We start from the raw sequence: 72089 nt of genomic DNA on the forward strand, positions 1-72089 counted from the left end.
TATATCACGTTCAGTTGGTATACTGAATAAAGTCAGACACTGGTTATCAAACTGGCTTAAACTGCAACTTTACTATACTCTTGTGTACTCCCGCCTACAGTATTGTCTTTTAGTTTGGGGAACCACGACAAAAACAAACATTGAAAAAGTTTTTCTTTTACAAAAGAAGGCCGTTAGGTTCATAGATAATTTAGGTTATATTCAGCACACATCCCCCACATTCGAAAAGTACAAGCTATTACCCATCGGACATGTTTTTTTCTATTAAATAAGCGAACATTATATTTGACGAGATAAAGCGGGATGAGACCTTCTTCTTCAACGCCTACCTTCATAAGCCTGCCGATTACACTCTTAGACACACCTTTTACATCAAACAAAATGCTAGGACAAACTATGGAACTCAAACACTTCATTATCAAATCGCTGACTTACTAAATACTCATGCAAATATAGTTCAAATGGTACACAACTGTAGGAATCTCCAGATGTTTAGGAAAATGATCAAATTATATTTTCTTTCAATCGAATAATATGCACCTGCCACTTGTGCCATTAGTTCAAATGCGCAAATGTGATCAATTATATTACATGTAACAGTGTTTGTTATTTTTCACTAAACTTTGTGACTCTTCAAATGTTTTCATCCGTAAACTTATTTTCATGTGAATTAGGTAATTGATGTTCATTTTTTTTTTCGGTATCCTTAGAAGTACGTGCCGAGTGCTGTAATGGGGGCTGGAAGCCACGTCAGAGGACTTTGTGTCTTCTTTTGCCGCAGCCTCCCAGACATATGCATGTCGAAATAAACTTATTATTATTATTATTATGATTATGTGTGGAGTGGTACAGTTTCACAATATCTGCCCAGTCCACCATCTCATTATCGATATGAAGCCTGTGGGCCTGGAGGTTGTTCCGAGTTATCTTCACTAAATGGGGAACATTGTAAATGAAGGAAACGCGTCCATTTGTTACGAAAAAAGGGCTGCACCACAGAGACACCAAGCTGGTTTGCTAAGCTTACATTGGAAGATCCTTGGTCACAAATTACAGCTTTAACTGTAATTCCAATGTCTTTCAAGTGCTCAGTGAGCGAGAGCAACAGGTTCCGGATTACGGTAGAAGGCGTAGACGTGTGCCCAATCGTATAGGCGACTGGTCGAACCCATCTCCGGTAAACACCGGAGAGAAGGATAACCAGGGCTCTGTCGGCAATCGTTGAGGTTCGGTCGCAGCCATCATTCGTGAATCCCTGAACCACACCTCGTGACACGTCATATGACATGTTTTTTTTAACACAATCTCGTCGAAAACGAGAGTGCAAACTCGATCACGCTTACTCCGTGATTGCGTTTTTGTAAAGATCGATGACATAATGCCTGGTATAATTCCAGGTGTCGTTTTGACATACGACAGCCATCATCTTAGTATGCGCCGACTAGGAAGAGTGAGATAATGAGAAAAAAACGATATGCCCTCGGCCCGCAGAAGTTAGGATGAAGAGAAAACTTTTTTTAAGCATAACGGGAATCGTTTTCCCATGCCCTTGGATTTTAATTTAACATGGCTTGAGAGTAGGTGAAATACCTCGTCTGTCACGTGAGAGAGAATGATGCCGAGACCTTCCGAAGCTGATGGAGGCATATTCTCCTCTTGCTTGCGCAGCCTTGCGATGGTCTTTGGGTACTTTGAAACCTTGACTTGGAGACGCTTTATGATGTCCTTCGGTCTCGACGCAAAACTGTGCAGAGGAGGCCTAGAAGTACCCAAGCGGCTAAAAAAAGTGAAAGCCGTTTACAACTCCCTGTAACGCCGAATTGGAGCGCAGCTCTTGAGGAGCAGGAGTGAAGGGTACTGAGGGGAGGGTAGACACCTCCTCCTTCTCCTTCTCCTCCCCTTATTCTTTAATATGCTCCGGGGGGTCACGTGACCTCGGGAAAGGGGAGTCACGTGACTTTGGGGAGGGGGGCCACGCGACCTCGGGGAGGCGTGATCTAGGGGTCACGTGACATTGGCCACCCCAGGTCACGTGACCCCCCGAGGTCACGTGACCTCCGGAGGGGTCACGTGACCTCGGGGTGTCACGTGACCTGGGGTGGCCTTGGGGGTCACGTGGCGGTCACCTGGGGGTCACGTGATCTTGAGGTAACCTTGGGAGGGGTCACGTGACCTCGGGGAGTCACGTGGCCTGAAGGGGCCACGTGACTTGGAGGGGTCACGTGACCCCTCCAGGTCGCGTGACCTTGGGGTGACCTTGGGAGGGGTCACGTGACCCCGAGGGGTCACGTGACCTGGGGGTCACCTGACCTTCAGGGGGCCACGTGGGGGTCACCTTAGGGGTCACGTGACCTTGTCGTGACCTGGAGGGGTCATGTGACCCCTCCTAAGGTAACCCCAAGGTCACCCCAAGGTCGCGTGACCTGGAGGGGTCACGTGAGCTTGGGGTGACCTTGGGGTTCCCGTGACCTTGAGATGACCTTGGATACGCCGACGGCGACGGCGACGGCGACGCCGACGCCGCTCAAGCCGGAAACGGGCCCCTAAGAGCTGCGCTCTAAAAAGAAATACAGTCAAATATTGTTAATTCAAACTTGAGGGGCAAGGAAGATTTGTTTGAATAAAGCAGAGTTTGAATTACCGGGAACTTCCTCCCATAGAGACGCATAGGATGGGACCTGCATGTCAGTTTGAATTATCCGCAAGTTTGGATTAAGAGAGTTTGAATTAATGAGACTCGACTGTAATAAAATCAAAGCAGGTAAGCACTTCTGCTTATAACCAGCACAGCCAACATTACCTTACAGTGACAAAATCTGCAAGTAGAAATAATGCTCCTAAACTACAGACAATTAGAAAACAGTGGAAACTGGGCTTTTGTAGCTATGTTGGCTAAATTTACAAATTTCCACTCTACGCCTTGACAACACAGTACGCAAGGTATATTGTAGGTTCTGCATGAAAAGCCCATCACCGGAGAAGTAGACAACTTAAGATGCACCTGGACACGCACGAATTTTTGTTATATGAGAAGTAGGACATGGGCACACAGGTGAGCAAAAGTCACCGGTCGGAACTCCAAGCGCGAACGGCACGATTGGGTTGTAGACTCCATGGGGTCCGCGCCGCACGGCGGGGCTGTCACTTCCACGGAGTCTGGAAGAGTTTGTCTATTAGACGCAGGCTGTTGCTTGCAACACAAGTCCTTCCTCACCATGAGCAGCGGTTGAGGGTTCTTTGGGCCGGAAGCTGGAGGCTGCACAGCATGATGGGGCTGAAACCTCCATGGGGTCAGCGCCGCACGGTTCAGCTGTCGCATCCATGGAGTCTGGCAAAAATTTGTATATTAGACGCAGGCTGTTGTTTCAAACACAAGTCCTTCCTCACCATGCGCAGCGGTAGAGGGTTCTTTGGGCCGGAAGTTGGAGGCTGCACTGCATGATGGGGCTGTAGCCTCCACGGGTCTGAGCCGCATGGTGGGGTTGTCGCTTTCATGGAGTCTGGAAGAGTTTGTCTATTAAACGCAGGCTGTTACTTCCAACACAAGTACTTCCACACCATGGGCAGCGGTTGAGGGTTCTTTAGGCCGGAAGCTTGAGGCTGCACTGCATGATGAGACTGAAGCCTCCATGGGGTCTGCGCCGCACGGTGGGGTTGCCGCTTCCATGGTGTTTGGAAAAACTTCTGTATTAGACGCAGACTGTTGTTTCCAACACAAGTCGTTCCTCACCATGGGCAGCGGTTGAGGGTTCTTATGGCCGGAAGCTGGAGGCTGCACTGCATGATGGCGCTGTAGCCTCCTTAGTGTCTGCGCCGCTCGATGGAGCTGTTGCTTCCATGGAGTCTAGAAAAAAATTTCGATTAGCCGCAGGTTGTTGTTTCCAACACAAGTCCTTCGTGACTATGGGCAGCGGATGAGGGTTCTTTGAGCCAGAAGCTGGAGGCTGCACTGCATGATGGGACTGAAGCCTCCATGGGGTCTGCTCCGCACGGTGGTGCTCTCACTTCAATGGAGTCTGGAAAAATTTCTAGTAGACGCAGGCTGTTGTTTCCAACGCAAGTTCTTTCTCACCATGGGCAGCGGTTGAGGGTTCTTTAGGCCCGAAGCTGGAGCCTGCCCTGCATGATGGGGCTGTAACCTTCATGGGGTCTGCGCCGCTCGATGGGGCTGACCGTTCCATGGAGTCTGGAAAAATGTGTCTATTAGATGCAGGCTATAGTTTCCAACATGAGTCCTTCGTGACCATGGGCAGCGGTTAGGGGTTCTTTGGGCCGGAAGCCGGAGCCTGCAATGAATGATGGGACAGTATCCTCCATGGGGTCTGCGCCGCTCGGTGGGGCTGTCACTTCCATGGAGTCTGGAAAAATGTGTCCATTAGACGCAGGCTATTGTTTCACACACAAATTCTTCCTCACCACGGGCATCGGTTGAGTGTTCTTTGGGCCGGTAGCTGGAAGCTGCACTGCATGATTAGGCTGAAGCCTTCGTGGTGTCTGCGCCGCACTCTAGGGCTGTCGCTTCCTTGGAGTCTGGAAAAATTTGTCTAGTAGACGCAGCCTGTTGTTTCCAACACAAGCCCTTCCTCACCATGGGCAGCGGTTGAGAGTTCTTTGGGCCCGAAGCTGGAGCCTGCACTGGGTGATGGGGCTGAAGCCTCCATGTTGTCTGCGCCGCACGATGGGGCTGTCGCTTCAATGGAGTCTGGAAAAATTTGTCTCGTAGACGCAGGCTATTGATTCCAACACAAGTCCTTCGTCACCATGGGCAGCTGTTCAGAGTTCTTTTGGGCCGGAAGCTGGAGGCTGCACCGGGTGATGGGGGTGTAGCCTCCATGGTGTCTGCGCCGCGCGATGGTGCTGTTGCTTTCATGAAGTCTGGAAAAAATATCTCCTATTAGATGCAGGTTGTTGTTTCCCACACAAGTCCTTCACTACCATGGGCCGCGGTTTAGGGTTCATTGGGCCGGATGCTGGAGGCTGCACTGCATGATGGGGCTGTAACCTCCAATTGTCTGCGCCGCATGGTGGGGCCCTCGCTTCCATTTAGTCTGAAAAAACTTGTCTGTTAGACGCAGACTGTGGTTTCCAACACAAGACCTTCCTCACCATGGGCAGCGGTTGAGGGTTCTTTGGGCCGGAAGCTGGAGGCTCCACTGCATGACGGGGCTGAAGCCTCCATGGGGTCTGCGCCGCACGGTGGGGCTAGCTGTCGCTTCCATGGAGTCTGGAAAAACTTGTCGATTAGACGTGGACTGTTGTTTCCAACAAAAGTCCTTCCTCTCCATGGGCAGCGGTTGAGGGTTCTTTGGGCCCGAAGATGGAGCCTGCACTGCATGTTGGGGTTGTAAGGTCCGTGGTGTCTACGCCGCTCGATGGGGCTTTCACTTCCACGGAGTCTGGAAAAATGTGTTTATTAGATCCAGGCTATTGTTTCCAACACAAGTCCTTCATCACCATGGGCAGCGGTTGAGGGTTCTTAGGGCCGGAAGCTGGAGCCTGCACTGCATGATGGGGCTGTAACCTTCATGGGGACTGCGCCGCTCGAGGGGCTGTCGCTCACAGAGTCTGGAAAAATGTGTCTATAAGTCGCAGTCTATTGTTTCCAGCACAATTCCTTCGTCAACATGGGAAGCGGTTGGGGGTTCTTTTGGCCCAAAGCTAGAGCCTGCACTGCATGATGGGGCTGAAACCTCCATGTGGTCTGCGCGGCTCGATGGGGCTGTCACGTACATGGAGTCTGTAAAAACTTGTCTATTAGACGCAGGCTGTTGTTTCCAACACAAGTCGTTCGTCGCCATGGGCAGCGGTTAAAGGTTCTTTGGGCCCGAAGCTGGAGCCTGCACTGCATTATGTGGCTGTAACCTCCATGGGCTCTGCGCCGCTCGAGGCGCTGTCGCTTCCATGGAGTTTTGAAAAATGTCTGTATTTGACGCAGGCTATTCTTTCCCACATACGTCCTTTGTCTCCATGGGCAGCGGTTTAGGGTTCTTTGGGCCGGTAGCTGGAGCCTGCACTGCATGATGGGGGCGTAAGCTTTATGGGGTCTGCGCCGAACGGTGGGGCTCTCGCTTCCATTTAGTCTGAAAAATCTTTTCTATTGGACGCAGGTTGTTGTTTCCAACACAATCCTTCGTAACCACCGGTAGCGGTTGAGGGTTCTTTGGGCCAGAAGCTAGAGGCTGCATTGCATGATGCGGCTGTAGACTCCATGGTGTCTCCGCCGCACGGTGGGGCTGTCGCTTGCATGGAGTCTGGAAAAAAGTGTTCATTAGACGCAGGCTGTTGTTTCAAACACATGTCCTTCCTCAAAATCGGCAGCGGTTGAGGGTTCTTTGGGTCGGAAGCTGGAGGCTGCACTGCATGATGGGGCTGAAGCATCCATGGGGTCTGCGCCGCACGGTGGGGCTGTTGCTGTCATGGAGTTTGGAAAAACTTGTCTATTAGGACGCAGACAGTTGTTTCCAACATAAGTCCTTCCTCACCATGGGCAGCGGTTGAGGGTTCTTTGGGCAGAAAGCTGGAGGATGCACTGAATGATGGCGCTGTAACCTCCATGGGTTCTGCGCCGCTCGATGGGGCTGTCGCTTCCATGCAGTCTGCAAAAACGTGTCAATTAGACGCAGGCTGTTGTTTCAAAGACAAGTCCTTCGTCACCATGGGCAGCGGTTGAGGGTCATTTGGCACTGAAGCTGGAGGGTGCACTGCATGATGGGGCAGTAATCTCCATGGGGTCTGCGCCGGTCGATGGAACTGTTGCTTCCATGAAGTCTGGAAAAAAAATTTTCTATTAGACGCAGTCTCTTGTTTCCAACACAAGTCCTTCGTCACCTTGGGCAGCGGTTGAGGGTCTTTGGGCCAGAAGCTGGAAGCTGCAGTGCATGATGGGGCTGAATCCTCCATGGGGTCCGCGCCGCACGGTACGTCTGTTGCTTCGATGAAGCGTGGAAATATCTGTCTATTAGACGCAGGCTGTAGTTTCTCACAGAAGTCCTTCACTACCATGGGGAGCGGTTGAGGGTTCTTCGGGCCGGAAGCTGAAGGCTGCACTGCATGATGGGGCTGTAGACTCCATTGGGTCTGCGCAGCATGGTGGGGCTGTCGCTTCTATGGAGTCTGGAAACATTTGTCTAGTAGACGCAGGCTCCTGTTTCCCACACAAGTCCTTCGTCAACATGGGCAGCGGTTGAGGGTTCTTTGGGCCCGAAGCTGGAGCCTGCCCTCCATGATGGGGCTGTAACCTCCATGGGGTCTGCGCCGCTCGATGGGGCTGTCGGTTCCATGGAGTCTGGAAAAATGTGTCTATTAATCGCAGGCTATTGTTTCCAACACAAGTCCTTCGTCACCATGGGCAGCGGTTGAGGGTTCTTTAGGCCCGTAGCTGAAGCCTGCACTGCATGATGGGGCTGTAACCTCTATGGGGTCTGCGCCTCTCGATGGGGCTGTCGCTTTCATTGTGTCTGGAAAAAATTACTATTAGATGCAGGCTATTGTTTACAACAGAAGTCCTTCGTCACCATGGGCAGCGGTTGAGGGTACTTTGGGCCGGAAGCTGGAGCCTGCACTGAATGATGGGGCTGTAACCTCCATGGGGTCTGCGCCGCACGGTGGGGCTGTCGCTTCCATGGAGTCTGGAAAAACTTGTCGATTAGACGTGGACTGTTGTTTCCAACACAAGTCCTTCCTCGCCATGGGCAACGGTTGAGGGATCTTTGGGCCCGAAGATGGAGCCTGCACTGCATGTTGGGGTTGTAAGGCCTGTGGTGTCTACGAAGCTCGATGGGGCTTTCACTTCCATCGAGTCTGGAAAAATGTGTTTATTAGATCCAGGATATTGTTTCCAACACAAGTCCTTCATCACCATGGGCAGCGGTTGAGGGTTCTTAGGGCCGGAAGCTGGAGCCTGCACTGCATGATGGGGCTGAAACCTTCATGGGACTGCGCCGCTCGAGGGGGCTGTCGCTTACAGAGTCTGGCAAAATGTGTCTATTAGTCGCAGTCTATTGTTTCCAACACAATTCCTTCGTCAACATGGGAAGCGGTTGAGGGTTCTTTGGGCCCAAAGCTAGAGCCTGCACTGCATGATGGGGCTGTAACCTCCATGTGGTCTGCGCGGCTCGATGGGGCTGCCACGTACATGGAGTCTGGAAAAACTTGTCTATTAGACGCAGGCTGTTGCTTCCAGCACAAGTGGATCGTCGCCATGGGTAGCGGTTGAAGGTTCTTTGGGCCCGAAGCTGGAGCCAGCACTGCATTATGGGGCTTTAACCTCCATGGGGTCTGCGCCGCTCGAGGGGGCTGTCGCTTCCATGGAGTTTTTAAAAATGTCTGTATTTGACGCAGGCTATTCTTTCCCACACACGTCCTTTGTCTCCATGGTCAGCGGTTTAGGTGTCTTTGGGCCGGTAGCTGGAGCCTGCACTGCATGATGGGGCTGTAACCTCCATGGGGTCTGCGGCGCACGGTGGGGCTCTCGCTTCCATTTAGTCTGAAAAATCTTTTCTATTAGACGCAGACTGTTGTTTCCAACACAAGTGCTTCCTCACCATGGGCAGCGGTTGAGGGTTCATTGGGCCGGAAACTGGAAGCTGCACTGCATGACGGGGCTGAAGCCTCGATGGGGTCTGCGCCGCACAGTAAGTTTGTCGCTTCCATGGAGTCTAAAAAAACGTGTCGATTAGACGTGGACTGTTGTTTCCAACACAAGTCCTTCCTCGCTATTGGCAGCGGTTGAGGGTTCTTTGGGCCCGAAGCTGGAGCCTGCACTGCATAATGGGGTTGTAACGTCCGTAGTGTCAGCGCCGCTCGATGGGGCTTTCGCTTCCATGGAGTCTGAAAAAAATGTGTCTATTAGATCGAGGCTATTGTTTCCAACACAAGTCCTTGGTCACCATGGACATCGGTTGAGGGTTCTTTGGGCCGGAAGCTGGAGCCTGCACTGCATGATCGGGCTGTAACCTCCATGGGGTCTGCGCTGCTCGATGGGGCTGTCGCTTCTATGGAGTCTGGAAAAATGTGTCTAATATACGCAGGCTATTGTTTCCAACGCAAGTCCTTCATCACCATGGGCAGCGGTTGAGGGTTCTTAGGGCCGGAAGCTGGAGCCTGCACTGCATGATGGGGCTGTAACCTTCATTGGGACTGCGCCACTCGAGGGGGCTGTCGGTTCGAGAGTCTGGAAAAAATGTGTCTATTAGACGCAGGCTATTGTTTCCAACACGATTCCTTCGTCAACATGGGCAGCGGTTGAGGGTTCTTTTGGCCCGAAGCTAGAGCCTGTACTGCATGATAAGGCTGTAACCTCCATGTGGTCTGCACGGCTCGATGGTGCTGTCGCTTCCATGGATTCTGGAAAATGGGTCTATTAGACGCAGGCTATTGTTTCCAACACAAGTCCTTAGTCAACATTGGCAGCGGTTGAGGGTTCTTTGGGCCCGAAACTGGAGCCTGCCCTGCATGATAGGGCAGTAACCTCCTAGGGGTCTGCGCCGCTCGGTGGGGCTGTCGCTTTCATAGAGTCTGGAAGGGTTTCGTCTATTAGAAGCTAGGTTGTGGAGGCGTAGAAGCAATATTGTGTTTAAATATAGTTTTACACAAGTAATATACTTTTCGTATATGAATAGTTAAATAAACCTTTACTTTAGCCCTCTCAGTATCTGAATATGTCGATGTGCGAACTGAAGGGACGGCGGTTTTTATGAGCTTTGTTCGCCCAGGGTCTATAAAGTCACGCGCTGTGAAGTGACAGCTGCAGACGAAATACTTCGAATGTAGCTCACTGGACGATTTTCGCAGAGGGTCGTCTCTTTTGGCATACTTCAGCCACGCCTTTGACCTGCAAGATGTAGTGAAGTTCATTATTTTTTTTATTTAGTTTATTTCTTTCAAAATAAATTATTTGACCACAATGGTTTGGATCTTTGGTTTCACATGGAGGTGATAAGCAAATAGTGCTTCAGAAGGTTGTAGTCATTTATTGACTGCGCACATACACTATTTTACAGACTGGTTAAAAAGTGTGCCATGCCATAAAAAGAAGTGTCACTTTTTTAGGAGCTCGTTAGTTTTATACCAGTGCTGACAATTGGCATCAGCTAGTTTTAGTGCCGTGCTCATTTATAGAAACATTAAAAACCTTGAGCCCCAGTAAACAAAATACACCGAGTTGCAGTTCCCTAGCATGTCGTTTTAACTAACCACGTAGCAACGAACTTATTATTCAGTCTGCTTTGTAGAGCTGGGGAGCAAGTCCACCACAATCCGGTTATCATGAATCGAAATGCTTAAAACTAAATTTAGTACTAACAGAAGTAAAGCACATTTAAGATTTAAAATTAGTTTTCATTAAACATTCAGCTTTCTCTCTGGTTTTCGTTAGAACTATGCATCCAGTATGTTGTTAAAACAAAGGACAACCTGCCGTCTCGTGGAACTCGGAAGAACTTTGTTCCTGGCTTTTTGAGCGTTCTACCATTGTTTCCGCACCAGGCTACGCAACAGTAGCTGCCGTAACTAAACAACCTGGCGGCGTCAGCTCGGAAACGAAAATAGCACAAGTCAATTTGAGATTACGCGAATTTAGTACCTTCTTTTCATAGCAATTTGGAAACGGAAATCGTTGAAGCGACAATAAAGAGTGGTTATAAAGAAAATCCTTCACGGTATTGTCACCCCCCCATACCTTTGTATATTACTGGTGAGCGCGCTTTGCTTAGGATGGCCTCGCCCTAAGCAAAGCGCGCATGAAGGCTACCTGTACTCTGCTCCATACCATGGCGCCTGGTACAACGCTGTCAAAGCTCCTGGCACGAAAGCCATGCGCTCGCGTTAACAGCATTGAGAAAGATGCACATAAGGTATGAAATTGAGCATGCCTTGAGTGCCATGACGAACGCTCTCGCTGCACGAGCGCACGCGCGCACATGCTACTGTAGAGGCTTCATCCAGAGCAATTAGCTCGCGCTTTAGCCCGTGCGTCCAACTAAAGCCAAAACCAAGCAAAATACGGTGTCAGAAAAAGGACTCACCTTTTTATTAAAGGGGTATCCACACGAGGGAGAAATCCGCCCCTTTCCCCCACGGAGCGCGCATCACGTGAGGCATACGTCATCCTTTTTTGACGCCTCGCGGCGCCGTTCTACTCCGTGGCGGAGGCGCGGAGGCTTCGTGCTGTCGGCACGAAAGCTCCAGGTGCACGCGGCGGAGCAGGGGACGGAGTTTCCCGGGTTGTTGACGTCACGAGCTCCGCCCGCGGAGTGTGGATAGGGTATCCACACGAAGGAGAAATCCACCCCTTTCCTCCGCAGAGCGCGCATCACGTGAGACATACGTCATCCCTTTCTGACGCCTCGCGGTGCCGTTCTCCCGTTCTCCTCCGTGGCGGAGGCGCGGAGGCTTCGTGCTGTCAGCTTGAAGGCTCCGCAGCTGTACGCGGCGGATGCGGGGACGGAGTTTCCCGGGTTGTTGACGTCACGACATCCGTCCGCGGAATTCTCCTTCGTGTGGATACCCCTTTAACGGAAGAATGACGAGGAGCCCGCACGAGCCATTCAGGCACAGCCCAACGGACCTTTCGCGCTACGTGACTGAAAAGCTACCGTCCGCCGAGCCGACGAACCCAAAGACATCCACTGAGCCGCAGCCAAAGCGGCAGCCGTTGAAATTGTTTTTAAAAGTATCGGGAGCTACTATTAATTTTTAAATGTTAGATTATAGCGTAGAGTTATTTATCAAGGGTGAAAATATGATAAACTTCTAAATTCACTGTGTGATTGCAGCGCCACTGAACGGTTGTCGTAGTCCCTAGCTCCTGGGCCTGGAATCGGCTCGAGTGGCCACTGCCCAAGCTGCACGGATTTTGGCCAAGAAATGGCCAATGTTTGGCGATGGTGTTTTGGCCAGTGGCCAGAGAGTGGCCATTCATTGGCCAATGCTTGGCCGATGGCTGCTTTCCAGTGGCCATTTGCCAATGGCAAGATAAATGCCAGTCACCGGTCAGTCTCTGGCCACTGTCTGGCCACTTGGCCAAGAATCATTGCCAGCCACTGGCGGATAACTGGCCAACTCTGTGCTGCTTGGGTGTTTTTGTTCACCGTGTTACTCTATGCACAGCCCATGGCACGCGGCATTTGAGACACGAGTGTTTCGGTGACTTATGCGCGACGCAAGAAAACGCAAGGAACGTTGCAGTGTTAGCGCCAAAATGTTTCGGTGGGGCCCTCTCATGGTTTTCAGTTCGTGACGTCACGACCAGAATTTGCCTCCGTTACGTCCCGACTTGTATTATCATGCCTACTTATAATCAGCTGTGAACTACTGTCTCCACAATGCGTGAAAAAGCACGATGGAAGGTAGGAGTCATTGCATTTTTACACCAAGTCCGTCAAAGTTTGTAGACACATTGTTCTTTTTTCCGTCAATGTAAGCAAAATTAATCCAGAACTGGGCTTCACAGTGAGCGCTTGACCAATTGTGAAAGTGGACCACAGCGACGCCTTTTGGTCTCGTGCGTGGTCAATAGCTTCCGAATACCTTTGGCTGCACTGACACCAAAAGCTCTCTGGGCGTCGCTGGTTACGCTATTGCGTCCATGAGTGACGACATGCGTTCTTGGGCGGAATAAACCGAAGACGCAGGGGTAATATATTATTCCGAAAACAGCCGACAGACACTGTCAGAGACGTCTTCCTTCGTTCTGCGGCGGCCCCGTTACATTGGTCATATAAAAGCAGTATGTAAACACGTTTGAAACATCTAAGAAGCAAACAGACTTCGAACATTCTTGAGACTTGTTCACAGGTCATACTGTCATTATGTCTGCGGCGAAGGCCATGTTTTTTTTACGGTGCATGAGCTATGTGATAACGGGTGTGAGCAGGCTGCGATGATCGTCCGGATCGCAGCATGTTTTCTTTAGATCGTCTATCTACGCAATATGAGGTTTCACACACCCGTGTGTACGGCGTACATAGTCCAGCTCGCTTTGTGTCCTGACGGCTTCAGGTGTCCCGGTGGTGGGATCAGCTGCTTGCTTTCCACCGGAGAATACGATTGCTGCCTGGGAGCTAACATGGTTTGTGTTCGTTACGGGGATACTGCTGCCTTCACGGATACAAGTTCGGTCCTTACGACACCCGAGTGCCCGTCAACACGATGCCGCCTGCGGTAAAGAAGATCATCTTTCTCAGCATCAAACTACGCCCCCTGATGGCGCCTGGCGATTTCTGCTGGCGAAAAGGGCCAAAGGAGGCTGCACAGTCCTGATACGTGCTTCTGATGGAGGGACACCTTACCTTACCGAACGTACCAGGGAAATAGCCAAAGAAAAAAGAGCGACTGACCGTCACGTCCTATTCAAGGTAAATGTGCTGGAGCAACTGTTCCGGGCTTGTGAAAGTGCAGTGTCCCGCATATAGTATATCCCTCAGAAAAGCATTCCGCAGAGATATTGAAAAAAGCGCGAGGTAGTTTCAACGGGACAGACGCAAGAGCCCATGATGCAAGTTTCTCAGTCGACGATGCTCGAACAGCGCATGCGCCATATGAACATGCAACAAAAATGTTGAATTTATGGCGAACGAACGAGTTTCCAGCATGCATGACAGGAAAAATGTGAGCCAAAAGTAAGCGGGCGATTGGGCATATGACATCAAACACAAGCAAATACAAAGCGAAACAAATGAATATGGAGATTTGTGTGAGCCGGAAGTCAAATAAGGCTGAGGAAGGTAGTGACCGACAAATTTCATGAACCCGAAATTTTGAAGCATGCCGTGATGACAGGACTCGAAAGAACAGCAAGCGACAAGATAGTAAATGACAAATATCTGCTACTTCGTAGGCAGGAAGTAGAGATACAGCGGATGTCAAAACAATTGAAAATACAGCCAAAACGGCAACGATGAATATAAAATGATAGAACGACGGAAGGCGAAACGGTAGAGAAGAAGATTTTGTGGCGAATCGTAATTAACACACACAACGACGAAGTAGGACTGAGATGACAGAACAAAGTCTAGAAGGCCGTTAAATTTTTACAACAGCATAAAACAGCGCATAAAAAAGCGGCGGGAGAGAACGCAGTCAATGGGGAAAACACCCATTAACAGCAGAAAATATAAAACGCAAATGACAACACAATAATAAATAAAGCAAAAAAAAAACTGCGACAGGCAATGATGGGCATCAAGAGAACTCAAATCAATACCACAGTCTATAAAAAGAAAAAAAAAGGGGAGTCAATTGAAGCTAGCAAAAATAGCAGAGCCCAACACAATGCCGCTGGAGTGAAGCTTGTTGTACCAACGTATGCGATGATTGATTGTCTACCTCGGGCAACAATGCACACAAAATGAACTAATGGAGTTGTTTCTTCAAATACGGTTAATATTTCCGGACATGTGAGCCGTCTGTTTTGCGGTGATTTGGAATTTTGTTTTTTTAAGCGTTTAAACCCTTTTCGCTGAATTAATTTTATGAGATACTATTGCGACTTTTTTTTAACGATTTTCATCAATTTTATTTCATTCTAGATTTACAACTTGCGAGGGAGTTTATTAGTAGAGACGCGAAACCTTAATGTTTGGCGCAAAATACAGGCTCTTGGTTTATCGTTAAGACTGTTTTTCGATACCATAGGAGGGCTGCACAGCTAAAAAAATTAGTCGGGCGAAAATTACGTCTTTTTTTAGAAAACAGTGCGAGCGCACGCGGTGCATAATCTAAACCCGGCACATAGTCCGCCCTCAAAATAAAATTCTAATACTGAGCACACCTTAAATGTATCTACTTAGCGCACAAAGCGTCTTGTATTATACGGAAAATCTGATTAACGCAATCTGTCACCTTTTTTATAATATACCACATTGAAAGAAAATATTGTAGAGTTCGAAACTGTAGATAGTAGCATCGCGTAAAATTTAATATATAGAGGGTGTTTCACGTAAGGTGGACGAATTCGAGATTGCGAAAACTACGCCTCGCAAAAAAAGGCTTCTATTTTCTTGGTCCTGTGCCAGGGGCCTATTGAGGAAAATTATTAAAGTCCGAGATAACTAAATTGTAATTATTTTTGCGTAATCAACTTTTTTAATATTGTGCTTAAGGGCATAGTTTCAATGAGAAAATTGCTCAGCGTCATCGAGAAACACTAAATCCACAAATTGCAGAACGATAGAAGGCACGCGAAGCATTTTGCGGCTTCCTGAAAAACCGTACAAATTCGGCGAGTTTTTAAGTTTCGGTTTGCCATCGGAGCGCATCTCGGCCCCGGCAGCACCGCGCCCCGTGGAGAGATAATGCATCCAACCTCTGCTGCGCTGTCATCGCGAGACGCAGCATCGACTGGTTGCTCTATCTCTCCACGGGGCGCGGTGCCGCCAGGGCTGAGCTGCGGTCCGATAGCAAACCGAAACTTAAAAACCCGTCGAATTTTTGCGGTTTTTCAAAAAGCCGTAAAATGCTTTGAGTGCATTCTATCGTTCTGCAATTTCTTGATTTTGTGTTTTTAATGATGCTGAGCATTTTTCTAATTGAAACCATGCCCTTAAACTCAATAATAAAAAGTTAATTGCGCAAAAATAATTAACAAAATAATTATCTCGGACTTTAATAGTTCTTCTAAATAGGACCCTGGCCCAGGATCAAAAAGACAAAAGCCTTTTTTTGGTGCGACGCGTAGTTTTCGCAATATCGAATTTGTCCACCTCTCGTGAAACACCCTGTATATTTCGCCTACTATTGGTGGCTCGAGAAAAATCGCCGGCACATTGCGGCTAAAATAGAAAGCTGTGGCGGCAGGTTCGCTCGTCAGCATTCTAGAGAGAATCAAATTTTCACAGCGCCTGGTGGTTTGAAGACGACGCCGCAAAAGTGCAGTGTGTTCACGAATCCGGATGAAACCTTTAATGTGGCCATATATATGGGCTTCGTAACATATCGCACTGCGATTTACCACAGACGTTCCCAAGGTGGGGAAAGCGTCGCATGAACATTTTACATAACAGACTTACCTAACTAATAAGTAACGAAACTATAACTAAATTTCTCTCCCTACGGCGCTAATCCACGCACCCTCTGACTGGCAGATTGCGGCAGCGGCCCCGGCTCAAGCTTTCCGTGCGGTCACGCCAAAATCAGACGTCATGTAGCTGAAGTTCCTTGGCGAACCATCGGTTATTCGTGTTGTGTCCATTTAAGGTGTTTTATTGTGATCAAGCCGTTTTTGATTAAAACATCGTCTGCTTCCGGCGCGCTTGATCCGGCAAAAGCTTAAGAGCCGGTGCCGCAGCCGCCATATGTCGGATGCTGCGCCAATCAGATGGTGCGTGGGTAGTAACAGCAGCCGTAGCTAGGAAAACTCAGTTACCGTTTTTGTTAGCATTTTACTCAGGTATGTTTGTTGTTTGAAATTTTCATGTGATGCTCACTTCTTCACCTTAGGGAACCTTCTTGGTGACTCGTACGGCAATAGGTTACCAAGCCTATTAAGGCGGCCCCTTTAAAGGCTGCATCCGGATTCATGGGCACGTTGCAGGTTAAAAAAATTTGTTATGAAAATCGCCTATAGTTTTGAAAATGAGGTGTTATACAGCTCACCCAGGCATTTATAATTACTGCGAAAACATAAGGACATTTTTGGAAAAACCCAGTTAATTTTAGCCAACCTGGTAAAGTCAGTGCTTTTTCGAGTAACGTGAAAAAAACACCTGAAAAAATTAGGAAAACATAAGGAATAACGTCAGAGAGTATCAATACATCTTCTGAGGCGTCTTATCTGCTGACCTGAACCTGCAGTTCTATCATTTAGTCATAGAAATATATAGTAGGAATACATGATTTCTACCACACAAGACGGTGCCCCTCTTGACACTCCCGTTTCGAGGAGATTGGTGTCAACCGGGACAGGGCAAATGTTTTGCGATGCGCCTTGTAGGTGACAACGCTCCTCCTTGCTCTTTCTTTTATTACTGGACTGATGGCCCTCGAAGCTTTTTGCACAAAATTCCTGCTGTGGTTCCTGGATACAATGGTAACAATAGGGGGTCCAGTTAACATCATTCAAAACTCTGGCCCGATCTTACTCCGGGCACTTGTCCTAATGACATTTATGTCTTCGTCAGAACATCCTGTATCATCCAAGTTCATATAAAATATTTTTAGAGCGCAGCTCTTAGGGGCCCGTTTTCAGCCTGAGCGGCGTCGGCGTCGGCGTAACCGGGGAGGGGGGGTCACGTGACCCCCCGCCGAGGTCACGTGACCTCCCCCCCCGAGGTTACGTGCCCCCCCCCCCCGAGGTCAGGTGACCCCCCCCCCCGAGATCACGTGACGCCCCCCCCCCCCCGAGGTCACGTGACTACCCGCAGGTGACGTGACCCCCCTCAGTACCCTTCCCTACTCCTCCTCAAGAGCTGCGCTCCAATTCGGCGTTACAGGGATATGTAAACGGCTTTCATTTTTTTATAGGATCACAGAGACAAAGCCCTCCCAGATGCTTTCTATTTTGATATCGTTATAAGAGTCTTTATGATTCAGGTGACAACCTCTGTTTGCTGGGATCTTGCAGCTAAATTCCCCCACAAACCTATTTTTCGCACCAGGGTTTTTGTACTTTATTGAGAACTTCGGTCTTGATATTTACAGCGAGACACAGTTTGTGTTAATGCCCCAACAATATTCTAACCGAATCGTTGGCCGCTAGCACGAAAACAAGTATGAGTCTTTGCTAATATTAAGAGTCGTATTATATATACAATAAAGCTAACAATGCATAAGGGGTGTGCAGGTGGACGGCTGAATAGGTGAAAGGATATATGGATGGATTGAAGCTAGTATAAATCAGACTAATCATAAAAAATGATAAGGTGACTTCACGTGCTGTCAGGCTATAATTGTGAGCCTGCTTCAATCAAGGAAACGTGGGTTGACCAAAAATGCGCTGATAGCTTGAATGCGCGTTTGTGAGCACCTATGGTTGCTCAGGAAATCATTCACACGAATAACTTTATTGCTTAACAGATTTGTTTTTTGTTTGTTTGTTTTTTTAATGGTGGCGGAACTGTTTACACACCTGTAGCACAAGTAGTGCTGAAGATTGCGCGATTACAACTGCCGATGTAGGACGAATAACTAGAATTGAATGTCTGGTAAGAAAGGCAATTTCCCAGTATGTAATGCACAAACTTCCATACTGGTGCGTTCCCTATATTCATTGACTATGGTATTTTAGACGCACAAGCCTTTTGCGGGAAGATTTTTCCATGTAGCACAGTTTTGGGGTACGATTTCTGGTGTTTGGACATTTAAGGCCTAAGAAAATTCGAAGAAGCCAATATAAAGCTAAACATTATGTAACGTGCCCAGAATGTGGGTATATTGACACTAATTGGCCACACAAGTTTCAAATCAGAATAAACGTAAAATAAAAATGCCCTGCGCTGACTAGCGCGCCCTGGAGCAAAACCGTATATGAGGGGGAACCCAAAGCAAACCGGGATATACTTTTACAATATTGTATATTTATTTTTTACAACTTTACAAGTTAATCACCCTCAAAGTGTACATTTGAGTGAATTCATCGGGCCAAGCGTGTTTTTTTTTTTTAATTTTCCAAAGAAATATTGGAACACATCCAAACTAATACTTTACAGTTATCTTTTTTTTTGTTTTTTTTGGCTGATTTTTTACGTCCACAAAACGTTTTCGTTTCAAGATCTCTTTTTTTAACTGGCAAAAGCACAGTAATATAAAACTAACTAATATAGGGGCACCATAACTTTCTATATCCCAAGATAGAGCAGCACCGCTGGCCAGCCTTTTTCGGTTGTAAAATAAAGTCTTCCTTGGCATGATGTCGTGTAGCAAGGCACCTTTGACAAAGACAACCTAGCTCAAGTTGGGTGAAGGTTTATTTTCGTTTTTCTCTTTTGGGGATCACACGTTACTCATTCTTTTGCCAAAACAAGTAAGTTCAAGTTAATAAAAACGGTTAAAAAGAATTTAAAAAAAAAAACTTTTTTTGTTAATATCGATTTGCGATTCTAGCACAATTAGAGAAAGGAGCTGCGTTTCTGCATTTATAACAGAACTACAATAATAGCTAATCATATTGTATGTCTTCATACAATTTATTTAACGGTGGTAATTTGGTATATTTGGCAATGTTTTATATAATGTAGTCAGCTGTTAATTAATTTTTTAATGTGTCTCTCAAACGTGTTCATTTGATGTGTTTCGTAATTTTGTTTTCCTTGAAAGTTTTCAAAAGATTTTTAATGTTCTGCGTGCATGACGCAAACCTTTCATAATATAAGTTGAAAAAAAGAATTACTACATGCATGATTTGGTGTAAATTTGACGGCTATGCAAAATACCATAGCAAAACGTTGGCAACCTTTACGCCTCGACCTTTGAAATGTGTTATATCTCCGGAGAAAATTAGCCACGGCGTTCACATGTAGCTGAATGCTCCTTCCAAGAATATTAATGTAACCACAGCCTCCTTTGGCTATGCTTTAACATATATATACATATATTACATAAACGCAAAAATCACCCAAACAATCATTGCAAGATCTGACCTGATTTTCCTGAATAAAAATAAATCAACTTTTTTCTTACTAGTAAAGGCCGAGCGAGTTAAACATGAATACTTAAAATCAAAAGAATAAAACACGGAGGACAAGCACAGGACATCCACCTTCTTTCATGGTTGTCCTGTGCTTGTCGTCTGCGTTTTAGTTTTTCCCTTACTTTGAAAAAAAAACATAAAGCAAAACCATGAGGGCTTCTTTGAGATGGACGCCCGTAAGCATAATGAGCAGATTCTGGCATGTATTGCGCTATCTGTGATGAGTTGCGTGAACCAGGCTGCTCGTTTAAGCTAGTGCCACTAACCAGGCTACGCTTCAGAGCAACGACACTTACCCATATTTTGTCCTAAAATCATGGTTGCCAGATGTCTGAAGCTTTATCTGAAATCACAGTAAGCGCTCTTCCGTCATCCAAAAACAATTTAACAATTCGCGACAAAGTAAAGCAATATTACATTGGCTTCCTTAAACCGAATCTAATGGCGAGGTAGTCGCACTTTGAATCGTGACGATCAGGAGTTGTGCCTGCTCTGCAGAAACACCATGATGCCGGCGCCCACAACAATATAGAGAAACGGAGTGCGGATACTCTAAGCGTAGCTCATTTAGTGGCCCTAGTCTCAACTTTTCTTCCAGTGCGTAAAAAATAAGACAGGATTTTTCAGGGTTAAATCTGTTCCCTGAAGCCCACACTCATGAAATTTGTGTATAATACATGCACCAGCTAAAAACACCCAGGTAAAAGGTTGCGATTCACTCTCTTTATATAATTATTCATGATAATTAGTTTACGACCCAATAGGGACCAGTATTACCTTGTGTAAATCCCTTATGCCATTTAACTTCAGAGAATAACATTTCTTTCAAAGCTCCGTGCAAGAACAGGAATGAAATTTAGTTTCGATTGTGATATTTTTCAAGTCGAGAGGGCATTATAAAGATATTCAAAATACCGGTTTGTGATGAGCTAGGTGGTGCATTTTCATTAATGATGAGGAAACAGCGACGATTTCAAAGAGGCAGGAGACGCAAAAACTTATGAATCAAGTGCTCTATAGTATTTCACTTTCCTTATCCCTCGGCCTAGTCCTCTACCTCATGAACTGGATGACTACAGGTTTCTGAGATTCTAATAATTGGAGAATGTAATGTCTTGCTTCTTTCTGCGTGATGTATTCCTTGTTGTAATCTATGTGTGTGTATTATGCATCAAATTATTCAAATCTCATAAGCTTATAGTGGTAGAGTAGATGAGGCAGAAGACTACACCAAGGAGTGAGGAGGATGAAAGACTATAAACAGTTGACAGACAGCTTTGTCTGCATGCCCACTCTGTTTGTAATCATATAGTGTTCCAGCTGTGCTTCATAATCATTACAGAGAGCAGTCATTGAATTTTAAATGCACACAAAATGCATATGTCGGGTTTTCTTATACCCAGCAGTGACGTACCACCAGTGCCCGCAAGGGGCTGTATGCACTGACGAGCAGACCTGCTGCGAGTTCCCGGACCAAACCTCCGTCTGCTGTCCCATGAAGCGCGCGGTGTGCTGCGCGGACGGAGCAACCTGCTGCCCCAACGGCTACGCGTGCGACAACAATACATGGGAGTGCGTCAAGAAACACAAGCATGCAACGGTCCGATTCAGACGGCTCCCGCTGCGTTCGTCCCTCGGCTTGGTTGATGTAAGACGTAAGTATACCCGACAACCCATGCTTCGTTCTATAGCCACCGAGAGCTTAACAAGCGGAGTGCCATTGCCCGTACATCATACAAAAGACAGTGTTCGTTGCAAGTTTGCCAAGATAATTTTGCGGACCCACCTCAAGCTCGTACGAAGTTCGTTTGCGCTTCGTTCACATGCAGGCTTTCAAGATGTCTAATGCATTGAACGTGTCTGAAGCCCTGGTCACAGGGCCTATACATATGATACAAGAGAGACAGTGTTTGCGTAGATCAGTCACCGCGATATCTGTGGTTTGAAGGCCGCGTGCCAAGTTTTCTCCTCGGAATCATTGGCATGCTGCATTCGAAGCACGGATCTCGTCATAACTTTCCGCTCGCGAATCTGTTTCCAGACTGACTTTTGGATTTGATGTATAAGCAGTGAGCCTGGCCCACGGTGGAGGAAACACATTTAGGTGATGACTCTTGCCGCTCTTCCCGAGTGGAGAGAGCGACCAGATCGTGTTCGGAGCTAGCCTCGAACCAGGAGTAGTTTTTCCCGTGCCGCCGCGAAAGGCTCTGAGGTATAAGGTCCCTCCTCGGTGGTTACGGTGTCGGCGGCGTAGCGTGCTCGCCTTTTTCGCGGTGTGGTGGTGTGGTGGTGGTGTGCGGCCTCGTGTTTTGCTTTGGTGCTGTGTCGATCACAGGTGCCACTATCGTGCACGAACGTGATCCTTAACCCGAAGAAGAAGAAAACAAAGAAGAAGCAAGAAAACACAAATCTACGGACTCTGGCGACTTGGCAGCGGCGTGGCGTCGGTGAATTACAACAAGAAGTGGTGAGCGAAAGAACCCGGGACCACGGCTGGGAGAAACAACCTGGGGTGGTCAGTTTGGGAGGGACCCAATATTTGGGCACCATCTATCTTCTTGCGTGTAAAGTGCTGCTCGGTGCACCGAACATAATGTGGTCGCCGCGTCGGACAGAGAGTAATCATCTAAATGTTTCTCCCACCATGCCCTGGCCTAATGCTTGTCTTATGCATCGTACAAAAAGAAGCACGCATCCCGTGGTGACTTTGCACTGGGGAATCTGTTTGAGGACTGTCTTTTTGATGCGACGTATAAGTAGAGTAACCCTGGCCTAATGCGTGTCTAATGCATTCAACAAAAAGAAGTACAGATCTCGTCGTGACTTTGCGCTCGAGAATATATTTGCAGATCGTCTTTTTTATTTAATGCATAAGCAGAGTGACACATTGATATTTTAGACCTATCTGTTGTTGTTGAAAACAAAAACTTCAAAATTTGGTCTTAAAACATGCTTTTCGTGCAAGGCTCGACAAATTATGAGGCGCTGGAGAAAAACAGCTTTTTGTGTTAAGTCATTTTTTCGAACCGTTTTTGTTCACGTTCCGCCTATTCGTAAAGCACGCGGGAAGGTTCTCAGCACACACCTGGAATCGCTGCGCCGCAGTGTTCTTCCGCGAATAAAAGGCTGTATGCTTTCATCGCCGTCACCATGGCAACGAACGCCAAATGAATGGAAGCCCGTACGGTACTGCTGCGTGAATCCAGCATCAGGTGACGCCATTTTGCGGACGCAGTCTGCTAGCCTAGTGCCACTAAATAAGCTACGCTTTAGAGAAACCACACTCGCCCATATTGTGGCTTAAAATCATGGTTCCCAGTTATCTGAAGGTTTATCTGGAATGAAAGGAAACGCTTTTTCGTCCTTCATAAGTGTTTAAACAGTTTGCAGCAGACAAAATCTATATTAAATGAGCTTCCTAACACCGAATCTAATTCTGAGGAAGTCGTAATTTTGAATCGCGAAGATCGGCAGTTACGTATGCTCTGCGCAAGCACCAAAATGGCGGCGCCCATAACAGTGAAGGGAAACGGAGTGCCAATACCCTAAGTGCAGCTCATTTAGTGACTCTATGCTAGCCGAAGTTTAACGCGGTGTGTCAAATGGGCCGCGTTCGCCGGTGTGCCGCCGGAAGATACGACGAAGCTGATTAGGCCTATGGCGATAGGCCTATTGCTAAATTACCCAAGCATCAAGGAAAGTGCAGTGATTGGTGTTCGACGCGCCGCATGTAACGGCTTCAGCAGCAGTAACTTTTCTAAACCAAATGCTTAAAACAAGTTGCATCTTGCACGCGCGTTCGTCAACGCCTTATTCTGGTTCTTCACTTTGAATCTTTTACGCATGGAAGGCATCCGCGTGTTGTGCGTGGAAGACAAATCCCGGCATTCTCCTTGATGACTTGGTAATTTAACACTATACTCTGTTTCATACTTAGCGTGCAACGCTGTCAAAGCTATTGGCGCGAGCGTGGGGCTTAATCTCGTTGATCATCTGCACGCGTTCTCGTGCAAAAAAAAACATAGATGAAGCCACGCACTCGCGCCAGTAGCTGTGACAGCGCTGCACACTAAGTATGAAACAGAGCATAGACTCTTTGACAATAGCAAAACTACCCAAGCCCACGGTGCCCAAGCCTCAAGTAGAATGCAAGGATTGGTGTTCCACGCGCCACACGCACACGCCTTCCCCGAATAAAACATTCGAAGTAAATAACCAAAATAAAGGTTTGACGAACTCGCGTGCAAGATGCAATTTGTTTTAGGCATTTGCTTAAACAAAAGTTACTACTGCTGAAGTCAGCATGTACGGCGCGTGGAAGTCCAATCCCTGATTTGCCAGATGCTTGAGTAATCTACCAATCTGTCTCTTGAGCAAGCGAGGGCACAGCGGGACGACTGCGAAGGAGGCATTTACTAGAATCAAAGGTACGAAATAAGCAAGATAGCTTTTCATTTCAATCATAACGCGCGAAATCCTAGTTAGAGACCACATACAATTGCTAAGTCTCTCCTCTAAACTTCTTATGGAAGCACAAGGGGCCGCATTCAGAAAGCAGCTCCGTTTGTAAAATATAACTGCTACCAGAACCTAACTGACGTAACGAGCATTTTACGAGCGGTTTGCGCATAAGTCGTCTTTATTCAGGCAAGCGGGCGACGGGCTCAGCCCAGCGGATCATTTTGGAAGTCACCGGGGCCGTCGTGTTCCTTGTCCTCAGCGCTATAAGGGAGGTCCCTGTCTGCGTCGGGGCTGTAGATTTTGGCAGCCGCGGCGACGAACGACTAAAATCTATCAGTGTTTACGCGCGCCTTCTTTCTCCTCCAAAACATGACCTTTGCAAAGTGACCAGTGAAATGATGGCTCTCGCGCCGTTCAGATGGAAGAGAAATTTTGACGCGCGCCATGGTTCCCTCTACTAGATTGATGTGCGCACCAATGTAGGGGTCGACTAAGTGCAGCATGTGGTTTCGGTGAGGTGCGTGAAGCGAGCGTCATATGCAAGCTTGCGATAGCCAGCCGAACAGCCAACGATTATTCTTGTTCCCGGGCGGACCCACTCGTCTATTAGCCCTGGCAGCGTTTTAGCGTCAGGGGTCTCCATGGGTACGAGAAAGGAGCACCCGCTGCCACGTTCCACACCGCCGAAAACCCACTCGTAAGGCCTAATATATCCGCGATGGTACTGTCGCCGTCCAAACATACTCTCGTCTAGTTCTACAGTCAAGCCTTCACCTCCAATTATCTCTGAATTCATAAACACGACATTCACCACAACCTTCGGACGAAGGTTCATTCAATTAGTTCTTGTCTTTCTTTGCGACATCAGTCTCCCACTGAACGACGGCGCACGGCAGGTTCTGGCACCAGAGGTAGATAATTTTCATGAGTTCGGGAAGCGTCTGGTTCGATACCTCGAAAAAGGAACCGCTCCGTACCGAGACATCGCCCCGGCACTCAACCTTGAACGGCTTCCTCTTGGGCACGTCACCAGTCATTCATACACCCTACCTCCGCGCGTAGTCATCCTGAGATCAAGCGCGGACTTTCAGCGTCATTGAAGCTCGCGCGCTGGACACGCACGGGAACCCCGGAGCTGGCCCTTGAACTGAAGCAAATCAATTGCTTCAAGGGGGTTTTTCATGGCGTGATGAGACGGCCCAGGTTAACCACCATGGCACAGCGATGTTCGCCACTGGAAGAATAAAGCGCCAAATGGGCTGAGCGAGCAGAGCTGCGCGCTCCTTTAAATTTATTATTTTTATTTCAAATGCCACTTTATACCTCGTGACACCATTCGAACAAACTAATTGGTTAATCGGTCAGACCGCACCATCGCGTGACAAAACTAACGCCAATTGTATGACCAAAACGGTTGCGACGTAATCTTTACAGAGAAGAGAGCACTCGAACCCAACAACAAAATTAAGCCAACGAAGTGAATAAAAATAAAAACGAAGAAGGGAGCCGTTGAATGCTCCGACGGCGTGTTGGTTGCTGAGAGGACGAGCGGCCGTGCTGCTCGATATATTCCTGTTTGCTTTCGTTTTGTTTTTTTAGAGCGCAGCTCTTAGGCGCCCATTTCCGGGTTGAGCAGCGTCGTCATCAGCACCGGTGTCGCCGTCGGCGTCGGCGTAACGTCGTGAGGTCCTGCGTGACGTCATGAGTTAGGTCACAAGGGCCACCAGTGACGACACGAGGGTCACCATGACGTCACAAAGGTCACCAACGACGTCACGAGGGCGACGAGTGACGTCACGAGGGTCACCAATGACGTAACGAGGGTCACCAGTTACGTCACGAGGGCCACGTATGACGTCACGAGGGTCACCAGTGACGTCCCAAGGGTCACGTGTGACGTAAGGAGGGTCAGCAGTGACGTCACCAGTGTCAGAAGTGACGCAATGAACCCAAGCAGCGCGGATTTTGACCAAGCAATGGCCGATGTCTGGCAATGATCTTTTGGCCAGTCGCCAGAGAGTGGTCATTCATTGGCCAATGCTTTGCCGATGAATTATGGCCAGCGGCCATTGGCCAATGGCCTGATAAAAGCCAGTCATCGGCCAGCCTCCGGCCACTGTCTGGTCACTTGGCCAAGGACCATTGCCAGCCATTGGCCGATGACTGGCCAACTCGGTGCTGCTTGGGAAGGTCACCAGTGACGTCACGAGTGACGTCACAAGGGCACAAGGGTTACGTGTGATTTCACTAGGGTCACCAGTGACGTCATGAATGACATCGAGAGGATCAGGTGTTGCGTCACGAGTTGCACTGGTGACGTCACCAGTGATGTTACGAGGGTTGCGTGTGACGTTATGAGGGTCACGAGGGTCACGAGTGAAGTCTCCTTCGTGACGTCACACGGGCTGCCATCCCTTTGCCTCATCCTCCTCAATAGCTGCGCTCTAATTCGTCATTACCGGGAATCGTAAACGTCTTTATTTTTTTACACTAGAGTTTGCCACGACGTCTTCGACCCTGATTTAAAGCTGATTTGTTGATTTTATAATAAACAGCCATAATTGGGTAGTAATTAAATTGCTGTGAATGAATTACTTTATTTAATTACTTTTTGGCGATTTGCAATCGCAATCATTACTTTTGGATAAAAAGAATTGTAATTGTAATTTATTTACTTTCTAGCGTCAGTGATTCCACAATTTCACGCCCAAATACAATTACTTTTACAAAACTTTGCGGCACCGACGGAACTTCTCTGAAAGCCTCAGCGCTCGCACAAGTAGCATAGTTCTCTGTGAAACATTTACACTGAGACACAAACTCACAAACACGCACATGATAAATAACGTCGCATTGTGTTGTTTTGTTGCTTACAGTCCTGGCTTCAAGACAATCCTTTTTGGAGAAAATCTCAACGACGCCGTGTAGCGCCGTCTGCGGTGCGAATACAAAACAGTCCCTTAAACATGCCAAAATATCGAGAGAGAGAAAAAATTGAGCTTCAACTTTCACCCGAGGTTGACAATTTTAATTGTCTATAAAGTTATTTTGCGTTTTCTTTTGACTTTGGTTTTTACGTCCCTCTTCCAGTACAGTCGCATATGCGTATCTTTTACTTATTTCGAAGTTTATTTCGTGTTGGTTATACTTCGCATATTATTTGCGTAAGCACCTTGCAGACTGACCTCGCACCTGTGAATATTGTCACGAATGATTCTGGAGTCTACATTTGGTACTTATATATTTCTGAGCCCTTAAAATTTCTACTCAATGTAAACAACTTGCAGTACTATGATGTTTGTATGTAAATGTTGTCGAATTAGCGCATATGAATTTTATATTTATATCGAAGGAGCTGAGCAACAATTTCAGTGTTCTGCTTAAACAATTTGAGATATGGTGTCTCAATCTTTCTGAAGTAAAGAACAAAAAACCGCGCTTGACTGCATACGCTAGTTTTTATTCTAAAAATGGGCAAATATTAAGGTTTTTGTAACCTCTCAACTCCTTCACCATCTTCCGTGTCACGTGCGCTGTGACGTGAATGGGGGACGCGTGGGGTTCCTGGTGAAGCTCTCTCTCTCTTGAGCCATCAGTGAGCAGCAAGAACTCACCCGCTCGCGACCACGTGACCACGTTCTTGCGCAGCGCGATCAACATGGCGATGGGGAGGAATGTCTTGTCCGGGCTCGGTCAACCCCGTCCCGCTAGTCCGGCTCTGTCCCCTTCCCCCTCCGGCTTCTGGAGGCTGTTCGCTGTAGCAGATAGAGGTGACGGTTTTGTTGACCTCGAATAGACCTCGGATAGTCTTCGGATAGACTCCGTAAAATAAACGTTTTCTCGATGATACCAGGTTTTCGGCGCATTTATGTTTATGTTGGAACGGCAAGGTTTACAAAAAAAAATTACCTTTTATCGAGCAGGAACTTATACAACTTCCTACCTTCTTACAAGTCCGCTGTTGAGGTCATGTCGCGTGGTTCTCATGGCGCCACTTGCGGCTACAGGTCGAAAAATATTTTAACTTTTGCCTCACAATTACGCGGCGGAATCGCAACATTTCGAAGGAAGGAGATGTGTTTTCTGTCCTTTGTGGCAAGATAAATAATGTAAAAGTAGAAGATGCAAATTCTTTCAACGTTAAAATTGTTACACAGCTCCTTTAACACTTGTAAAATATTCCACTATCAATAATTGTCACATTTAATTTGCCTGGCTAACAAAAGTCTGTCAGCCAATTTTTTTTGTTTAGCAATGTGGCGTCTTCCAGTATATGAACTAATTTATTATTATTTATTAGAAAATAAAAACGCTGTACATCATTGCCAAATACAGTCAAGTTTTATTATGAATTTATCAAAATGCATAAAAAGAAAGTGCAATACGTGAACATTAAGGTAAGGAATGAACAGATGCATTGCATTCTATACAACTATTCCTTAGCGAAAACGAGCGTAATAAAAGTATAATTGACATAATTCTAGTATACTATAAGGCAGACAGTGTAATAGAAGATTACAGAAAGTAGCTTAGTGGTATAACGCATGCGGGAGTCGTTCCATGGTCTAGGTATACTCGCCAAGTATGTTTAGATCATATAACTACTAGCCTACTTCAAGTACGCTCTAAGCAACCACTGACAGTTCAAGTATAATTTAGGGGCGCCGTTAGTATTGTTTAGGATTATAGAAGTAGCGCACTCCCGGTAAACACGGAAGCGTCTTCAATGCACGTTCAAAGCGTGCGGCATCTACACACTCCTATTCTGGTTTCACCTGGGTTCCAGTTACGTTCCGCACAAGGCTGGCGTTCAACTAATCTTGACTAAGTCCTGGCAAATGTTTAGCGGATAAAATGGTTTTAAGTGGAACCCTTGTTTTTTTTTCTTTCTATACTTGTTTTTTTTTTTGTTTTTAGATGGAACACGTGCATTAGAGCAGGCTGATCACCTGTTCCGCCTAAATATGTTCCCAATACTAAAAACGTCTACCAAAACTCTTCGCAATATTATATATATATATATATTTTAATTAATTTGCGATTATGTGATTTTGTTTTATTTATGTGGTGAGTTGCGGAGAAACATACCAGAAAAAAAGGAAGCTTTCGTTTTTTAAATATTTACCACTTTCTTAAAGACTTAGACTGACGTACGAGTCTCTTCTCGGTCTAAAACAGTATTATCTTGAGCTGTTCACTTTAAGTGCAAAAGTTTTTAATTGCAAATTGCATACGTTTTGTGTCGCCTGCTCTACGTGCGCAATCTTCGTCATACCATATTAAAAAGAAACACATCATATTAAAACTGGTTGTATGAGACTTTCAAACTGTACATACTGTAATTCAACTGACCATATTGGTAATCATACTACTGAAATCGAGACAAAACAAGGCGTCGGTCTTCTCGAGGTACGTTCGAAGAGCGATATTTAGATGAGGAACGAATGCTCGCCCTATTTGCGAAAGTTGCCGATTGGCATCTGTCTCAAATCACGACCGGAAAAAATAAAGCTCAATCAATCAATCAATCAATCAATGAGTCAACTAGTGTTTACTGCAGAGTTAAGGAAGAAGCACTGGACTTCGGGCTGGCATATTTCAATAACAATAATAAAATTATTTAGTATTTATTACAGTGTCCACGGACATCCAATTGGTCTTGTTTCTGGCGTAGTTCAAAAAAACATACAAAGAGATATGCTTGCGCGTGCTCAAACACACACATACACGCACGCGTGCATACACGCAAACGCACGCACGCACGCACGCACGCGACCGCACAAGCACAAACGCAGGCACAAACAAGCACGCGGACGCATCCAAACACGAACTCGGGCGCATGAACGCACACACGCACGGAAGCGAATACGACGAACGAAACGCTGCTCAATATAATTTTGGTTTTACACTGAAAAAGAAAACCTAAAGTTTAGATAAAACCTCCCAGGTAGCACAGAGGTCTGCGTCAAAATTTGGCTTTTACATGGGAATTCAGGACCTTGAAAAGCCTGAAAAAGCAGAATTGGAACCAAACCTTAGCTCTCTTTTCAAGAGTCTGGGTATTTTCACCCTAATTCGCCAAACCAGTACCAAACTTAGGCTTCACTGCCTCGAAGTTTGGCTGTCATCTGGCATTTTTGGGCCTAAATCGCCTAACGAATGCCAGAGTTAGACTTACTGCCCGGTACTTAGGCTGATATTTGGCAGTTTTGCGCCGAAATTGCTAAACGAATGCCAAAGTTAGGCTTAAGCTTTTGATAGTTCGACTCTCATCTGGCACCTTCGGGCCAAAATCGCCACAGATGTGCCAGAGTTAGGCTCACTGCCCGGTGCTTCGGCAGATATGTGGCATTTTTGGGCCCGAATTTCCACACAAATGCTAAAGGTAGGCTTAACTTTTTGATAGTTCGATTCTGATCTGGCACCTTCGGGCCAAAATCGCCACAGTATGCCAGAGTTATGCTTACTGCCTTGTAGTTCGGCTGACATCTGGCATCTTTGGGCCCGAGTCACCAAACAAGTGCCATAGTTAGGCTTCGCTTCCTGGTAGTTCTGCTGTCATTTGGCAGCTACGGGCCAATGTCGCCAAACAAGTGGCAGAACTAGGCATACTGCTTTGCAGTTTGGCTGACCAGGTATTGGATGTACGCGGGTGGTCTGCAACTTAATTAAACAGAAATCAAGTTTTATTCTGCTCGCAACTTTTGATTTTATTTTAGGTGTTTCTTGATTTCTCCAGGCCATAAGTAGGCTGAATGTTTTGCCGTGGCTGAACCGGGCTTTGCAAACGCACATTTTGCCGGATTGTCGCGTTCGCCCGTAGGTACACACGCCAATATTGGGACGTGCAATGAGAATGGTTCGACGTTGGAGAAACTGGTACCGTCGAGCAAGCGCTGCGCGAGACTGATGTGCGCACGTTTGCTCAACAGACATCATTATTAAGCGGCGCACTGCAAGAGCGAATGTAGCTCTGTGCGTGTCTTGTATTTCGATTGAGCACTGTCAAATCCTAGCGATAACAAAAAGCGAGAGCGACAGTGGCTCTGTGGTATTGTGCCCGCTCCACACTCAGGGGAATTAGAATAGAATCCTGGCGGGGTTGATTTTTTTAATGTTAATTTGAAGCATTTGACAGCATTAACCCGACACTCCTTTCCCTCACAATCTTTCACTCCTCCCTCCCCCTCTCCTCCCCCTCCCCTACCCCTAACCAAGGGTAAGATTCCAAGTCGCAGGTAGGAGACGTGGAATATCTTCTCTTTCAGTGAAACATGCTCAGAAAGCTTAGCTATATTGTTCGTGCCCCTTCGACCTCGCCTTTTGCTAAGCCTCCCCACCTGCTCTTGAGTCTTCGTGTTGCTGTCAGCGAGCGCGACGGCCGCATTAGGCAAATAAAACGGGTGGAACGAAACGCGTGACCGCGCTCCGTAGGACGCGTAGTACAAAAACGCTTGGACAAAAATTTGTCACATGACTCTCTCTGTCTCGCTGTTATGATCTCTGGGGCTGTTGTTTGCGGCGTTTGCCAAGATATAGAAATATTTAGAAAGCGGAGACACATAATTGACGATAGCGACAGGACAATCTTTCAACTTCAAGAACATTTATTTTCGGCATCAAGCTCAAAGTCTGCCCGCTCCGTGGGAGTACGGGAAAGTGAAATCTTGGGGGAGGGAAAGGAAGCGAGGAAGTGAGGAGGTTGCCAAACGAGGAAGGGAGAGGAGGTAAGGAAGGCTCGACTGGGGGTGCGGGATAACGGAATGAAAGGAAAGGCCGCTTCTGCCGGTGAGCTTGTCGCCTTGCCTAAGGGGTGCTTATGTTTTGCGGGCTTGTCGCTATCCGATAGGCCTCAATTATTTCTGTCCCGACTGGCTCGCAGTGGCCTCAAATGGCTGTCGTGCCGGCGAAAATAGGAGCGCAGCCGGGACATTTTCTGCCATGAATGACGATCGGGTGCTGAGAATGCGAAGCAGCTCTTTTGGCGTCTATTTGATGTTCTCGGAGTCCGTCGTTGAGGCATCGCCTCGTTTGCGCGATGTACCTGGCCCCCCAGGACAGGGGGATCGCGTACACTTTCTCCGTCACGCAGGCGGTAAACTTGCTTGCGTGTTCTTTGGTGCAGCTGGGTTGTAGGGGTCCGTCTCTGTTGACGGCCCTACACATGTCGCCGAGCCTCGATTTGCATGTTTTCCATTCCCAAATTCCCAAATAAGGATTTACTATGGCAGTTTTGGCTGCAGTATGGCAGCAACTTTGGCGCTCCTCTGGCGGAGCAGAGCAACGCCAAACATTCGTATTCCATGAATTCCCAAATTAATATTTACTATGGCAGTTATGGCTGAAGTATTGCACCAACTTCGGCGCTCCTCTGGCGAACCAGAGCAACGCCAAACTTTGGCATGTCAAAACTACCCGAATTAGGCGTTGCTCTGGCAGTTATGGCTCATGTATGGCACTACTTCGGCACTTTGTGGTGGACCAGACAAAAGCCAAACTTTGGCATGTCCAAAATACCCAAATTAGGCGTTGCTCTGGCAGTTATGGCTCAAGTATGGCACTAGTTCTGCACTCCTGTGGCGTACCAGAGAAACGCCAAACTTTGGCATGCCCCGAATTTCCAGATTAGGATTTACTTTGGTAGTTATTGCTCAAGTATGGCACCAACTTGTGCGCTCCTCTGGCGTACCAGAGAAAAGCCAAACTTTGGCGTGCCCTAGGATCGCCGAACTAAAGCTATATTTAGGCACCGTATTTTGGCACTGATGGGTGCCATGGTGCAAAACCTAACTGCGCAAAAGTTGGGCCCTTTCGTTTTCCACACCTTTGCCCAAGTTGGGCATTCTTCTGACGTGCTACATGGGCTAAGATAGACTGAATTTTTGTTGATTTTTTACAATATTCTAGTGACACTATAATTAGAAATATAGTATTAATTTGCTTAGTTTCGTTTTCAAAACAGACGAAAAAGATCATTTTGAAGACTGCGCAAAACCCCCGTCATGGTAAGCAGCGTCCGTTTGGCTGCCGTTGCCACTGACCGTTAATGTTCCGCAGGCTTCGAGAACCGCTTTCTTTTTACGTTTTAGCCGTTTTAAAAGATATTTTAGATATCTTCCTTACGAATACCGTGTTCAAAAATAGCTGGGAATGACTGAAAGCTGGGAGACGCTGCGTCTTCCCAAGGCAAGTTGCGGACAGCCCTTGATCGACCACTGCTGCGAGCACCGCTGAGCAATGTTATTTTGTTTCTGCGAAGTGCGCCGCTGTTTCAAACTTTGTCGTGTGCCATGTGCTTGCTAAGCTATGTTTGATTCTAACAGTGCTTCTGGCCGGTGTTGTTTTGGTATTTAAAAAAGAGCGTACCTTCTTTAAAACCTATGACTCGCTCCGCAGAGAAAAAGATTCGAGTGCGGCGGAACCGAAAGACTGTTCTGGGTGCCGTTCTACGACGTCCGTCCGACGACGCTTTTGCTGAGCGTTCAAGTGCAGTCTGAATGTAGTTCAAGCAATTACAGGTCATGCCAGTTCTGAGGTGTAGTACCAACAGCCTCTAACCACCGATTTGTTTTATAAAGCGGGAGCGAGAAAACCCTTACAAGAGCGGGTAGCATGATTTCTTGCCTATACTGGTGCCTGTGCCGTAGAGACGCGCGGTCTCTTTGCCTATGCCGAAGGGGCAAGCTTTCCAAGTTTACAATCATGTGATAGAAATTAAGTTAGTTTGGATGTCACGTTTTTTAGTGGCGGCGAAAGCCGCTACAAACAGCAGAGCAGTTAGAAAAAGCAAAAAGCATAACAAATGAGAACATAACCTGAATATTCAATGGAGTTGAAGGACTACCAACGTACCAACTCGTCCAGTTATTCTTTCCGTCAAAAAATAATACCCAATAGTATTAAATAACTGCCTACTTTTAATTGGTTAGAAATTTGTAATTGATGCAGCAGAGCCCTACCCTGCTCTAGTGCGTTTATGATATCAGGTAATGTGTAAATGTATAGGATGGTTCATAGCAACCATTTATGTCCGACGTATTATATTGAATATTTTTTCTAAAAGCTCGAAGTTATATAAAAAAGGCTCATCATAAATTAAGCCGCACCAGAAAATTTACAATAGCGTGTAACGTTTATGTATGTTCTCAGCAAAGGAATATGCATTCCAAAAGGACTAGTTATTGTGTTTACTCTCTGTTAGGGCTTTTTTCAGGTACACGCAAAACGTGGATGTCTACATCTAAAAGAGTGGAATCGACAATTCCCTCAGGGCTGGCAGGCCTGACCCAGTTTCGCTGGCAACTTGCAACCTATGAGAACCTGGGGAACTGCACCACAAGAGTGAGAGTGACGCCAACCCTGCACTTCCTCAACGATGGCAGCATTAGGAAGGGCGTAGCTGCCCCCAAAGCGAATGCAATGGCAGGTGGGTCCTTACAATGAACTCCTGTACAGATGATACCAAACGAAAAACCCTCTGCACTTCGGCATGTAAGGGGTCGTCTCCAGTCGTGGATAATGCCAGCTGAAATGACTGTGTAATGACCGAAACATACTGGTGGTTTTCCCTCAACACGAGAAGCTAGAGCAGCAGTGAGAGATGGTATGAGGTCGAGTGTGCCATGGCCATTGCTTTGCGACCCAGCTTCTTTCTTTTTTCTTAGCTGCACTCCAATGTCGCTCGCCTTCACGTGTTTCTACAAACTATTCATGTTGTCGTTGCCTCAATTATATCGTCCTGTGCTTTTTGTCTCAGTTAAATAATATTGCCAGATGCCTCAACAGTCTCACATAATGGTAACTATAAACAAGCCCAGAAACAGCACGTGTGAAGCTGGTGGTGCGCAGCAACCTCCAGTAAGCCTACAGATCAGTCCGGTTGACGTATTTTTTTTGGCATGTCTCGCAACATGACATGCCGTGTCCTGTACCCTGCGGCGGTGCTGAGGGGGAGTTGTGCTGGGCGCTGGATTACGGATTTGCTTCCTCGTGTGGCTTGTGAATTTTGCAGTGGAAGTTGCATTAGTGGGATAATGGTAGTCAGCAGTCATATTCCAGCATACCTGCTGCTCAGCCTTTCTGTCAATTGTTTTAGAGCGCAGCTCTTAGGGGCCCGTTCCTGGCTTGAGCGGGGTCGGCGTCGGCGTCGCCGTTGGCGTCGGCGTCGGCGTAACCAAGGCCACCTGAAGGTCACGCGACCCCCCCAAGGTGATCTCAAGGTCACGTGGCCCCCAAGGTCACGTGACCCCCAGAGGTCACGTGACCCCTCCCCCAGGGTCACGTGACCCCCAAGGTCACGTGACACCTAAAGTCACGTGACCCCCGAGGTCACGTGACCCCCCTCGAGGTCACGTGACCACCCCCAGGGTCACGTGACCCCCCCCCCCGCCGAGGTCACGTGACCTACCCGATGACGTTATCGTCACTGATGACGTCACCGGCATCCGCATCGTCATCGTCATCATCACTGATGACGTCATAAGTGACGTCACTGATGACCTCACCGGCATCCGCATCGTCATCGTCATCATCACTGATGACGTCATCAGTTACGTCAACTGATGACGTCATCAGTGATGATGACGATGACGATGCGGATGCCGGTGAGGTCATCAGTGACGTCACTGATGACGTCATCAGTGATGATGACGATGACGATGCGGAAGCCGGTGACGTCATCAGTGACGATAACGTCATCGTTATCGTCACCGCCGAGGGGGGGGGTCACGTGACCCTGGGGGTGGTCACGTGACCTCGAGGGGGGTCACGTCACCGGCATCCGCATCGTCATCGTCATCATCACGGATTACTTCATCAGTGACGTCACTGATGACGTCACCGACATCCGCATCGTCATCTTCATCATCACTGATGACGTCATCGGAGTCCGCATCGTCATCGTCACTGATGACGTCATGGGTGATGTCACTGATGACCTCACCGGCATCCGCATCGTCATCGTCATCATCACTGATGACGTCATCAGTGATGTCACTGATGACGTCACCGGCATCCGCATCGTCATTGTCATCATCACGGATGACGTCATCAGTGACGTCACTGATGACATCATCGGCATCGTCACGTGACCCCCCCCCCCAGGTCACTTCACCCCTTTAGTACCCTTTCCTCCTCCTCCTCAAGAGCTGCGCTCTAATTCGGTGTTACAGGGAGTTGTAAACGGCTTTCACTTTTTTTTGTGCCACAGCTTCTTCGTCTCATGAGAGCCCTGCAGCAGCCTGTTCTCACAGCACCCCAAGCGCATTAGGGAGGCGTATCAGGACTGGTATGTTAGATTTGAATACGTTTGGATGTCTTAGGTTTTTTTACAGGCTTCCCAATCAATGCCTTTGGACGACTTGCGTATTTAAGAGATACCGAATATGAATTCGCAGCCAGAAAAGGTAGCAGAAGTTGAAAGCTTTGGAATATATTGAGTAAAAGTTCTGCAGTTACTGGTGTTTACCCGTCTTCGATTTGAAGGTGAATGCCGGGCCATCGACTGCTCCACACTATCAGCGCCATAACGTGGTGGCCGGGGTGGCTTGCGCGTCTATCACACGCTTCGCGGAGGTTAAACGCTTGGGTCAAACGCTGTTCTCAGCTCAGCCTGTACTCTGTGCAGGATGGGGGAGGAGCCTTTCAGACGTTATCAGACGGGGGCTGGGGCACTCTGTGACTCGATAAGCTTTCTTCAAATGCGATACGCTTAACGAGAAAAGAGTCAAAGTACAAGCCAGCTGGTGGAAGTCAACCATTTCGTCGTTTACCCTGAGACTGGGTTTTTTTTTGAAGAGCAGAAGTAGCAGAAAAAACAGACAGGTCTCAATACGCTTCCTTTCGGCGATACGCTTCCTTTCGGCTCGTTCAAACCTCAGACACGTAGCCAGGGGTGTGGCCCGAAGGGTCCGGACCTCCTCTTACCTCTTTCCTCATCTATGGTGTTTTGTCATATGTGACCCCACAACGCATGCTTGGGGGACATGACAGATTGTCTGTTATTACATTAGCGCGACTGGGAAGCAGACCTGTCACTTCTGTTAAAGAAGGCAAGGAAAAAAACGTGTTCGCATATTCCTAAATCTCACATGTAGAGGAAGCAATTTTGTCATCTGCAACATTGAATATATTTTAACTGCACCACTATATTGTGGAAAAATGGCCTCGAAAATTTATTCAGTGCTAATTTAATTGTTATTTCTTATAAGTTGTATAAGCATCTGCACTGTTTTATTACCGCATTGCTAAGAGCAAGGTTCTTAATGGCTTGCTCGAACGAGCGTCTCACCTGAGACTGAGTGAAAGAAATCCTCTCTAGCCTGGGGCTCAGGCGTGCCTGGGTTTAAACCGAGTCTTCCACTTAGCACGTTTGCTATCCTCGGTTGCGCAGTCTTTCATCCAGATTTAGCTGAGACGCTTGTTTGAGGAAGCCGGCCATGACATCCTCCAACAGAAATGGGTGTTCACGATATATATTGTTCGAGAACGTCTGCTCTAGTATTTACATTTTGCACCTTGTCCTATGCAGCAACTTCATAAAGTATGAAGAGATGTTGGAAGAGTCATTGCCTGTTGTTTTGTGCTCATTGTAAGTTTGCTACCTGAATAGCATGAAAGGGGTTACTGTTTGCCCTCCTCCATGTGGACACCCATGTGGTCACTCTTGGGATGTCATTTTAACATCACTGGAACAGTGACACGAGGATGTGTAAACTAGAAGTTATCTGGTTTATTTTAATTATATTACCAGAAAAGCTTGAAGAATGTTCTTTCTTTTTAGCTCACATCATGGGCAAGTTCGAGGGTGAAAATGTAATAACCGTGCGGTCCTTCCTGCGGCGAAAGTTTAACAACGCAGCCATGCAGAAGAAACGAAGCCGTGCGGAGTGAAGCTTTTGAAGCTTTTTTTATTATTGAAATGGCACTGAAATGTCCTTTTCTGTAATTTAAACTGGTTCAATTTTTGCTACTACTTCTAAAATTAGCAGTTAAACAATAGTCAGATACCACTTAAAAGCAGGGCGAGAGAAACAAAGGCTGGCAAGGAGAAAGCCGATGTAGCGTAGGGAAGAAGGGAGATTTCTTTTTTCCTTCTTCAGCGTCCAGCTTGTTTCCTCCTTGCAAGCCTTCGTTTCCCTCATCCTGGTCTTAAGTTGTGTCTGACTATGCAACAAGTTTGGCATTTAACCTTACCAAAACAATCGATACATCATGCAACTTTTCGAAACAAAAAGCCAACTGTTCCGTTCGGCAAAAGAGAGAGAATTCTTCTACTTTTGTTTTTCTGTTGTATGAAGGCAACAGTTATATCAAGGGCTGAGTGAGAGGAACCTTTTATTAAAATAAACTTCGTTTATAACCAAACGACACTGAAAGGTTTTTAATTAATTTTCAGCGTCGTTTCGTCTTTTAAAAACCCCATTTTATGGAAGTAATATTGAGCTGGCATTTCAACCTTTTTTCGTACATGTTGTTTTAAGTGGCGCATGGTAAAAGTGCAGAGTGAAAAGAAGCTTATTTTTTAAACGAAATGAAACCGCTGCAAAGTTTGCAGTGTTGTACACCATGCCACCTCAAATAACAAAAACCGAAGTGGTGAGTGTTTTTCTTTTAGAAGCTTTTTTGGCGAAATCACACTGAGAGGTATTCTTTGTATAAAAAGGGAAGCCTAATTTTCTGTTACTACTCCATAAGTTGGCAGTTGTTTTACCAAAGAGCAGCATTACGAGATTTACATAATAGAAAACATGGTTCAAACGTGCTTGCAACCTGTGAGGCAGGCATCATCAATAAGTATGCAGCCATGTACTAACTGTTAATGCCTTCATAAAAAGCAAATTCCATCTTTTTTGCCTTTTACGATGGCAAAGGTGGCAATGAGCTTTCTTGTGACCCTTTTGGCAATTGTAAATATTTGTTTAACCCTGTATAGATCGGTTCAAGGCAACCTAAAAATGTTTCTATTCATGTATACAAGGTGTATATCAACTTATTTATAAATAAAGTTTATCCTTTGTTAAATCTTTGAGCGCATGCATTCATACTTCTCTTCGTTATCATGGCGCAAAGGGGCATTATCGTTCTATCCCACGTTTCTGACAGTCCACATGGAAATGTGCTGGTAAAGAAACTATAATAGGCGGACTACTGAAAGGTGGGCCTTCCGTAAAACAAATTACCATCATTGACATAAACATCAATTCCCTGTGATGGAGACGAGGTTTGTGTCCACTGCTACCAATTTCTTTTACATTCTCATTTCAGTGTACCATTTAAGATAATTTCTTTGCCTTTAAATTCAATTCTCGTTATCGGGTGTCTTTGCCTTTACATTCGATTCTCGTTATCGGGTGCTACGAGTGCCCTTTTAGCGGAATAAGCTCAGAAGGTTTCAGATCACTGGAATCAAACTGGGAGCTCGCCCAAGGTATGCTAACTTTTTCCTAGCAGTGTGCACGAAGTGTCCTGAAAACTATTCCACAATAGAGCTGCAAGTATACTAATGGTGTGCTTTTATCATTGGCGAGTATAATCGAGCTCGTTCAATTTAACACAAACTTGTTACAGGGGTACTATGCATATTAAGCACAGCAGAGTTATACTAGAATTGCGCTGCTTTTCACTAAGGGTCGTTTAGTTATGTAGAAAAAGTACAGCTGCTCTCAGAAATAAGTAATTGTAAAAGTAATTGCATTACTTTTTAGAAGTAATTTGTAATTGTAATTACTTTTCACGTAGTAGTAATTGTAATTGTAGTTAAACTACTTTTGAAGCAAAGTAATTGTAATTGTAATTAAATTACATTTTGGAAGTAATTCACCCATTTATGCAAACAACTTGTTGGAACAAAGGAGGCAGATAGTCTTTGCGTAAAAATTCGACGTGGTCAAAAAAAAAAAAGAAAAGAAAAATGCACAATATATACAATTGCAAGATCGTTTTACACCGCACTCGGCGAGGCCTGATGACGCCACCGATGACCGTTAGACTTATTTATTTTTTTTATTTTTTTTTATCCTAACTATTTTCACCGTCCCTCGGAGTTTCCAGCAGAGATCAGGCAGTTTTTAGTAATGCTTGTTATGGTCGTTTCAAGGGCACTCTTACTAGGCTGCTTCGTTCCTGATGCAGGAAAAATATGGACCGGGAATAGTCAGCGCCACATATAATGCTCGCAAACCACGCTCCTCTGTTTCAAGGCTTAGTTCAGTTCACAAATGTCTACAATAAAGACAAAGGCACGTGAGTCCAGCTTAGCGAAATGCTTTAGTTTGTACGAGAACTCGCGAATAGGAGACACTATCCAAAGCCACGCGCTTCTGACCATGCCTTTGTCTGCACTGCAGATGCTTGTGAGATGGAGTATAATTTGGATTTTTTGCTAATTCACGGCGTGCAGTTTGGGTATCGCAGCCTGGTGGAACTCGTTCACAACCCAGAGTGAGGATACTTCAAGTTCCTCTGCTGTTGCAAGCACGTGCAATACCAAGCTTCTATGCTCTGCTAAAATTAAAACAATATTGTGTGTAGAGCACGTGCTCACAGTGAGGACAACAGAGGCACCCCTGCCGAGCTTCTCATCGCGAATAGTGGACGAGGGACTCTTTACGTCATTGATATTACGTACGCAAGGCGACATTGTCAGCGCGAATACAACAACAAAGTGGTTATCACGTTAACCGACAAGTTTCTGACTTCGCGGGTGGTTTTAACGTGTAAAGGGATTTCTCTTTTTTATTGGTGGGGAAAGGGGGAGGGGGCAGCGCGTGCTTTCTTACAAGAAAAAACGTCCCCTCCCCCATGTGGCTTAAAACCGAGAGCTTTCGCGATTGATTATAGTCTTCCTCCCTCACTTCAAATATACCTCCCCCCCCCCCCCCCCCCCTTTCCGAGACACAGACACACACACCAGTCTGTCCCAATGGCACCGCCATGCCAACACGCGCACACAATTTGAGCTACCTTTTTTAAATTGCCTTGCGCCATTAAGTACAAATTGGGAGGTTATTAGAGGGAGTTCGCCTCACGGGTTCGGCAACACACCCTAGATATTTCCATGACCTGCCTAGTCTCCCCCAGGACGTGACACTGCTTGAGCGAGCAGCGCAGCCCCGGTGTTCATTAGCTCCGTGTTGATTTCACGCCAATTCATATTTGGCGCGAAATCAAAACAGATGCTCGGCAAGCACCTGGGATGAAGATGAAGTTTATCATTAAACGCAGGTGGTATTCCAGCGGTTGAATGCGTCTCTCTCGTTCTCCTCACGTTTGTATGGATAATTTGTTCTGCTGGTTTCTCCCAAATCTGTTTAACTAACGTGCTCAACTCTTTCCCGTGGGCTCTGTTACTCAGGCCCTAGCCCGTGCAGGTATTTCACGCCTATAATTGCATTCCACACTTTTCGCGATCTAAAAGACATCAGTTCAACAAAAATCGAGATTGTCAACGGTTTGAGGCTGAATCTGTTTTTTTACCAAGAATATGTCATGCAACAGTCATATTATTACGTAATTTATTCCTAATTTATCACAAGTAGTAGGTATTGTACACCGCCACCGGTATGCATGTGGTCAACAAATGTAACATTATTATTATTACGAAGCTCGTTGTTTTACTCTAAAATAAGTTGTAATTTAGACTGGAGTGCAGCAACGTCCCTAACTCTAGGATAGATACCCTGATGCACATCATTTCACTTCCACGCACCTATTTTAAGTTTCGCGCTATCAGCTGGCACCCAAATCGCATACTTGTGGGTCGTGAGAGAAAAATTATTCTTAAATTAGCAAAATGTTTACTGTAACTACATTCACAAAGGTGTAATATGTATGATGATGCTAATTTTGATCTCACCTGAGAGGGTTATGTTACTAAAAACAATTGTAATTATAGTGGAAAAGTCATGCTTTCCGGTTACTTAAGAAAGTAATTAATTGCTTAGAACTCTTAAGCTGAAAGACTATAAAAATAGCATCACAGCACAGCTCCATTCTCGCCGATTAAAATAGCACCGAACGTGCTAATATTGTCCTAGACAAACTTCAGAAAACGCCTGTATGGCATCGGTACTTGTGAAAGAAGTGTGAAGAGAGAAAAAAAAAACACTTGAAGTATGTGTATTCCTGCTGTGTGTTAATAAAAAAATTAAGACAAATTTTTTCATATTTTAAATTTAGATAGAGCAATATAATTTGTACAAAGCTGGGTGGGTGTCTTAATATGAGGGAAGCCATTCTCTCCAAAAATTACTTTTCCGCAACTTTTAACCATTTAAAAAAACAGCCTATCCACCTTAACACGCGCCCCCATTATTCGCTAAAACGCCGCGGTTAGCTAAAACGTCATTCGCTCATGTGATAAAAACCCGCGAAAACGAGCTATGACACGCAAGTGCTCGGACTCTCTATTCCATAATTATGTAACCTACTGAGATGGTCAGAAACATTTATTAAAAATCTGGAGAAGTCAGCCCGAGTTCTTGGTTTTGGTACACCTTAGAGAAGGGTAAGCTGAGGTACAGAAGTTTAGAGGTAAGGATCACATATCACAAATCACAGCGCACACGCTGTAATTTGTTCCTGTAATCAAAACGTTTGTGTTTCTAATGTGTCCTAGCCTTCGACTAATGACAAGTCTGCAATTAGAGTGCATACTAATAACGCGAAACTTCTTACTTAAAATAGGTGCGCCGAAGTGAAATGCGGCGCATGAGGGTATATTTTCTAGATTTGGGGACATTGCTGTACTTCAGACTAAATTACAACTTATTGAGCGTAGAATCACGAGTTTTGTAATAATAATAATGTTACATTTGTTAATCACATGTATAGCGGTGGTGGTGTACTATACCTATACTTCTCATAACTTAGAAATGAATAAGGTAATAATTTGACTACTGCACGACGCATTCTTGGTAAAAATAACACCGATTAAGCTTGAAACCGTTCACAATCTCGATTTTCAGTGAGCTGGTGACGTATTTTAGCCAGGCGAAATCGTGGAGTGTACCCAAATGTTTCCCGAGCGTCTGCATTAATTTCGTGCCAAATATGATTTGGCGTGAAATCAATAGGGAGTTGATGAACAGCCTGTCTGCGCTGCTCGCTCAAGCAGTGTCACCTCCTGGGGAAGACTAGGCAGGTCATAGAATTAACTAGGGCTTGTTGCCCAAGCCCGGGCGGGTAACTGGCTCCAATAGCCTCCCTATTTTTACTTAATGCAGAGAGGCGTTTTAAAAAAGTAGCTCAAATTTTGTGCGCGTGTGCGAATTGAGGGTGCCGTTGGGGCAGGCTAGTGAGTTAGTGTGAGGGGAAAGGGGGATGGGGGTCATACTTGAAGTGAAGGCGAAAGCTAAGAATCAATCCCCGAAACCTCTCGATCTTAAAATATACGTACAGGGTGAGGTCGTCCATCAAAGAAAATACACGACAAAGGGTAGGGAGCGGGGGGGGGGGGGGGGGGGCCTTCCTACTCTTCTCAAAGAAAAAAAAAACGCTTACAAGTTAACACAGACCGCTATATCAGAAACGTGACGGATAGCGTTGTAACTCTTCTGCTGTTGTGTTTGGGCTGACAGTGTCGCCTTGTGTACCTGGTGTCAATGAGGTAAAAAGTTCCTTCTCCAATGTTCGCGGTGAGAAGCTCGCCAGGAGTGCTTCGGTTGTCCTCACTGTGAGCACGTGCTACACACACAATAATGTTTTAATTTTCATAGTGCATAAAAACTTGGCATTGCACGAGCTTGCAACAGCAGAGGAACTTGAAGTATCCTCACTCTGGGTTGTGAACGAATTCCACCAGGCGTCCAGGGTTAGGCAGTATCGCGATACAAATGTATCTCGATAGTATTTCAGAAATGCATTTGGCATCTGCATTTCTGTATCGCGATACATTTTTTTTTTTGCCAGTATCCGAATTTTTGTATCAAAATATATGTGGAATGTTTCTTTGCATTGCGATACAGTGAGGGTGCAATGCATTTTGATACATTTCTTGAGGAATTCTCCCCCCCCCCCCTTTTTTTAAAAAAAAAAAGAGTTTGAGCGGTTTTTTTTATTTTCATTTTTTTTTTTGTTTCTGAGGGGGCCACGTCAAGGAGATGCTGGCGCATTGTTACCATGCTGACCGAGGTTCCTTCCGATTCTAAGAACTATTTTTCTATGCGTCCTCTTCTCTCTTCTGAGAAGTGTTACGTAGCCGAGGACTACAACCAGGTGGCGTGCGAGGAGTGGAGTCAGAGCATCTTCTGCCGCAGGTTCTAAGGTAGTAATTTCTTCAGTCATTGTTTGCTTGCATCCAATGCCCGCGGCTAACCGCTTCTCTTGCCTTTGCGTACACACACAGTCGGCAATGCTGAATCACTGTCCGTTGCAGCGCGAGCCTGGCGGTGGTTGACTTGATATAGTAGGATGGCTCACGCAGTGAATTTCAACGCATATTCGAAGGCGTCTGCGGCTGCGCCCGTAATATTCCACGGCTCAAGTATACGTCATCAGCCAACGTGAACGTGACCCGCTGCTCTGGCGATCCGAAACACAGAAAGGAGGTCAGACGTGGCCTCGCTGTGCCGACCAAGACTTCGTACACATGCGACTCGTCTCGAGCGCGCTGTTTCTCGGGAGGCTCGCAATTGTGCCGGCAATATCAGGTCGCAATCCACGAGGCCTGCAGCACCGTACATTCCGCTGGACTGCGCCCTCCCCTACTGAGTTATGTCTGACATCGAAGAGGATGTTTGCTTGGCATGTATGAAAGAAGTTACGGATGATAATCCAGTGTTCAAATGCACAAAGTGTAACAACCTGTACCATATTGGGAAGTTCTCGGGTGTCACCAAAAAGGCCAAGAATGCAGTAAATCCGCTGACTTGGCTGTGCACAACTTTTAAGCTGAACACCTAACGTAAAAAGCAGAAGTGGGATGACCAGATAGCACAGCCCACTGCAGAAGCTTCAGATCACTTTCAAACGGCTATAATGGCACAAATAGTGCAGACAAACAAAAAGATGACTGAGGGTTTAACTAGGATTGAAAGCATCGAAAAAAAGCTGAATCTGCAATCTGCGCAATACGACACTACGATCGAGAAACTAGATAATCAGGAGAAAACCATAGAATCGATAGAAAAATTAGCGAACTTGCTATCCGAACAGTGCGACGGTTTGATAAAGAAGATAGACTCACTAACAACTGTCACGAACGACCTAAGGAAAAAAACAAAGGAGATTGAAGAGCTTGCATTTGACAATGACGCGCGAATAAAAGACCTAGAACTGGGCAGTTCAAAATATGGAGCAATAGTCACGAAGAAGAAACATTGAAATTCGTGGGATTTCCCCACACGTGCACGAAGACCTGCCAGTGATTCTGAAAAATCTAGCAGCAAGGCTCGACCTACCTTTTCCAGAGCGAGATAAGATCGAAGCCATGCGCAGACTAAGAGCGAGAGATGATAAGACTGCCCCGATCATTGTCCGATTCAACGAGCGATCGGAGAAAGACCGGTGGGTCAGCAAGCGTACCGCGCTAAAGGCTGATCATATCTTCATCAATGAGAACCTGACAAAGATGCAGAAATGTTTGTTGTGGAACGCAAATAAATGTGCAAGGGAAAAGGGATACAGCTTTGTTTGGATAAGAAATGGAAAAATACTGGTCAGACAAAGGGCAGGATCGGCAGTGATACGTATCGACAGGAAAAATGACTTGAACAAAATCTGATAAAATGGCCACATGTAGCACACTTAAGGACTCGAATAGATATGTAAAAAATATAGTACCGAAAGAAGGAAAGGAGGAAGAACAGCTTCTACATATCATTCAAATTAACATCCGAAGAAATAAAAAGCATTGGAATGAACTTAATGTATAACTTGCTAGTTCGCTCGAAGATATCGATGTAATAATACTAACTGAAGTCAACACTGAGGCCAAAGCACCGTTATCGTTTCATATAGATGAATATCATTCAATTTCAATACTTCGAGAGGGCAGAAAGGGGGGAGGAATATTAGCTTACATAAAAAATGATTGGTCTTCAGATCGTGCCGAGGTGTTTATGAATCATGCAGAAGTTCTTGTCTTTACTGTTCATAGGCCTGAAGTGTCATTTACGGTAGGTGCGTTCTACAGACCACACAGTGGTAATCTAAACTTATTCTACGATGCGTTCGTAAAACTCTTGAACACCTTTAATAATAATGACCATGTCGTATTAGCTGGCGATTTTAATACCGATGTTATGTGCCGCAGCAAAACCGGAGTAGAAGAATATCTTGATATATTGTCGAACTACGGGTTAGAAAATATGATTGACGGTTGCTCACGGGAAGAATACTTAGGTGATAAAGTAACAAAAACTTGTATCGACGAAAAAATAGTGCGTACTTGTAACTTAAATTTTGTAGCGGCAATAATACAACAAAAAGTAGCCGATTACTACTTTGTCGCTCTAAAGGTTATGCGTGTGGTCGAAACTAAAAGCTCGCCGGGAAAACAATAAAAGAAATTCTAGATAATAAAAAAACAGACAGCAATATTAAAGATTATAACTGGAATACTTTACTGCATTTAGGCCACCTAAACCTTTACAAAAGAGTGATAGAAATATTCAAAGGAATATATGACGGCTCTATTAAAAAAAATAAGACTAGAAAAGCGGAAGCCGGGAGCTGTCTGGATTAACGACGAAATACTAGAACTAAGTTATGAAACAAGTAGACTTCGGAATAGATGTAAACAAAAACCCCAAGATGCTACACTAAAGGAAGAGTTCAGGCAGATACGGAATAGGGTTACGGCGAAGATTAGACTAGCAAAGAAGTTATTTCATAAGACACAACTCCGAAACTCTGGGAAAGACCTAAGGGAAACGTGGAATATCGTAAATCAAATAATGGGAAAACCACCTAAAGACAGCGTTGACGAAAGTATAAAGAAAAGCTTTGGGGTCACCGATTACTTCAGCCTCAGTAACAATTTCAATAATTACTTCGCTAAAGTTGTACAAGACTTGCGTCGGCCAGTAAACAATACCACAGAGACTGCAAAGCCACTGTCGAATGTATCGAACTCAGCATACTTGCTACTAATAACAGATACAAACTTAGAAGATATAATTAATAGCATGTCAATTGTTAAACCAGCGGGATATGTCCAACTAAGACCACGAGATATAAAAGTAAACTATAACAACTTAAAACATGTTTTGCTGGCGGTAATAAATGGAATACTAGAGACAGGAATTATACCGGATAACCTTAAAGTTGCGATAGTTCGGCCTATTTATAAAAGAAGGAGGAAAAAGGAATTAGTCAACTGCAGGCCAATCGCTCTCATGTCCGTTATCTCCCAGATAATGGAAAAATTTGTTTTAAAAATAATGACCTCCTTTTGTGACAAATATTCACTAATTAGTAACACCCAGTATGGCTTTCCGCAACAATTAAGTTCTAAGCTTTTACTTGAAGACATGACAGATGACATGATAGAAAAAATAGATTCTAATATTATAGTACTTGCAATACTTCTTGACCTGACAAAGGCATTTCACACAATTGACCATTCCATATTACTCCAAAAATCAGAAAACCGTGGCTTTCGAGGGCATTTCCTAGACTTATTTAAAAATTACTTTTCCAACCGGGCGCTACGAGTTAAGAGAGGAAAATGCGTCAGTAACGCTGTGCACACAACTTGCGGTGTGCCGCAGGGATCTGTTTTAGACCCTATGCTTTTTAACATCTACATGAACGATCTATCCTTATTACATTTGAAATCTAACCTCTATCAATACGCTGACGATACTGCATTAGTCCTGGCAAATGAAAATTACAATACGGCAGTCAAAATCATGGAGAGTGACATCAATAAAGTAATGAACTGGCTTTCTAAAAGCTCTATATTTGTTAACATTAAAAAATACAACTAATGTGCTTTCGAACGCACCAAAGGCGTATTAACCTTACAAAACCCATCTCTTTGCATAAAAGTCAATGCACCCAGTGCTGTTGTACGCCACTTTTGTATACCGCTCACGCAAAATATCTAGGCTTCCATTTTGACGAGCATCTTTCTTGGAATTCCCATGCACAGCATCTAATAAAATCGCTTACGAACAATATCATCCTATTTATGCAGATTACAGAACGCCTTGGATATTAGGCTAAGACGAATAATTTATCATACGTTAGCAGAGTCAAAACTAAAATACGGGATTCCTATCTATGCATCCTGCTCCAACTTCATAAAACAACGAATAAATAAGTTAATGAAAATGATGGTGTGAAACATCGCGTATAGAACCAAACTCGAAAATATGGTGTTTGAAAATCAGCTGTCAGAACTTGACCTATTGACAGTAAATACACTGCGCAAATTTGTCATTCTAACGAATCATTACTTCACATCCGAGTTAAAAAAAAAACATCAAACAACGGCAACTGAGAAAAACGGAAAAGTTTCAGATACCAAAAATATACACTAACTATGAAACTAGGCTCCGCAAATTTTATGTACCCACACATTTCAACCAACTTCCTGAAAATTTACACAATCTCCACTCTTTTAAAATCTGTAAAAAAGGCAATGAGGAAATGGTGTATACAGGACACTGAAGGCTAAGTGGTCGTTCTCGTGAACTCATCTTTTCTTTTTCTTCTTTTTTCTACTATGTATTTTGCGTTCTTCAATTCCCTAAGTACGATACTCCAATTACTTGTAGATTTCTACTTTGACCAAATGTGTTTTTTTTTATTGACATTGTGTATCTCTCCTTTGCGATAACTTATGCTTGCTTTTGTCGTTTCTGGGTATCACGACTGCTTCTTTGTTGTTTGTGAGTATTTGGCACATGCTATTTCCTTAGTACTGTAAACGTGATGTCTAAATTGTCACGATTTTGTTTTGTCTTTGCTTTGTTTCTTTGGGCTTCAACATTGAATATATGTTTGAAGAAAATGTTTGTAGGATTGTAAAAACCGGGCACCCGTGTAAATCTACTTATTGTTTTAGTGGACTGCCCGTTCTCACGCAGAAGCACGCAAGTGCTTTTGTGAGACGGTTTTTTGTACCTTTATGCGGATCTGTGAATAAACTATTATTACTATTATTATTATTGGATGAAGCTCGACGAAAGTGAGGACTGCAATTCATGCATCGGTGGCGAAGGGTCGGCAGGAGGGACCTTCACAGCAGGGATACCATCGCATAGTTCTTTCAGCTGTAACAGAAGATAAGGCATGTGTTCCAGAATGTTTCAGGTGGTTCACTATTCTCGAAAATTTCAAATGACATGCCTGCATGATCTTTAACGAGGTAACCTACAACAAAAGTACGTATTGGTCTTTCATACAGCAGCGTGGTAAAGTTTATGGTCCTTCAGAACCCACAGATCAAGAATACCAGTTCATTCCACCGTGACATCATGTGATCAATGTTGACAGGGGCGCCCTTATTGGACAGAGGCATCGTGACGTTTTGATGGGATTTAGGATGACATAGAATTTATTTAGAGGAAGTCTTTTCGCATACCTCGTCAGACAGGCAGGATTTCAGGGAAAAAAACCCGGTGAGTCCTTCATGGAACCTTTTCTTAAGCCCATTGAAGACTCCTCGTCGCCTGAAACCACTACCTTCAATGCCAAGTGCCAAGCCTACGGGAAAGTAACTCCGGGATCAAAAACTCCCACTTCCAATTTCAAGCTTCATCTTAATTGGCGTCCCAAACAAATTCTACAAATGTATTGCAGTATCACTATTTCTGTATTTGTATTTCTGCCCTCCCTAAAATGTATACGTCTATTTGTATTTCAAAAAGTTTTTGCCTCTATTTAAAATGTATTTCCGATACGTATCACGGTACACTTTTTCAGATACATTTCAGTATCAGTATTTTAGCTACCATTTTAATGTATCTCATTATTTGTATTTCAAAATATATTTTGAGTATTTCTGCCATACCCTGCAGGCGTCAACACCCAAACTTCTTGCCGCGAATTGGCGAATTCAAATTATACTCCATCTCGCAAACATCTGCAGTGCAGACAAAGGCCTGATCAGGAGCGCGTTGGTTTAGAAAGTGCCTCTTATGCACCAGCTCTTGTACAAACAAAATCATTTTGCTGAGCTAAACTCAAGTGCCTTTTCCTTTATTGCGGACATGTGCCTTTGCCTTTATTGCGGACATTTGTGAACTGGAGTAATACGGAATCTGCACTGGAGCGTAAAGGTACCTTTAGCTTAGGTCCCTTATCTGAAGGTACCTGTAGCAAACGGCGTTCTTGATCACACGGTAAATAACCGGATCACTTTAAGTTGATGTCGGTTGCATTCCTGCTGAACCGCGAGAGGAGCGCGGAATAAACAATTATTCCTTGAAATCGGTTTGACGCGCGGTTTTTTATTATTATGTGTGAAATACCACATTTAAAATCAAAATATTATTTGTGTCTGCTTTTGCGGCACTTTATTCTTTTTTTTTTTTCTGTAAGTCTAAATGCCCGCAAAAATTATTCTTTCTTTAAAACGCCATACCCGTCTGGCCAAACTGGCCCTAAATAAACTGCATTTACGAGTTTTCATTGCGAGGTGGGCGACCTTTTTTAGCAGCTCCATTTTTCCACAAAGTTCTCACTGACGTAGCTGAATAATGCCCGGCAGAAACGAACCAGGTCGGAGACTCATGGTTATGCCAGTCACGCCATTGGAAGGAATAGACGACGACGAGGATAAAAGGTCCTGATTGGGAGAGTCGGGCGACTCGTCTACAACTTCGAGAAAGAGCGCACAGTGGTCCGTCGCGTTCGGGTTCGTAGCAGACATTGTTTTCCACGTACCGCCGCTGCTCCCTTCTAGCTGGAGTATGCGTCCTTCGGTCATGTATTATTTCATTATATTTGTCTTCATTTTCATTTCATAATTTTCTACTTATATATATCTAATTTGTTATGATGCATTAAACAAGACATATTTATATAGCTATGATCTTTATTTTGTGTTCGCGGGTCGGAGGCTGATCCCTGTAGCTGTAAAGGGTGCTTGTCGAACTCCGTTTAACACAGGACTTCTCTTAGCAAATGGGACCTTTGTACCACGTGTGATTACGGTCTCCAGATCCCTTTACTACAGGTGCCAGTGCCAAAGAAACCTTTACGCCGCCGTGTGATTCGGGTATAAGTCGTGAAACAGAGGAACGTGGTTCGGGAGGCATTATACGTGGCGGTGACTATTCCCGCCCTGTATATTTCCGGCGTCAAAAACGAAGCAGCATAGAAAGATTTCATTTGAAACGCCAATAATAATAATTATTAGAAACTGCCGGATCTATGCTAAAACTCCGAGGCTCAGTGAAATTCGCCACGATAAGAGATCTAAAGAAACAAAATAAATAGTCCAACGGTCGTCGGCGGCGTCATGAGGTGTCGCCGAGTGCAGAGTATAACGGTTTTGCAATTGATTACTGTGAACGACTTCGAGGGCTGATTATTTCGCAATTTAGGTGAAAGCTGATGTTTTCGAATAATTCGCAGGCTCTAATTTTCGAGACGCGGTGCAATCTGACTATAGATTCTAATGTGTTTACATTTTACCGTAATTGTTCGCGTGACCTATATTTTGCGATTAGTATGCGATTCGCGAAATTCGCGAAAATTAGGTTTTCGCGAAAATTGAGTCGTTTACAGTATATTCTACATTCGCAAAGTTCTTTTCTTTCTTTCCTTTTTTTTTTTTTTGACGCCGCCGAATTTTTGACGTTAAAATTCTCAACCTTTTTTGTTCAAACGCGTTGTTCGTTATTAAATTAACATATAAGCTTCAAATAAGTGTTGAAGACGTCGTGGCAGCCTTTAGGGTAAAAATACAAAAAAAAATGAAAACAAGTAACAGTGCGAGCGGTTGGGCGCTCCTTCTCTCAGCAACGAACACGCCGTCGGAGCCTCCAACAGATTCCTTCTTCGTTCTTATTTTTTTCACTTTGTTAATTTATTTTGTTGTTTGGTTCGAGTGTTCTAATAGTATTATTGGGGTTGTGTGGGTATTTCGACAGTATCTAGTTGGTCAGCCATTTCAAAGTTGCGATGAGTCACTTGCTGTAGATGAGGAACTTGGCCAGTGCAGTAGAACCGCTAGCCTGGGGTCTTTAAAGGGATACTGAACCGAAGAATTTAGTGCCCAAATGAGTGGCGCATGTTCTTTCTACGAGCCAGCAGCCGCAGGTGTGCTCGAGCACAAGCAACGAAAATAACGTCAAAGACCTACATTCGCGCTTAAGGGGACACACTGTAAAATCGATTTTCTGAAAACTACAGAAAAAAATATGTCAACTTTTTTACCTACATTCTTTGCTTTCCTGTGTTCTGTTTGTATCTAGTTTCATCAAGAAAGTCTGTTTAAAAATTTCTTGTGATTTCACAAAATTTTTGTTTCTGCGAGAAAAAAAAAAACGGAAAGCTCTGTAAATTCAGTTTTCTGTTCTGCGCAAGCCTGTAAAAATACAGGTATTGATATTTCTGTTGCCTGTATATTAACCATGCAAACCTGTGAAAATACAGGTTCTCCGATATTTCTGTTGCCTGTAAATGAACCGCACAAACCTGTAAAAATACTGGTTCTGCAATAATACTGTCGACCAAGTTATGCAGCCGGCCAGCCCCTAGAAAAACAGGCCTCAATGGTTCCTTCAGCTATGTTCTGCTTCTTTCACGTAAAGCTTGGTTAGGTCTATTTGACTGAATACATAGAAAACGGGCTTAACTGTACAACGTACCGTCACCCTGATAACCACTGCTGGAGTATGGGTGGGGTAGGCAATAGGGGTGTGAAGCAAAAATTACACTAGAGGCAAGTATGTCAACTGTAATTTTTATTGTAATAAAACACAAAAAGCTACCTTGCGCACTGAAAAGGTTAGCAAGCTTTTAAAATGATTACATTTTCAAAGCATTTGGCAATGAACTGAACGTGTCAAACTGTAAAACGCATAGTTTTCTAAGGCATTTTCCAGGGATGGGCAGTATTTTAGATACAAGTATTTGAAATACGTATTTCAAATACTTTGTGTATATTGCATTTGTATTTAATTACAAATTGGGTAATGTATTTTACGTGTGTATTTAAATACTGAAACGTGGGTGTTTCAAATACAATTGTAATTAAATACAATTTTGTGGGCGAAAATACATACCTCAAATTTATTGTCACGACTCATTTTGCTCATCCTAAGACGTGTCCAAAGGTGCTCTTTCTTCATCTCAACGGCAACGGCAACAGCAAACCAAGAAACTCTTCATCTCTTCATGCAATAGTCCTGCGGCAGTTCGCGTCTCGCTCACCGCGGGCGCCCGGGCAGGCCTGGCGCCCGCGGCACTTGCCTCTATTACGTTAAATAAATGTTATTGCCAAAGTTACAATTCTTGTTTTTATGCATGTGGTTGTAAGATATAGTCTCCATCCTTTATTCGGACATGGGGCTTTTTTCTTTTTCTCCTCCGGCTTTATATTAAAGGCACTGTCCAGAGCAGAAAGAAAACTACGTACTGCACAGAATGCAGTGTCTCTCAATCAAGCACAAGCGTTTAGTGACTTTGTGATTGCGGTGCAAGTCCAGGGCAAGAATAGTGACGAAATCGACATTCACAGGCAGAGTGGCTAAATAAGAGGCTGTGACAACTTGTGATGCTTTCCAGCCTGATTTGAATCCATATTTTTGCCTGGAACATTCTAAATGCGCGGGTCGTCCAGATTTTCGTAACTGGTCCGAGTTGCAACAATAACAAAATTCTCTAGCTAGTGCTGCGCGTCTTGGTGGTCTCTGCTCTTTGTTGGTCTATACCAAAATGTGATCGACAAAAAAAGCTGCTTGAAGCTCTACTTTTTTCACCTATTACGTCACTGCTGATTACATTTTTTGTGTGATTATATTTCTATTACATTACTAGAGCCTCGCACACTAAATCTCGAGTGTGCGATGCAAAATTAAAATAAGATACCCAGAAACCCGTTGCAGGTGCCCTGAAGTCGCTGACGCAAATTTTGAGGAATGTATTTGGAAAAGTATTTGGAGGAGACCAAATACTTTGATTGTATTTGTATCTTGTACTTAAATGCTTTTTGGAAATATATTTAGATTTGTAATTAAATACATTTTTGACGAAGTATTTTGTATTTGTATTTCGATTCATATTTGCATGTAGTTTGCCCATCCCTGGCATTTGCCAAAGCCGCCACTTTTGGTGAGAGACTATGCTGTTTCCTTGATGTTTTCCGAGCCTTTGAGCTTTTATCTGGATTGATACCAGCGATGGCCCTATAAAGTAAAATTATAATTACATCCAGCGAAGCAAAAACGAATGAGCTTTAAACACAGATTTGGACAAATTCATCACATTCGAGTAAATTGCAGCAGCATGTAACTCTGTGAGCCTTTGGGCAAACCAAGCCTTGCAATAAAAGTAGTCTGGCATTCTCACCTCTGAACAAACTCCATTGTCAGGGCTACTTCAGGCGGATACTCCGCATTGAGCTCGAAGTACAGTAGGAACATAAGCTTCGATGCAACAGCTCTGTTGCACGTAGTGGTCAAGGCGATTCCATCTATGCACACGGTGAATTCCGCGGACATAAAAAGGCTCAGTCCTGCATAAAAAAGCAAGCAGCAGAATGAACCTCACATGACAGCAACGAAGACCAATCTTGATCTAACCTTTTATGCAAATGCTCGGCGTGGCAGGCATGTATCCAAGATCTGTGTCCTCCGCAGTTTCCTGTGAATTGCCAGAAGAGACCCACATATATTTTAATTGAAAGTACATCAAACAATACCATCATAAGATCCCCATCATTTAATGAAAGGCAAACAGAGAGACATTATGATCGGCGTTTTTGCTTCGCTAGCATTGCACCGGCTAACGAGTGGTATTTCTTAGAGTATCACAATGCTTCCCACACGCTCCAGGTCTTTATAAGTCTTATTTCCTTTTTATTTTTGTTCGGTGCTAGGTTTACAACTTGGGACGATGAAGGACGACACACACACACACGGAAGGCATAACGACCAACTGGTTTACATGTGCGCGTCGACCTTCATTGTCCCAGTTTGTAAACCTTAGCAGCGCAGAACAAAAACAATAGAAAACCTACTAGCCCAATCCCAAGGCTTATTGAACTTCATAAGTTGCCGGATTGAGTGGTCTTCTTTAAAACTCAGCAAACTTATACTAACACCCTTTGTTTATTCAATAACTAAAAGATTTTTAACAACTTTCAGTTAATCATCCATCCTGTCGCAAATATTAGGACCATATAATATGGCTCCCCGGCTGTATAACTGACCTGCTCAGACGACACTTGTGAAGCTTTCACAGCTACCTTAAAAAAAAATCTGGACCCTACAAAATACAATTCTCAACAACATTGGTTGCTTCCAGCTACTTCACCCTGCTTGAAATTGCCGGTTAAATTTAACGGTATTGGTTGTGAGGAACGTGTAGCTAAGGAATATACAGCACTATTGGTTGGATCTAAGCATTTCTAGACTCCAACTTGAGGCTGATTGAGTCATATTTGTTCCCTTTTGTTACATGACCGTTACAAATTTTATAACACTTGGGCAATAGTGTCTACTGCCTATATAAAATGTCCCTTCACATGCAAGGATAGACACATTTGTGCATCTTGACAACTTTAGAGGAAGGAACAAGAAAGGAGACAAGAGCCCAGATCTCCTGTCATCTACCTTCTTATGTTCCTCGGTGTTGGGTATTCAAGAAGTTCATAGTTCACCAGCTCACCTGCACACTTTCTGGTATTTCTATCCAGCTTTTGTGGTTCATGAATCATTAGAAAGTACAAGCGTGACATTGATTTGGAATTGTGTGTATACAGGCTGAAGCTAGAGATGACAGCATTTTAACAATTTTACAACCCTTCAAATCAATCGGGTGAGCATTGAGGGAAATTGTTTCTTGAAGGTATCTCTCCAAGTGTTTAAATTTATGCCAAATTTTTACTTGAGGAGGAATGCATTGCCTTCAGCCTTAAATATTCTAAGCTGAAAAAATCCACACCTACTTCCACGATTTTGTAGACCATATCCTCGTCCTCGCTGAACAGTGCAAGAAGAAGAGCAGCACTACCTCAGTGCTGAATCAGTATTACAAATAGGGGCATCAGTCCTTTGTATAAAAAGCGGCAACTCAGAACACACGATACAAGCCATGGAAGTAGCAGTGACTCGTTGCCTTGACAGGGTTAAGTTAGCGTTGCACTATGTGTGAACCAGCCTTAAATGTGGATATTGAAAATTAAGAATCAAACGATCCTTCCTCGCGCGCGGGCATGGGAGCGCTAAAGGGAGAAAAGAGGAAGTTGAAGTAAATGGTTCACCAGAACTGGGTCGTCCTGTTCCTTTCCCCTACGAGCTTTCTCAAGGCGCAACATTTTGGTCCCGAAACCCTGGAGTTGAACAAAGTTGGATGCCGCATTGGTGATTATGGATCGACTAAAGAAGAAACGAGCGGTTCGACGCAGCCGGAACACCAAGTTCATAAATGAGATACGAGCTGCGCTAGAGTGGACTCCAAGAGACTTGAAAGTTTGCGTGACAGACTGCTCGCTAGCAACGACGAGCTTCGGAAGGTCAATGAGGAGATAGAGCCCCTCATCAACGACAACGACTTGGAGGAGGACTACAACACCGTGGCTGACTTCGAGGACGAGGTCGCAAGGATTATCAGTGAGGTTCGAGCCCAGACGACACCGCAACCGCCACGCTCCGGAGGCGACAAAGGTAGCAGCTCCTACTTGACTGGAATCAAGCTCCCGAAACTACCACTGCTGTTGTTCCAAGGTAAGCTTACAAAGTGGCAAACATTTTGGGAGCAATTCGACGTCGCGGTACACCGCAACACAAGTCTTTCTGAGCCGGAGAAGTTCCAATACTTGCGCTGACTTCTCGTTGGACCAGCAGCCAGTATGATTTCTGGACTACAAGCCACTGCGGAGAGCCGAGAGGACACCACCATTCATGGCGAGCAAAGGGAATTGTGCTATTCTATAGTTGCAACGGACTATAACAAAAGTTTATACAGTACCATGAAAACAATAAGACAAAGCAGGCAGAGAAATTCACAGGAAGTCTAGCAGGGACAGAATAGAAAAAACTGCAGCTGCAATATTTACCCTTTAAATTTTCCTCGACAGCGCAGCAGAGACGACATGGTGGTCGTCAGCGCCTGGAGGTCGACCCCCTTACTGGGAGCACATGTAGTCTGAAACAAACAACAAACAAAAAAATAAATGCACGGACAATCCGCACGTGCTGTTATTTCGCTTCAATGGTCGCTTCAGAGAAAGCAAGCATGCACATTGTTGTCCAACCATGTCAACTGATAGCCGAAACTTCCTGCCGCCAGGAATAAGATGTTGCTTGTGCTATAAAAACAGAATTACACACTACACAGCTGGCACGCTGAAAGTTCAAACATTGAACGACATAGCTCATAAAACTTCAATGTAAGAGCTACACCTTGTGGACACTGCAGTATGTTCAGTCTAAACCGTGGTGCACTGAAAGGCTGCTTTACCCCAGCCAGTTAGGCACATCTGCAGTTTCATTCTTTTCAAGATATTATGCCTGAAAATTAATGTGACAAATTATCAGGGTTGAAATTTTTTCATCGACGCCCAGCCCAAATATTTAGGAAGTATACTAGTGGGCTAATTTCTAACTTACCACAATTATTTTTGGCATCCTGAAGGCGTCGCTTCAGGGTCCAGTTTTCATATTGGATCCACCTCACCCTCACAGCTGCAGCCACACTGAAATGCTTGCAAAGTTTCAGGCAGGGTAATTAAAAGTCGGCAGTTTCTCTCGAACACCCCTGTCACAAATTTGGTCTTTTTTGTCATTTTGCTCAGTTTAAGGGTGGTTCGAGGAGAAATTCAATCGCAATCCTCGCATATGTTAACCTGAGCGCCAAAGGCATGAGTTCGGATGAGACTAATGCCGGCCGAGCTTCAAACCAATGAGAAAAGGAAGACGAGAAGAAGGACGTGGGGACTTGGGAGCGTTTTGGGGTTGACCAGCCACGAACCCGTGACAAAATCATAGGTCAATCAACACACGTCCCATACCGCTCAAACACTGTGTCGAACTGCATTTTGAAATTAGTACCACTTCCAACGGTGTATGAACAGGGGCATTCGATTCGTGGCATGGCTTGAAATTAATCAAAGTGACGCAAGCTACGAACACACTGCCACTTCTTCTTCTGCGAATAACTGCGGCCCTCGGCTTGATCACATCAAATTGCAAAATGAGAGAAAAAAAAAGCGGAAAGGAACAACTGCTTTATCGAAAATTCTAACAGAGAAATGCAAACCCAGTTCAATTCTAGAAAGTCAGGCGCCCAAAGTTTGTCCTAACAGTAGCATCCAGTCCACTTCCATAACTTCAAAACAAAAGATGGCTATCCTCTTGAACCATTTTGACTGCAAAGGAATCTTGGCTCTGCATGAACCAAATTTCAAGGATTCTAACTTTTCAAATGTAATGAAGTATGATCACACTCTTAAGAAAAAAGGTGCGCAAAGGGACCAATCGCCATCTTTCATCCCCGCGACCCTAGCGCCCTCTATTCAGAAGCGGTAACTCGAGCAGTTCGTCCCGCGGGCATTTCGTTGCTCCCGCTGGAGTTGATCCCCTAACGAATACTTTAGTCCCCTCGCCAATAATGGCTGCCACAAGCCTTCGATGAAGTGGACGAAGCATCACTCGAGTAGCTATTCTGGAAAGAAGCCTTGGCAAAACAAGATTTTGGCCCCGGGATTTAGAAATTGTGACTACACGCGCATATTCGGTGATTGTTTCCGGCCGCGAAAAACATGAGAACGGAATCCGAGCGACGCGGAGGCGCCGGAGACGAGGCTACCTACTCTCCGACTGCCGCGCGCGCGCCCGAGTTTGAACTGGAGGTGACGGTTGACCCAGTTGACCTGTGACGGTGCGGTGGAAGCCTCGTCGGATGCAGTCGGAGTGGCAACCGATTGGACGGTGAGTTTTGATTGCTTTGGCTACTTGTTGAGCAGCAGAAATGTTATAGTCATTTCAGAACGTACTTCATAAAGTCGCAGGGTTACCCTGTACGATAGGCGCTCGCTCTCTGACGCGGTCGGGCTCGTACTCGTCCATGTTAGCGTGCAAACGAGGCCTAGCACTTCAAAACTAGACCCGGCGGCAATCAGTTCATCACACAAACGATATAACACCGGCAGATGGTTTCGTCGACGCAGCAGCGTTTTAATGCCACTTAGGTTCATCGAAAAGTACCCGTGTTCGTTTCATCGACCAACCTTGCGACGCTTCATCGGAAGCGTCTTTCCGCACATATCGCCTCGGTCGGCGGCCAAGGCGATGCGAGCTTGACGAAACCGTTGCGGTTCGCATGAGGCCTGGTGCGAGTTCGCGCCTCGAGAGTAAAGTTTCGCGCTTACGCTCTTAGGCGAAATGTATGGTCGTATCCGATATGCGTAAATAAATATGTTCTCGATCAATATTAAAGTGTCTCCGAGCGGAGCGAAGGGTTTCAGCGCGTGGTGCGGACGGTTTGAAAGCGGCGATCGCCAATTCATTTGTCGCGTATCAGAGTCGCCTGGGCAAGTCCGCTTTAGTTGAGGTAGGTTTGCGGCGAACGAAATAAAACCAATAATGCAATCCCCGTGGTGAACGAAACAAAACAAACTCGACGAAACGTTGTAGGAGCACGTATCGACGAAATTGAGCGGTGCCGCGAAGTCGTGCACGCGCGCGTTTAGTGAAGCATTATTTTATGTTTTTACTTTCTCTGCGGGTTTCCGAGTGTCTTTCGGCCCTCTATGTTTCGGCCGATGCTGGTCGGCTCCGCGGCACAGTTTATAGTTTCAACCATGGTCGGGAATCACCAAATTGGAATTGAACTTGAACGCTGTGACGATACTATTGTTTATAGAACCCAGCGTAGAGGTGTTTTGTCTTGTAATACTTCTGCTTTTGAGATCCTCACTTCGGAGTTTGCTTTCGCCCTGTGTAACTTGTGCTCGTGGCTTCGAAATGTGTGTTGTATTCTTCAAAGCTGCTTTTGTAATCGTCGTTCAAAAGTTTTTTTTTTTTTTTTTTTATGCTTGTTATTGATAGCTGTGTTTCCTTTGGGCTCTGAGCATTTTCATTGCTTTGGACTCTGAGCATTTTCAAACAGTCTGGTTAGGGCACGCGTGTCGAAAAATAAATTTTACGCGAATAAACAACACAAAAAAAATTAGAGTAATATTTATTTATTTATTGAAAATACATGCAGGGCCCGAAGGCATTACAGAGGGGGAGAGGCACATACATAAAATAAAGATATTAACATAGTAACAAGTGAACAATATTAAATATGCAACAAACAAAAAAAAATCGACAGGTCATGGGTCACAGACGCGATTTAGTCGGTAATCACGTCCTTTCCACTTGTTTTCTTTCGGGTGCGGGGAGGAGAGGTGGATTGCCTTGGCCATCGCGTTCAGGTAAAGAATTGGTATGCCAATCTTATTGAGGGGAAAATTGTGTATTATTATTCCGTGACGTCATGAAATTAATAGAAAATTAATCTCGCGCCGTCAATATTGCTAAAAAATGTTTTTGCGCAAAATTTATTTTTTTGGCACTTGTGTCCCTTATAAACTGTTTAAAAGAATTTTTTCAGGGTTTCTTTAGGTTGCAATTTTCTCGTCTTGACTGTCATTCGATTTCGCATTAATAAATTCTGGTTATGACAGACACTATGCTTTATGACAGTATCTCACATAAATAATAGGGTATTACCACATAGCATCGTCATTTTGGAACAGAAGTAGCTGCAATCAAAAATAAAAACAAGTCACGTAAAAATAAATTTGCACATGCCATGAACAGTTATCACGACACAAAATGTTGCTATAGCTTCATTTAAAGGACACTTTAATTTTGAGTTGGCCTAGCACCTCCTAAATACCAATCCTTAGCCCTTAATTTTCTTTCTCGGTTATCATATTTCAGTGCAGGGTATATAGTGGACAGTGCTATGTTAGCATTGGCCTAGAACTCGTGTTCAGTTGGTGAGAATACGTGTTCCAGCTGAATGCAAATGCAGCACATTTTCCAGTCAGCCTTGCGATGACCTATGAGAGGGGGTAGAATCCAGCAACACTAAAGCCTTGCGATCTAGGAGGCATTGAACTAACTGAGTAATCTTTGATTATTGAGCTCCTTGAACTATTGATTTCGCACTTGTAGGCTTCTTTGTCTCTTGAATGTTATTAAAAAAATACTTTTGATGTAGCAAAAAAAGAAATTCGACCACAGGTGGAGAACAGACATATGGAAAAGGGTTGATTTAAGAGGTTTAGGGCGAAAACGAGCTGGTGCTAGTTAATTAAGACTATGTCTGCCTGTCCTTTCTTTTTCGAAATCTCTGAGTGTTTTTACTATGTTCAAGGTTGGTTTACTTCGTTCCTTCTAATTTTCAGAAGCTGCAAGCATCCTCGCCCACGACTGAAGATTGAAATTTCATAGCCGGCCACATGGACGCAATGAGAAGAGAAAGGAAGGGAGCTACTACGTATATGGAGATGGTGAAAGATGCCATGGAGAGGATTTTTTCGGCAAGGAGGGTACATCAGCGTACACCCTACAATCTTCAACACCGTAGACGACTATCCAGCCCTAAAGCTCACAGACCAGGTAATATGTTGCTTACTAACGATGTTGCTCATGCTTTTAGGAGCAGTAAGTTCCCTGATAAGACCACGACCACCCCCCTTATGGTGCATTCGCGCTGCTAGCGAATGGAAGCTCCTGCAGGGAGATCTCGGTGACGCGGTTGGGGAAAATGTTCCTCAACGCACAGATCTGCTTTGCAGTTGCGGCTCCAGTCCTGGCATAAATGCGCCGTTAGTCCTGTCATGGTGAAGTCTGGCACCATGATGGGTCTCCTTTTTTACCCCACTTACATTAATTACGATTTTGTTACAACTGATAAGTGATGATTTTTTTTCGCTTTTTCTTTTAAAAAGAGCAGTTTACAAATATCTTCAAGTAGACTGAAAATGTGAAAATAATGTTTCTTGCAGATCTTTGCAGTGTCTTCTTGTATTAGTACTGGCGCCAAGGCAAAGGAGCGATGTATGAATGTTGCCTCAGAAAACCTGCCAACTGTTCTCATGGTGACTGAGGGAAAACCAAGACCGGCCCTGTTCTGCGAGATCATTGTAAGGCTTCATGATGCAGAAGGTATAAAAAAGGTGCACTTTACCCTTTGTTGTATTACACTTTTCTTTTTCAGCACATTTGCAGTAAATGAAGCCGTTCGTCTTTTGCTATTAATTTCCTTCCAAGGGCTCAGCTTCCGGGTTGGCAGAAACTTCGGGCTCTCGGGACAAGTATTTCATTACCTGACCCTGCCCTCATGCACATGAGTATGTGCAGAAAGCATGGTCACCAGTTTTATGATCGACAGCTGGCTGGATCTGAGAGCATACCCAATGTCATAACAAGGTTTAAAATGGCACTGCCTTGCCAACCTGTTGGAAGTTTTCAAGAGAGCAAGCACACTGTCCTTGCCCTGTTGCTCATTTCAGTGGGAATTATTCAAGTTCAACATGCCTTTAAAAAAAATTCTCCTCATAGGCCACTTCTTGCTTGCCTTTGTTATAGCAGCGTTATAAGAAAATACTTGCGTTTTAGTTATATTTGTGGAGGGCTAGAAAACCGAGCAAATAGCTTTATATTTTGGTAGGTTCCTCCTGCTGAGCGAGATTTGGCGCAGCTGAGATGTATCTGATCGAAACTGCCAACCAAAAACCCTGCACATTCTGAATTAGTTGGCTTATGTGGAAAATTGGGGTACTTCATACTTGTTTTTATTCCTATGTTTATTTTAAAGTAAGTATTAACAGCACTTCTCAAAGCACGGGCAAAACTAAATGTGATCACAAGCATAATGAGATGTGCTTGGAACGAATTACTTTCAGAAAACTGATAACAACATCATAGTCTTATTAACTGGCACTTCCTCCATGGCAAAAGCAAGCACCACGAGTCTTTTATTATCCCACTGACATCTTTGCAATTACGATTCTGTTTCTCATAATAAATTGGGAATCTTTTTTTTTTATCTCCTGCGTTTCTACAGGGTAGTTTACGATTTATTGGCTCACTAAAGGTCATCTTTTTTTATTTCAGATTTTTGCTGAGTTTAATCGCATCACAAGCGTCGATGCCGAGCAACTCTTTTTTTAAATTGCCTCAGAAAACCTGGCGACCGCCCTTGAACTGACAGAGGGCAAGACAAAGCCGGACATTTTCTACCAGACTGTTGAAAGGATGGATGATGTTAAAGAATCGGAGAAACAAGGTATACCTGCTTTACAATTTAGCCTTCATTGACTGTTAGCGGAAGTCCCAATCCAGCTAGCTTTCTATTGCAACCGAATTGGAGCCGACTCAGTTCATGTGATAGGTGGGTGCAAACTATGTAAATTAAATTCGAGATGTCTAACAGTTATCTGTACGGCATCTGAAATTCCAAATGCTTCTGTACATTAATTTTAAATTGTGAGTGACCGTCTGGTGATGAGTAACATTAAAAAAAATGGGGGAATGGCTGTATTTAAAAAGAAATATAAATTTGCATTACTGATGTGATGCTTAAATAGACCCTTCATATTTTGTGTTGAATTGCTGTGACACTTGGCACTGAGCACAATTGAAAGGATTAGCTTAAAAAACAATCTACTAGCATGGGTGATTATTCTGTTATTAACTGTGTGCATATGAGGAAACAAAATCAGGCCCTTATTTCTCACCTGGTAGGATTTGACTGCATGGTATTACTGTTTCACCCTATGTCCGGATGCAGCGTATGCTAAGAGCAATTCCATTTAATCGTGCTCTTTGAACGTAGCACATAACACATGTCGCCGCGCCCACTCTCTAAGGACACATGACACCCGCACAGCTTTGGATTAGCTCTGATGGCTCGCAGCATCCGCTGCGCCCTGACTAAGGTGATACAGAGTACAGTGTAGATGGTGGTTGGACAAACAAATTCTGAAGTGTCTGTGCTCTGTGGTATGAAAATATTTTAAAGGGATACTTAACGAAATTTGAAATATACCCGTCCTGTTCAGATATGGGCTGAATATGATCAACAATATCCGTAAATGACAATCTCACGTTTGTATTTTGAGCCTGAAGGCTGAATTTTTCGTTATAAACGAAATACCTTTCTGGCTTTAATGCAAGGCTTTAGATGAATCCGTGTTAAGAACCTTTTCATATACATCAACCGCATCTAGGAGTTTTAGATATCGCAGTGCTCCCGAAACTTACTGTTGACCGGAGATGGTCCATCTTTTGCGTTGTTTGTGCTACTCCTTTGCTCACCAGTCGAACAACGTGGTGAAGTTTGGGTACCCGATGATGACCTAGCCTGGAGAGGATATTCCAGCTGCTCCAATGACCAATTTAGCTTTGATTTGCCAAGAACAATATTAGGGTAACTGGTTTGGGGTGTTAGGTTTAGGGAGTATGTACTGAACCTGTTTCAGGTAGTCTATCAGTTACCTGTATCTGCTTATCATCAGTTACTTGTATCTGCTCTAAGGGCAGGCCTCTCTTTGTGTCAGAAAGCCTTCGATTTTATGATTTGTTTTAATTCCCAACCTTTGTTTCAGACGTTCCCCGCAGTCTATTCCATCGAAGTGTGTCCCAGGACCCCAACAGAGCGCCGCAGTGTGCTTTTTGTAAATCTGGCTTATGAGACAGAGGACCCTCTGGAAGCTGTGGCACTTCGTGTCTGCCTGGCATGGGTTTTCGACCTTCAGTACTTCGTTAAATATTTTTGCACATTTGTTTGTTTAGAGAGACTTGTAGGTCTCAAACATTCAAAGCTGGGCTGCATGGACACAAGGCTGTTGACCATCCTAAATTTAAAAAAAAAGTTTTTTTCCACACATGTTGTTAAAAGAATGTTGTTTTGGGCTTGTGTAATGCATTGAAGGAATGCATTCGCATTTAAGTGAACATTATTTTTACTTTCTTGAGCACATGCATTCCTGAAGGTCTAAAACCCATGACAAATTTTTTGTTCTGTTTTTTTGTTTTTTTTTTTTTATTTATAAATATAGGGTGACCCAAGTCACCGGGCTCGATCAAAAATGGACCGTAAAAATCGTCGCCTTCACGTCGTAGACCGTGGCAATTTTATTCGCCCTATTATTTACAGAAAAAGAGCTGCGCTTTGTAATTCAAAAAACGACCTGTGAAATACACCTATGACGAAAAATTTAGATCGCTACGTACAGGCGTCAATTTTTACGGTCCATTTTAGGTCGAGCCTGGGGACTTGAGTCATCTTATATACTAGTAATTTCTTGAGCAGATATGTTCTTACAGGCCAAAAACCTTTCCCAGGTTTTTTTCTTTTTTTAAATTTATAAATATGCTAGTAATTTTACTGCCTCACATTTTATGATTGGGAGCTCTTTTACTAAGGTGTTTGATTTTTTATAGTCATTTTCATTAAAAAGGGAACAAACGACATTAAAAAGAGCTGTCTCTTGTTAGCTTTTTTTTTCTCTACAAGTTTTTCTTATTTTTGAATGGATATTAGGGTGTCTACAATATGTTTTAGTGCTGTGAAACGAGGCAGAACAATCAGATCCTGCATGTAGAAAGCTCAATTAAGATTTCACCAAATGTGAATTTTTCCTGCAGTAATTTCAAAGCTTAGCTCCCTTCACATGAAAAATAAGACCAACAAACTGGCCAGTGTCAATAGCAGTCATGTCTGCAGATGATAGAGTTGGCGATGGTTGTAACTCCCGGTAGGCACAACGAGCAGATGAGATCGCCTTCTGCTTCCCTTGCTTAGAACAAAATGACGTCGCAGTTTACAAGCATTGCTAACGCTGCAAGCATGTCCACCGTAGGCCCTGGCAAGTTCGTCTAATTTTTCACAGGAAGGAGGCGAAGTTCCTTACAATTTCAACAGGTAACATGCACATTCAGTGAATGCTTTAACTTTTAATGTGCAGGCACCAATTTTTCGGGCTCGTTCAGCAGCACTAAGAACCATTGTAGATTCCTATATATATGCTAGTCATGTAAAATTTCGGCAAGTTCTTCAGTGCCAAGATGGCAGTATTTTCTTGTATACTTTCTTGTGATGTGCAATTGTTTTCATTTACAGTGTTGTGTAGTTCTAGAATAAATATATTTCCTCAATGAAAGTGCTAGATTTTTTTTCTACAGATAGCTGGTGCCATGTTTCGTAAAATGGTGATGTTAGCTGTAAAAAAACCTGCCTCAAAGTTCTACGAATGTTGTCCGCATATCCAGTCTTCGCAGCTTCTTTCACAACAAAGACTTGCTTTTTCCAAATAAAGGTGTGCGACATTTCATATGTACTGCAATATTTAGCTGTGAATGGGAATGAAAGGTCTGAGGTATTGAATACCTCCCTTCTCTGAAAAGACACTTTGTGCAATTTCAGAAGATATACCTTTTCAAACATGTTGCACGCTCTGCCTTTTCTAAATAGGAAGCTGTTCAATGCCGCAAACCTTTCACTCCTATTCACAGCTAAAGGGTCTCATTACTAGTAATTTCGGCTCTAAAAGTGTCAAAATTCGTTCACAAAAGGACGAAAATTACCCTCTCAATACTATAAAATTAATCCCTAAAAGGGTCAAAATTGATCATCAAAGGGACGAAAGTTACTCCCCCGTCACTATAAATATCATCCCTTTAAGTGGCAAAATTAATCCCCAAAGGAAAGAACTTTAGTCCCCAATAAAAAAAAAGTTAGCCCCCCAATCACCACTGTTGATCCCCAAAGGGATCAAAGTTACTCCCCCAATTATAAACACGACGGCGCTCAAGGGACCATAATTAATCCCCTGAAGAGTTAAGCTTAGTCCCTGATGCCCTGCTGTAGGGATCAAAAGCACTCCTCTTAACGGTTCAAAACTTTGACCAGAAGGGATCAATGAAAAGGGACTAAAAGAAAAGGGAGGGACTAAACCGGGGTTTTGTCGTTTTTGGGGGATCACTCTCAGTGACATCGATTTAGTCCCCAAAAAGGACGAAGTACTACTCCTTTTTTTTTAAGAGTGCATTGTAATCACTTTATCGTTAAACAACATCAGTACACTGCTAGACCAATAAGACATTTTCTAAGGCAACGGACTGAAAGTAGCATTAGGAATTCAATAAGTGCTCTGTCGTCATAAGTATACACTTTCCCGGACCATACACAGAATGAGTGGCAACTTTTCATTATGCTAAGCACAGATCCAAACATAAGGACAGATAAAGCAAACCCAACTAGTTAAAAAAAGGAAAAAAGATCTAGCTTAACGAGCAAACGTGTGCCGAGTAAATAGGGAGTTTTAGAAGACCGGGCGCTACTTTACCGCGCGTTACGGAGGGCTAAATCGCTGGGATTGCGGCGAAGATTTTTAGAATAGCGTTTTTCTGCCGGGGACCCCCCAAAACGCAAGCATCTCGCGCTTAAAACGCCACAAAGATGTCGCGACAGCTTTTATGTGGAAGTTAGAACGTTATATCTTGAAAATTAAACAAGTTTTTCGTCTAGAGTAACATTTTTGTAGTTGTTTTATACTCAATGCCGTATATTTTGTATTTATCACTGCCAAGCTGCTCTTTTGTACTTACGAAGCGCAGACGATCCGGTACCCAGGCATGTTAACTAGCCTGCCGCGATCGTTAAGTACACGCGCTTTGATAGTTTTGAGCTATGAATCCATTGATCCGTGGCGTTTTCAATACGCTTCGACCATACCGACCGCGGTCGCCGAGTGCGACTCACGCAGTTCCCGAGCGGGCGACGGCGTCGAAGACGCGATCAACGGACATGTCGTGGGCGCTGCCTTTTGCCTACCCACGCTATTTCGAGAAATAACGGGCCCCAAAGCTCGAGTCCGAATGCTTGTTTTGGGTCTGCGCATGCACAGCAGCGACAACGTTATTCTAAAACTCTCTAATGTTCACTTCTCGTTCAACGCGTCTACTTACAATGCAAACAAAGAAGCATGCTTACCAACTGCGTCGAGCTGCTCGTTGTGTCGCGTCGTCGGTCTTCCGCGCTCTTGAAAATAATTATCACAAGAGGAAACTTCGCAGATAGATAAACTTGATTAAACTACCACATTTCCATGTCTAAAGGCATTTCCATCCCGCAACACACATGTAACCAACGCGACAACCGCCAAAGGTCGCTACGATGCAACCGACGCAACCATGCCGGAAAGAACTGGTGTCGCTACCGATGGGGTGTCGAAGACGCGATCCTTACAATACGAAAGCGAAACCAGTAAAAGTTACAATACTGAAACTGAAACAGACCCAATTGCGATAAAGAGGCATCGTAAATATCTCTTTAGAACCTTAGGAGTAAAGGAGTGTGAATGCAGTTATTATTATAAGCACAGGAAATAAATAAAGCATCGAAGCACTATTTGTTTCGGGTGCAATGCAGTAGGGAGTAGTTTTTTTTTTTTTTTTTTGTGGAGATTATTTTTAATTTACACTCAGCTTAGAGTATTTTATTAGTAAATCGTTTTACCGCACCATGCTCCTAAGATTTATTTAGAGTATGGTCCTAAAATTCCTTCAGAAGAACAAGCAATGCAATAGGCTACTTTCCATTAAATTGTGACTGTATCTGAGTGTTTGATTCTAGCATTCATTTCGGGCTACAAAACTCTTTGAAGATTCACAACCCCATTGATGTACAACGATGGTGTGTTATGTAACCTGGGCTGAAACCATTTTTGCCATCCGAAAATGATTGAAAAATAAGCGTAACACTGTCGCATAAATAGCTTGACTAATGAACTCTTATAAATGCTGGAATTCTAGCAACACATTCTTTGAACGTGGAACAGATATTTGCATCATACAGGCCAGGCTACATAACACATGCATATAAATGGGCCGATGTATTTCTGACACGGACTATTTTTACCTTAGTTGGATGTCTGACAGATATATCAGCTTCGTCGAAAAACAGCTTTCTAAAAGCACAGGAACATGTTCCTATTGATTCGATTCTCAATTGTTGCATCCAATATGCATTTACATCGTTCTGACAGACGTACGTCTAATTGGTTCCTATTGCTCAAATATGCATGCACAATTGGCCTAAACATTCCGGTTTGGCCAAAAAAATATTTCGTTTGACTGATAAATATTCCTAATGGTCCGATAAAGTCCCTATGGGAGCAGTCCAACCTCCTATAGGACCAAAAAGTATGCCTATTGGCATTCCTATTCCTCTTTTATTTTCATGTATATTGAATTAAAACAGTGTGACAGCTCAGAGCTAATTAATCAGCCTATACTCCGCGACAACTTTTCTTGGCAATGCAGTGGAAGGTACAGGCCCGCGTCCCTCTTCCATTTTGAGTGTACGCAGCCCAAACGAAGTCAACCCCCCTCCCTCCCTTCTTCTCGGAGGGCAAATAATTTGACATGGTTGGACCCCCCTTGCTCAAGAAAGAATGGTAGAATAGTACCCTTAAAAATTTTCAGAAATTTCCCAAAAACGGAGTTCTGGATCCGCCCCTGTGTTGATCAGCTGATGTCTTTTGGGTGCCTTATGGTAAAACTCACTTGAGTGTCTATGGATAAACTCAAAAGAACGGATATTGCATTTTTAATGATAATACTCATTTGCATGAGTAGTCAGTACATTTAAAAACTCAAAAAGAACAAATATTGACTGGGTAACGAAAACTCGTTGGAATTTGTAATGAGTAAACTCAAAAGAATGGATATTGAGTCGGTAACGATAAAACTCATTGCAATTTGTAATAAGAGAACTCAAAATTATGGATATTGTGTTCTTAGTGATAACACTCATTTCAATATGTAATGAGTTAACTCAAAATAATTGATATTGAATGGGTAACGAAAAGCCTCACTTGAAATTGTAATGAGTAAATTCAAAAGAATAGAAATTCAGTGGGTAATGATAACACTCATTTGAATGTGTAATGAGTAAATTCAGAATAATAAATATTTGTTTCGTAATAATAAAGCTCATTTAATCTTTTCTTTTGAGTTTCATTTTACTCTATAAAAGCACATTAGAAGCTCAATTGAGACTCATTGTTCATTTTTGTAAGGACTCATTCGATACGGTTCAGGACTTCACAATTTCTTTCATCAAAACTTGCGTAACAAACGAGCAACAAGCCGAAGAATATTTTCATGAGAATTACACACAAATTATTAGCAATACAGCTAAATCATCTTTCTCGTGTTGTCTTGGGACGGGTTAAAAACAATGCCGACACCAGCCGACCTGTGGAGCATTATATAAATGTGCCCCATTCCGCAGCTCCGTTTATTCTACGCTTCGTCAGCGTACGAATCCCTTCAAGTGCAATCCAAATTTGGTTGTGGCATGATTACCTTTCTTTGAACTCAAACCCTGGAGAATTCACTACGAAGGTTATCCGTTATTCGGATTTCACCGAGTGGTACATCCCCTAAGTAATACGAAGGACGCGGAGGCGAGTAATGCAGTGTGATTGACGCAACAAATACTGTTTTATGAAAAACACCACCACTTTTTGTCAATTGGAGAGAGATATATTATGCCAGTTTTGTTTCACGCGAAATTCTGCTATAAAACAGACAATCTCTTTTATTGTTTTGTTATAATACTGAAGATGATTTTCGTTTAAAAAAATGTTCTGCTCTGTAACCTATCAGGTATGATCAGTTTATTCGGGTAAAAAAGAAAGTCCATTTTCACTTTTTACAAACATTTTCTGTAGAAAAATATAAATTTTCTATTATATGTATGTTGTTTAACAGCTATTTTTTACAGTGCAGTCAAGTGCATGGGCTTCGGGCCAAAGGAGAATGGAGATAGGCTTTTCACCTCTACAAGTGAAACCTACTTGCTTGTTAGACCAATAAATCGCTTACCTTTTACACCAGACACCACTGTGTAGATGAAAAACTTTATTCTCCTTCGGCCAGAAGCCCATACATTTCACTGTCATCTTAACCGCGAATGGGTCTTTGACGTCATTTTTGTTGCGTGTTCTCGCGAACAGCGGCGGCTGCTGGCTCGTGGAAAGAATGTGCGCCACTTATTATGGACACTATATTCCTTGGTTCAGTATCTCCTTAACGTGCATCGCGCAGTAGTGATACACGACCGCACGCCGGTACGATGCTCAGTTCGAATGCTCCCTTCTCTGTAAAGGTATCGTCGCAACCGTTGTTGTCATACGATTCGCGTTTGTTTTGTCACGTAATGATGTGGTCCGAGCGATTAACGATTGTGATCATTAAACGAGGCATAAAGTGACAGATGAAATAAAAATAGTAAATGCAAAAGAGCGCGCAGCTCTGCTCGATCAGCCTGTTCACACATCCACGGGAGTGCGAAAACCACCGCTAAAACCATACCGCATGCTCACGGAAGCATTCACCAGCTGTGCATCGCATCATCAGAACTGTTGCTCATGGCAAACGATAAGTAGCTGACGACACGTGAGCAACGCTGCATCAGCGCTTCGCTGCATGTGTCAACCGGCCTTTACTCTTCCAGCGGCGAGCACCGCACTGCCATGCTTTTTAACCTGTGCCGTCTTCATGACGCCATGAAATGCCCTCTTGAAGTAATTAATTTGCTTCAGGGCATGGGCCTGCTCCTGGATTCTCCTACGTGTCCTGTGTGCGAAGCTTCAGTGACTCTACAAGTCCGCGCTAAATCTCGGATGGCTACGCGTGGAGGTGTAGTGTGTGGATGACTGGGGACGTGCCCCTATTGAAAAATTCACCAGCCCGGGTCTGGTGTGTTTCTGACGTTTACATCAGAGGGAAATTCAGACACTGGTCTTGGCGTGTTCTTGTGTCTTGGCGTGTTCTGGTGGTTTGGCGCGCTCTGGTGTGTTTTGGCTTTT

At 44.5% G+C, this 72089-nt stretch overlaps 1 protein-coding gene across 1 annotated transcript; it reads right to left on the reverse strand.

The window, feature by feature from the left end:
* Positions 1-1339: 1339 nt before the first annotated feature.
* On the reverse strand, positions 1340-54874 carry LOC121047935. Its single transcript, XM_040503663.2, has 5 exons — positions 54787-54874; positions 54554-54719; positions 54283-54390; positions 1591-1777; positions 1340-1441 (listed from the first exon to the last, which is right to left on the reverse strand). The coding sequence occupies exons 1-5, from the start codon at positions 54872-54874 to the stop codon at positions 1340-1342; spliced, it is 651 nt and encodes a 216-aa protein (XP_040359597.2).
* Between the last annotated feature and the right edge of the window lie 17215 nt (positions 54875-72089).

This window comes from Ixodes scapularis, unplaced genomic scaffold, assembly GCF_016920785.2.
Source record: "Ixodes scapularis isolate PalLabHiFi unplaced genomic scaffold, ASM1692078v2 PGA_scaffold12__126_contigs__length_90152505, whole genome shotgun sequence".
NCBI classification, from domain to species: Eukaryota; Metazoa; Arthropoda; class Arachnida; order Ixodida; family Ixodidae; genus Ixodes; species Ixodes scapularis.

Excerpts from the sequence above, each read along its gene's own strand:
- LOC121047935 (XM_040503663.2), bottom strand. The coding sequence starts at position 54,874 with ATGTGGGTCTCTTCTGGCAATTCACAGGAAACTGCGGAGGACACAGAT. Across the intron at positions 54,720-54,786 it reads GCCGAGCATTTGCATAAAAG|GACTGAGCCTTTTTATGTCC; the intron begins GTTAGATCAAGA and ends TTTTTTATGCAG. Across the intron at positions 54,391-54,553 it reads ACAATGGAGTTTGTTCAGAG|GGCCATCGCTGGTATCAATC; the intron begins GTGAGAATGCCA and ends TTTACTTTATAG.